This window comes from Odocoileus virginianus, chromosome 9, assembly GCF_023699985.2.
Source record: "Odocoileus virginianus isolate 20LAN1187 ecotype Illinois chromosome 9, Ovbor_1.2, whole genome shotgun sequence".
Classification (NCBI taxonomy): Eukaryota; Metazoa; Chordata; class Mammalia; order Artiodactyla; family Cervidae; genus Odocoileus; species Odocoileus virginianus.
In genome coordinates this window covers 43,390,413-43,462,501 of record NC_069682.1, presented here as the reverse complement: position 1 = coordinate 43,462,501, position 72,089 = coordinate 43,390,413, and the positions used below count along the sequence as shown (strand labels likewise).

Below are 72,089 nucleotides of genomic sequence, written 5' to 3'. Positions count from 1 at the left end.
ACTTACTTTGCCAGGGCCCAGTGTAAAATGACGACATGGGCCCTTGTTAAAAATTATTGAAATTTTCTAATGTACAAACTTCCAATTATGACATAAGTCCTAGGAATGTGATGTGACTAGGAATGCATAGTGACTATAGCTAAAAATACTGTATTGTACATTTGAAAGTTGATAAGAATGAAATTCCCCTCAGGGTTTATTTTATAACTGGACATTTGAACCTTTTGATCCTCTTCACACATTTTACACCCGCTCCCCCTTCCTCTGATAACAACCAATCTGTTCTCTGATCGGTGAGCTTGTCTCTTTTTTTTTAATGTAAGTTTTAAATTTTACTTATTTACTTGTGGCTATGCTGAGTCTTCATTGCTGCACATGGGCTTTCTCTAGTTGCAGCAAAGGGGGCTACTCTTCGTTTCTGTGCACAGGCTTCTCATTGTGGTGACTTCTCTTGTTGCTGCATGCGGACTCAGGAGTTGTGGTACGTGAGTTTATTTGTCTCTTGACATGTGGGATCTTCCTGGACCCGTGTCTCCTGCATTGGCAGGTAGATTCTTAACCAATGGACCACCAGGGAAGTCCCTTGTTTTTTATTTTTTAATTCCACGTGTAAGTGAGATCATAATGTATTTGTCTTTCTCTGCCTATTTCACTTAGCATAATGTCCTCAAGGTCCATCCATGTTATCTCAAATGGCAAGATTTAATTCATTTTTGTGGATGAACACTAAGAGTGAAGATCTTAGATGTTCTCATCCTCCCCCAAAAGTGTAGATATGTGTGGTGATGGATGTTAACTAGACTTATTGTGGGGATCATTTTACAACATACACAAATATCAAATCATTGTTATACTCCTGAAAACAATATAACTGACTTTTATATCTCAAATTAAAAAAAAAGAATTTCAAAGCAGTGATAGCAGAGTGTTGAATCAAGCCTAGGGCCCTTCTGATGGCTGCACAGTCCATATGCCCATGAAGCTGACCCTAATGACAGAGGTGTGCTCTGCTTATTGCGTTTTCCTGGGACTTCTGAAGCCATTTCTCTCTGTTTTTGTTTTTCCTTGGAGGTATAATCCACATAGTCTAAAATTCATTCCTTCAAAGTGTACACATAGTTCAGTGATTTACAGTATATTTGTAAAGCTATGCAACCATCACCACTATCTAATTCCAGAACATTTTCATCACCTTGAAAAGAAACCCCATGCCTACTAACAGTCACTCCCCATTCTTCCCTCCCACAGTTCCTGGATATCATCAATATACTTTCTGCCTCTATGGATTCCCATATTCTGGACATTTCGTATAAATGGAATCATACAGTTAGGTGGACTTTTGTGTCTGGTTTCTTTCATTTAGTATAATATTTTTAAGATTCATTCATTTTCATTCCCTTTTATGGCTGAATAATATTCTGTTATAAGGATAGATCACACTTTATGTATCATTCCTTTGTTTTAATATTTCTTTTTGAAATTTGATCTCTACATGATGCAGTGAGTACAAATAATTATCCCATAGTCAAAGATTCACATACTTCCTCCTTTTTCAGTTCAGTTCAGTCACTCAGTTGTGTCCTACTCTTTGCGACCCCATGAACTGCAGCATGCCAGTCCGCCCTGTCCATCACCAACTCCCGGAGTCCACCGAAACCCATGTCCATTGAGTCGGTGTTGCCATCCGACCATCTCATTCTGTGTGGTCCCCTTCTCCTCCTGCCCTCAATCTTTCCCAGCATCAGGGTCTTTTCAAATGAGTCAGCTCTTCGCATCAGGTAGCCAAAGTATTGGAGTTTCAGCTTCAGTATCAGTCCTTCCAATGAACACCCAGGACTGATCTCCTTTAGGATGGACTGGTTGGATCTCCTTGCAGTCCAAGGGACTCTCAAGAGTCTTCTCCAACACCACAGTTCAAAAGCATCAATTCTTCAGTGCTTATCTTTCTTTATAGTCCAACTCTCACATCCATACATGACCATTGGAAAAACCATTAACTTACAATTAAAATTCATGCATCTTAAGTGTGCACTTGATTAGTTTTTACCTGTATCTATAGCAGACACATTACTTTGCCAACAAAGATCCGTCTAGTGAAGGCTATGGTTTTTCCAGTGGTCATGTATGGATGTGAGAGTTGGACTGTGAAGAAAGCTGAGCGCCAAAAAATTGGTGCTTCTGAACTGTGGTGTTGGAGAAGACTCTTGAGAGTCCCTTGGACTGCAAGGAGATCCAACCAGTCCATCCTAAAGGAGATCAGTCCTGAATATTCATGGGAAGGACTGATGCTGAAGCTGAAACTCCAATACTTTGGCCACCTCATGTGAAGAGTTGACTCATTTGAAAAGACCCTGAGTAACCACCATCCAGATGCAGATATAGAGCATCTCTCCCTCCCATTAGGCTGTTTCAAACACGCTCCAAGGGACCTCCCCCACCCACAAAGCTGCTATGCCAATTTCTATCATCTTAATTTTTCCTATCCTTGAACTTCATAGACGTGGAACCGTACGATAAGTATTTTTTTGCATCTGACTTCTTTTGCTCAGCAATCAGTCAGTGAGATTCATTCACATTATATGTGGCAATAGTTCTTTTTGGTTGCTGTACCATTTAGCTGTTCCATTTAGCAATACTATCCATGGACATTTGGTTGTATTGGCAAGTGGATTCTTATCCACTGTGCCACCAGGGAAGTCCGGGCTAATGCCTTTATTTCCTCTGAGTTTTCTTAAAAATTCATTCATGTTAATTCATATTTAATTACACAAGTTTATGTGAATGTATTTTCATGGTTTCCTCACAGCCTTGCTAAGAGTGTCTATCATCAGTCCTCTAAATTGATGAGGGAAAAACTATCTTATCAATAGTTTAAAGCAATGTGCATTTCTGTGATTGTTATGAAATTAAGCATTTATTCCTATGTTTATTAGCCACTTGTATGTTTTTTTTATGCCTTTTCATATCCTTCGTCAATTTTCCTATCGGCTTGTCTATCTTTTCCTCATTGATTACGGAAGTTGTTTCTGTAATCCATATAGAAATCTGTTTTCTTTTATCTATTGCAAATACTTTTTTTGCTGCTTGTATTTTTTCAAGACTTGATTGTTTAGAAAAGTTTTACATTTACAGAAAAGTTGAGAAGACAGTTTCCATCTAACGCATACCCAATGTCCTCTATTATTAACATCTTACATTAATGTGGTACTTTTATTACAACTAATGAGCCAATATTGAAGCATTATTTAGTTGTTTGCTTTTTTAGGCTTCTCTTGGCTGTGACAGTTTCTCAGAATTTTCTTGTTTTTAACCATCTTGATGGTTTTGAAGAGTACTGGTCAGATATTTTGTAGAATGTACCTCTATTGAGTTTGTCTTTGTGTTTCTGTCATAATTAGACTCGAGTTATGAATTTTGGGGAGGAAGACCACAGAGGTAAAATGCAGTTTCCTTCACATCATGTCAGTAGTACATACTATCAACATGATTTATCATTGTTGATGTTGATGGTAATCACCTGGCTGAGGTGACATTTATCAGGTTTCTCCCTATGAAGTTACATTTCCCATTTTTCCATACTGTCATTTTTGGAAAGATATCACTAATGCAACTCACACTTAAGGAGTGAAGATTATGCTCCACACTCTTGAGGGCAGAGTATATGTATAAATTATTTGGAATTATTCTACCTAGGATATCTGTCTCTTCACTGCTATATATTATGTATTCAATCATTTATATTAGTATAGATTCAAGGGCATTTATTTTATTCACATTATAATCCAATATAATTTTTTTGTTGTTGCTCAAATTGTCTTAACGTTGGCCCCCTGGGAGCTCTTTCAGCTCTCCTGTATCAGACAAATCTGTATATTATCACCATGCTTATGTAACTTCTATGCAGAGTACATCAGGCGAAATGCCAGATTGGATGAATAACAAGCTGGAATCAAGATTTCTTGGAGAAATATCAACAACCTCAGATATGCTGATGATACCATTCTAATGGCAGAAAGTGATGAGGTACTAAAGAACCTCTTGGTTAAGGTTAAAGAAGACAGTGAAAAAGCCGGCTTGAAACTCAATATTAAGAAAAAAAACTAAGATCATGGCATCTGGTCCCATAGCATTGAAAGTGTTAGTCACTCATTTGTGTTCAACTCTTTGTGACCGCATGGACTATTGCCCACCAGACTCCTCTATCCATGGAATTCTCCAGTCAAGAATACTGGAGTGGGTAGCCATTTTCTTCTCCAGGGGATCTTTCCTACCCGAGGATCCAACCCAGGTCTCCTGCATTACCAGCAGATTCTTTACTGTCTGAGTCACCAGGGAAGCCCTAACTTCACGGCAGATAGAAGGGGAAAAGGGTGGAAGCAGTGACAGACTTAATTTTCTTGGGCTCCAAAAATCACTGTGGATGGTAAGTGCAACCATGAGATTAAAAGAAATTTGCTCCTTGGAAGGAAAGCTAAAAGCAGAGACATCACTTTGCCAACAAAGGTCCATATAGTCAAAGCTATGGTTTGTCCTGTAGCCACGTACAGATGTCAGAGTTGTACCATAAAGAAGGCTGAGTGCCAAAGAATTGATGCTTTCTAATTGTGGTGTTGGAGAAGACTCTTGAGAGTCCCTTGGACTGCAAGGAAACCAAACTTGTCAATTCTAAATGAAATCAACTCTGAATATTCATTGGAAGGACCGATGCTGAAGCTGAAGCTCCAATAGTTTGGCCATCTAATGTGAAGAGCCAACTCACTGGAAAAGACCTTGATGCTGGGAAAGACTGAAGGCAAAAGGAGAAGGGAGCCACAGAGAATGAGATGGTTAGATAGCATCACTGACTCAATGGATATGAATCTGAGCAAACTGCTGGGGATAGTAGAAGACAGAGGATGTGACAGAGGAGAAGGGAATGGCAAACCACTTCAGCGTTCTTGCCTTGAGAGTCCCATGAGCAGTATGAAAAGGCAAAAAGATATGAAACTGAAAGATGACTCCCCCCTCCCCAGGATGGTAGGTGCCCAATATGCTACTGGGGAAAGTTGGAGAAATAGCTCCAGATTGAATGAAGAGGCTGAGCCAAAGTGGAAATGATGCCCAGTCATGGATGTGTCTGGTGGTGAAGGTAAAGTCCAATTCTGTAAAGAGCAATATTGCATAGGAACCTGGAATGTTAGGTCCATGAATCAAGGCAAATTGGAAGTGGTCAGACAGGAGATGGCAAGAGTGAATATCAACATTCTAGGAATCAGTGAACTAAAATGGATGGGAGTGGGCAAATTTAATTCAGATGACCACTCTATCTACTAGTGTGGGCAAGAATCCCTCAGAATAAATGGAGTAGCCCTCACAGTCAAACAGAATCTGAAATGTAGTACTTGGGTGCAATATCAAAAACAACAGAATGATCTCATTTTGTTTCCAAGGCAAACCATTCAGCATCACAGTAATCCCAATCTACACCCCAACCACTAATGCCAAATAAGCTGAAGTCGACCAGTTCTATGAAGACCTACAAGACCTTCTAGAACTAACACTCAAAAAAGATGTGCTTTTCATCATAGAGGACTGAAATCCAAAACTAGGAAGTCAAGAGATACCTGGAATAACAGGCAAGTTTGGCCTTGGAGTACAAAATGAACCAGGGCAAAGGCTAACAGAGTTTTGCTAAGAGAATGCACTGGTCATAACAAACACCCTTTTCTATTTTTTTTTTTTTTTAATTTTTATTAGTTGGAGGCTAATTACTTTACATCATTACAGTAGTTTTTGTTATACATTGATATGAATTAGCCATGGATTTACATGTACTCCCCATCCCAGTCCCCCCTCCCACCTCCCTCTCCACCCGATCCCTCTGGGTCTTCCCAGTGCACCAGGCCCGAGCACTTGTCTCATGCACCCAACCAAGGCTGGTGATCTGTTTCACCCTAGATAATATACATGTTTCAATGCTGTTCTCCTGAAACATCCCACCCTCGCCTTCTCCCAGAGTCCACAAGTCTGTTCCATACATCTGAGTCTCTTTTTCTGTTTTGCATATAGGGTTATCGTTACCATCTTTCTAAAGTCCATATATATGTGTTAGTATACTGTAATGGTCTTTATCTTTCTGGCTTACTTCGCTCTGTATAATGGGCTCCAGTTTCATCCATCTCATTAGAACTGATTCAAATGAATTCTTTTTAATGGCTGAGTAATATTCCATGGTGTATATGTACCACAGCTTCCTCATCCATTCGTCTGCTGATGGGCATCTGGGTTGCTTCCATGTCCTGGCTATTATAAACAGTGCTGCGATGAACATTGGGGTGCATGTGTCTCTTTCAGATCTGGTTTCCTTGGTGTGTATGCCCAGAAGTGGGATTGCTGGGTCATATGGCAGTTCTATTTCCAGCTTTTTAAGAAATCTCCACACTGTTTTCCATAGTGGCTGTACTAATTTGCATTCCCACCAACAGTGTAAGAGGGTTCCCTTTTCTCCACACCCTCTCCAGCATTTATTGCTTGTAGACTTTTGGATAGCAGCCATCCTGACTGGCGTATAATGGTACCTCATTGTGGTTTTGATTTGCATTTCTCTGATAATGAGTGATGTTGAGCATCTTTTCATGTGTTTGTTAGCCATCTGTATGTCTTCCTTGGAGAAATGTCTGTTGAGTTCTTTGGCCCATTTTTTGATTGGGTCATTTATTTTTCTGGAGTTGAGCTTCAGGAGTTGCTTGTATATTTTTGAGATTAATCCTTTGTCTGTTGCTTCGTTTGCTATTATTTTCTCCCAATCTGAGGGCTGTCTTTTCACCTTGCTTATAGTTTCCTTTGTTGTACAAAAGCTTTTAAGTTTCATTAGGTCCCATTTGTTTATTTTTGCTTTTATTTCTGAAATTCTGGGATGTGGGTCATAGAGGATCCTGCTGTGATTTATGTCGGAGAGTGTTTTGCCTATGTTCTCTAGGAGTTTGATAGTTTCTGGTCTTACATTTAGATCTTTAATCCATTTTGAGTTTATTTTTGTGTATGGTGTTAGAAAGTGTTCTAGTTTCATTCTTTTACAGGTGGTTGACCAGTTTTCCCAGCACCACTTGTTAAAGAGGTTATCTTTTTTCCATTGTATATCTTTGCCTCCTTTGTCGAAGATAAGGTGACCATAGGTTCGTGGATTTATCTCTGGGCTTTCTATTCTGTTCCATTGATCTATATTTCTGTCTTTGCAAACACCCTTTTCTAACAACGCAAGAGACAACTCTACACATGGACATCCCCAGATGGTCAATACCGAAATCAGATTGATGATGTTCTTTGCAGCCAAAGATGGAGAAGCTCTATACAGTCAGCATAAACAAGACAGGGAGCTGACTGTGGTTCAGATCATCAGCTCCTTTTTGCAAAATTCAGACTTAAATTGAAGAAAGTAGGGAAAACCATTAGGCCATTCAGGTATTATCTAAATTAAATCCCTTATAATTATATAGTAGAAGTGACAAATAGAGTCAATGGATTAGATATGATAGTCAGAGTGCCTGAAGAACTATGGATGGAGGTTCGTAATGTTGTACAGGAGGTGGTGACCAAAACCATCCCTAAGAAAAAGAAATGAAACAAGGCAAAATAGTTGTTGGAGGAGGCCTTACAAATAGCTGAGAAAAGGAGAGAAGTGAAAGTCATAGGAGGAAGGAGAACTGAATGTAGTGTTCCAAAGAATAGAAAGGAGAGATAAGAAAGCCTTCATTAGTGAACACTGCAAGAAATAGAGGAAAACAATAGAATGGGAAAGACTAGAGATCTCTTGAAGAAAATTAGAGATACAAGGGAGCATATCATGCAAAGATGGGCACCATAAAGGACAGAAATGGTAAGGACCTAAGAGAAACAGAAGATATTAAGAAGAGGTCGCAAGAACACATGGAAGTACTGTACAAAAAAGGTTTTAATGACCTGGATAGCCACGATAGTGTTGTCAGTCACCTAGAGCCAGACATTCTGGCATGTGAAGTACAGTGGGCTTTAGGAACCATTACTAAGGAGGTGGAGGTGATGGACTTCCAGCTGGGTTTTTTCAAATCCTAAAAGATGATGCTGTAAAAGTGCTGCACTCAATATGCCAGCAAACTTGGAAAACTCAGCAGTGGCCATAGGACTGGAAACAGTCAGTTTTCATTCCAATCCCAAAGAAGGACAATGCCAACAAAGGTTCCAACTGCAACACAACTGCTCTCATCTCATTCGCTAGCAAGGTAATTTTCAAAATCCATCAAGCTAGGTTTCAACAGTACACGAACCGAGAACTTCCAGATGTACATGCTGGATTAGAAAAGGCAGAGGAACCAGAGGTCAAATTGCCAACATCCATTGGATTGTTGAGAAAGCAAGGGAATCCCATAGAAACATCTATGTTTCAGTCTGCTTCACTGACTTACACTAAATCCTTTGACTGTGTGGATCACAAGAAACTACAGAAAATTCTTAAAGTGGTGGGAATATCAGACTACCTTAACCTGCCTCCTGAGAATCCTGTATGCAGGTAAAGAAGCAATAGTTAGAACCAGACATGGAACAATGGACTGGATCAAGTTTGGGAAAGGAGTATGTCAAGACTGTGTATTGTCAACCTGCTTATTCAACTTCTATGCAGAATAGATCATGCAAAATGATGGGCTTGATGAATCACAAGCTGGAACCAAGATTTCTGGGAGAAATATCGATAACCTCAGTTATGCAGATAATACCATCCTAAAGGCAGAAAGTGTAGAGGAACTAAAGAATCTCTTGATGAAGGTGAAAGAGGAGAGTGAAAAAGCTGGTTTAAAACTCAATATTCAAAAAACTAAGATCATAGAATCTGATCCAATCACTTCATGGCAAATAGGTGGGGAGAAAATGGCAACAATGACAGACTTTATTTTCTTGGGCCCCAAAATCACTACAGATGGTGACTACAGCCATGAAATTAAAAGACACTTGCTCCTTGGAAGGAAAGCTATGACAGACCTAGACAGACTATTAAAAAGCAGAGACATCAATTGCCATCAAAGGTCTGTATAGTCAAAGCTATGGTTTTTCCAGTAATCAGGTATGCATGTGAGAGTTGGACCATAAAGAAGGTTGAGCACTGAAGAATTGTTGCTTTCAAATTCTGGTGCTGGAGAAGACTCTTGAGAGTCCCTTGGACAGCAAGATCAAATCAGTCAATACTAAAGGAAATCAGTCCTGAATGTTCATTGGAAGGACTGATACTGAAGCTGAAACTCTGATACTTTGGCCACCTGATGTGAAAAACTGACTCATCTGAAAAGACCCTGATGCTGGGAAAGATTGAGGGCAGAAGTAGAACAGGATGATAGACAATGAAATGGTTGGATGGCATCAGTGACTCAATGGACATGACCTTGTGCAAACTCCAGGAGATAGAGAAGGATAGGAAGCATGGCGTCCTGCAGTTCATGGGGTCACAAAGAGTCAGACACAACTGAGGGACTAAACAACAACAAAAATTCTGGTGCTTTCAAGACAAAGGGATGGTGGAAGGAAAGAGATTCAGGGGAGGTGAAATTTCTGAGACAGACATGTAGAGAGGCATTTAGGACCCCACTGTGAGGGTTCTAGTCCCTGCAGATATCTGACAAGACTGGGTCAGCAGCTGTGTAGAGGAATGCAAGGTGATCAAAACTTATCATTGGATTTGGAGACACTCACAGTCTGCTATTAGAGATACACATCAATAAATAATTACACCACAAAACCACAAGGAGATTGGTTTTCTTACCCAGAATCTTAAGATAGATCTTATCTGAGGTGGTTCTGAGATGTGAGTAGGATTTTTGCAGAGGATAATAGAGGGCTTGAGAGAGCTGGGTAATATGGTTGTGTTGTAAAGCATGGGTTACGGAAGGTGAGCTTAGAACAAAAAAGGACCATGTTGTGAAGGACCTTATGCACTTTGTTGAGGTACCATGACCTTCTTCTGTGCAAGGCAGAATGCTCTTAAAAGGATTGGAATAGATTTGAAGGACCTTTAAAAACAAAGAATGGTAGATCCAAAATAGATTGTAGATATCACTTCATTCTGCTTTCCTTGAGGAATCTGAGATGTTAACAACAGGGATTGTTTCTGATACACCTGAAGAATGTTCTTAAAAACCTGCCATATCTTTTTTCAACAATTTTTTACTTTGTCTTCTTTTTGTGTGTGTGTGGTGCAGGTAAACTCTTGAGTACCTGAACTTTTGTGTGAGTGGGAAAGCAAAGAAATTCATCCCGTGTATCTTTGAGCCACTTACATATATTGTTGCTATGACACTGACAGAGATATACGGAGTTCTTTTGAAACATGATAGAATCTCCTAAGTGGGTGTGGAAGTAGTAGGAAGTAGGAAACTCGGTTTCCAGGGGCAAGACAGAATAATTCATTCATTCACTCATTCAAGTGATGCACTCAGTTCTGTGCTAGGTGCTGTGTAGGATACAAAAGAAACAGAAACGTCAACTCTTAAACCTGAGGAATCCATATTTGACTTGGGAATACATGGAAGAAGAAGGCAATGTCAGTAAAATAAGACAGTGAGGTCTGATCTGTAGAGATGTGTTAAAGACATTTTAGTGGGATACAGGAAGTCTTTGTGGATTCACACTGTTGCTAGTTTTGAAGTGATAGACATAAATGGGGTAGTACAACCAGGGAGAATTCCATGCTTGAGGTAGGGCCATGTACACATGGATGATCTCATGTTGGAAGCCATCAGGATAAGCACCCCCAATCCAGGAACCTGAGGCCATAAACAGAGAATCTTTGCTGGCATATGTAGGAATTGCCCAGCAGACCAACACTCCCACACATGCCCAGAGATCCTATTGCTTCTTGTCTTAGTTTGTGCAGCTAAAACAAAGTACCATAGACTAGGTGGTTTATAAACAACACAACTTTACTTCTCAGAGTTCTAGAGTTTGAGAAACCCAGGATAGAGGCATTGGGAGATTTGGTGTCTGCTGGCGTCAGAGACAATTCCTGGTTTTTAGGCAGCTGTCTTCCCTCTGTGTCCTCACACAGAGGAGGAAGGAAGGAGTTCTCACGGGCCTCCTTTGTAAGGGAAGCCCTCTCCCTTCCACTCCCTTCCCTCCCTTCCCTGATAGCTCAGTTGGTAAAGAATCCACCTGCAATGCAGGAGACCTGGGTTTGATCCCTGGGTTGGGAAGATCCCCTGGAGAAGGGAAAGGTTACCCACTCCAGTATTTTGGCCTGGAGAATTCCATGGACTGTATAAGTCTATGGGGTTGCAAGAGTTGGACACGACTGAGTGACTTTCACTTACTCATTCACTCACTCACTCACTCACTCCTTTGTTAGGGTGAAGCCTTTATAACCCAATCATCTCTCCAAGGCTCCACTTCCTAATATTATCACATTAGGGAGGGTAGGATTTTGACATATGAAGTTTGGGGAGACACACGCATTCAGTCTATTGCACATCTCATTCCCCACCTCCAAGCACTTGGACCCTGCAAATTTGGGCCAAATGAGACAGTAGACTCTGGAACTAATAGCTGTGTCTTCATTACCTTTAACACCCACTCAAGATGAGGTGATAAATCACCTTTTTCCTGAAGGATCTCCATAATTAGAAGTTGAAGCTACTCTTATATTTTTCAGTGCTTAGATAGATGCATATTCTTTTGCTAAACAAGAGTATCTTCCCCCTCAGACATTTGCCCTAGTTTTTATGTGATTGTACACTCACTTGTTGATGGACATTTAAGTTTCCTCCAGGTTTGGGCTACAGGCTATTCTGAAGAGAGCTGCTATCGACATTTAAAATATGCAAGTTTTTTTTGAGGACATATGTTTTCATTTCTCTTGTATATACCTAGGAGTGGAATTGCTGGGTCAATATGTTGAACTATTAGAAACTGCCCAACAGTTTATCAAAGTGATTGAACAATTTTTCACTCTCAGCAGCAGGGTAAGAAAGCTAGGAATGGGTTTTGATGTGCCTCCCAGGTGGTGCTAGTGGTAAAGAACCCACAGGCCAATGCAGGAGATGTAAGAGAAGCAGGTTCAATCTCTGTGTTAGGAAGATCCCCTGAAGGAGGGTATGTCAACCCACTCTAGTATTCTTGCCTGGTGAACTCCATGGGCAGAGAAGCCTGGCAAGCTGCAGTTCATAGGGTCACAAAGAATCAGACACAACTGAAGCAATTTAGCACGCACGTACTCCCACTTTATCTTAGGTCTCAGAACTTCCCTGGTGGTCCAGTGGCTAGGACTCTGCACTCCTAATGCCAGGGTGGCACAAGTTTGATTCCTGGTCAGAGAACTAGATTCCTCATGCTACAGCTAAGAGTTTGAGTGCCGCAACTAAAAAAATCCCGTGTGCCACAATGAAGACCTGACATAGCCAAATAATTGAATAAAAATATATTTAAAAAAAAATCCGTCAGCTCTCAGCACAGATATTAACCCTCAATTTTAATACCCAGTTCCCCTTTACTCATGTGAAATTGATTAGTCATATTCATTGTTTAAATCTGTCTCCAATATTGACCTATTCTAAACTAACTGTGGTCTCTATCACTGTATCCCCAAGGCCAAGCACACAGGAGTAGCTCAGTAAATGTTTGTTTCCTAACAGATTGGCCAGTGGGTAGAGTCCAATTGTCTGGCAGCTTAGCTGCTCTCCTTTTGGTCTGCACATAAGGTTGTTATGTCCTGTTTTCTAGTGATCATCCTCTTTCATTTCTAGCCACTCCCCTAGTCACAGTCCATTTTAGACTTATACCAAGCTGTCTGTGGTGCCCTTGTCACCACCTTCTAGCCCTTTAAGTCACTGCGCATGCTATTTCTTCTTATAGGAGCACCCTCTGTGCTGCATTGTCTTACTTTCTAATGACCTGTACCTAAATCTCATCTCTAATCTCCCCAGGAGCAGCTAATCTGCTCTACTTTAAGCCTCCATAGCAGCCTCCCAAGCCCGTTTGAGCCTATGATGTTTCTCCATCACTGTGACTGTGAACATTTCAAAGCAATGTATCCTAAGATTTGGGGGAATCTCATTATAGCACAGGTTTCCCCCATAGAATTCAGTAAAGTTTAATTAGAAAGAATAAATGACCACCCTCTGGGGATAGCTATTTTTAAAACTAGTGAAATAAGTTCTACCCCTAAATGAAATGACTCTGTAGTATAATAAGACTGGGTGACAGAAGGCATAAATTTGCCTGAATCTTGTTTAGATTGGCATCCAGACACCTAAGAAGATGTACTAGAGTGAGAACATTCCTGGGGGGTGGGGGGGGGGGTTCCAGCATTTCCCCTGGGAGGAGAAACAGGCAGGAGGTAAGGCAGGTGGTGAGGACAAGGGAATCAGGCAGGGGAGGACAGGCAGGTTCAAGGTGGAACACCTCAAACTCACCATGTACCGTACTTAACCTTTTTGCTTTTGCAGTTCTGGTTGGCTGCAGCCCATTCCCTGCCCAGCAACTAGAGTCATATTTCTAAATGGAAGCCTGAGGTAGTATTCAAGCTTGATACAGTATTCCTAATACTCTTCACTGCTTGCCCTTACCTACACTCTTCTCAAAGCATAGTCCGTGGCCCAGTGGTGTTGCATCCCTGGGATCTGCTAGAGCTGCAGAATTTCGAGCCCACCCACCCAAACCTACTGGAGCAGAGCCTACATTTTACCAAAATTCCCAGTAAAGCTTAAGAAACTGCTGCCCTGTAGGACCAACAGAATGAAGGAACATTGTCGGTCTTGTCCTTCTCGTTTTCTAGTCTTATGGCATCACTTTTCACCACATGCCTCCACATCTCTATTGAACTGAACAACTTTGCAACTCCTTGAATGTACCTTGGTGGTTTTGATTTTGTTTTTTGCAATAATATTGCACTTCCCTATCTTCTTCACCTAGGTATACCCATTCATCTTTTCAGACTGGCCCTCTCTGGAAACCTTTCTTGCTAGTGCCCGTGGGTAGACAGAACTTTCCCATACTGCTCAGTCATTAACCACTTCCTCAACTGACTGAGACCTGGAAGGCAGCAGTGGCAATTCTTTCACGGTGGTATCTGCAGAGCCCTGGGGATGGTCAGGCATGTGATAGAGAGTCAGTAAAGATTTATTGCTAACTGATCCTAAACTCCAGTGGAGGCCCAGATGCCATCTCTCTTCTGCTCTGGACTTGCACTTCCCGAGCCCACGTACCACTGGGTGTCCATCTGCATGTGAGGAGAGAGATCTAGAAGGCAATCTTCAATCATCGACAGCCCTCAACTTGAAATGACTTCATCTCTGACTTGAGAGGGCTACAAAATTGCCTATGGAATGAATTAATATGTGTAAAGTTTATAAATTTAAATTAGTTGTCCTGGAACCAGTCACAAATGACTATGCACATCTCTTCTCCCTCCACAGTCAGCTGCTAATTTGAGACTAGCCAGGTATACTAATCACGTTTTTGAAAAATTCTGCATATTTTGTTGTTTTAATATCCTAACAATACTTTTCTGGCTGGGGAAAGACTGCCCTCTCAGGACCAGCCAATTTTTAAAGATAGCAAAGGTTTAGCTGAGAGAAGTGGAGCCTGCTCTCTATCAGACCTGTGCATTCCTACTTTAAAAAGTTGGGAACCAGAAAATTAGAGCGCAGCAATAGAAGCCCAAAGTCCGCTGAAATCATCCAGGCCAGCCAGTCCTAAACTGCTTACTGTATCCTGCTTTGCCCTTCCTGAAGAAACTCCAATCCAAGTTTCTGACTTGGGTTCTCCCTTTGCTCTTGCTTCTGCTTCCTAACCGGTCTGGTGTTCGTTCTGTGATCCTTTGGTGCTGGCAAGGTGCGTCTCTCATTTCTAGGGAAACTGTGATCCATGACATTGACTCTTGCTCTTGTCACTCAGTCATCTTCATATATTAAGACCTGGGCACAGAACACCAGATCACTATTGGTAAATGGTACAAACCAGGGGTCCCCCAACTCCCAGAGAGCTGCCCTAGGAGTTTATCTGTGGTTATATGTGTATGTGCTTGTGCCACCAGAAAGTAAAGACCCAATAGCAGGGATATTGCCTTACTTGCCCACCATTATAGCTCCAGCACAGAGTAGACTGACACATAATAATAACTCAACAAGTGTTTGATAACAAATGCCTGAGATAAGGCATGAAAGGACATCAGCTAACATGGTGAATATAATTTAGGACCTGAGCTAGTGCCCAGAGGAAAATTATCTGTAATTCTAAGTAAAAGCCATCTGCTAAGGCAGAGGGCCAACGGCCTCGAAATAGAGATGTGGGAACTCCACAGACAGGTTCAGGTCCTGTCCAGAGAGAAAGTCTGGCAGCTGGACTTATGGAGACTTCCATCTGCACAGGTCAGTCTCTTAGCTGGGAGGGAGCGGTTCACTGACCACACTAAGTTTGAAATTCCAGATGGGACATTTTAGAACCTGCTTTTGTGACAATAAGCCCAGAAAAGCCTGTTAAGTGTGGGTGGGTAGGTGCTCTCTCTACCTTGACTGTGCTATGTAGGCCAAAATCTGAGGGAAACCCACTGACTCTTTGCCTCTTGCTCATCTCTATTTTATTTTTCTTCAGGGGTGCAGAGGTGATGATGATGTTTGGCTTAGGCACAAAGAAGGGTAGATAAAATGAGTTTTATAAGATGCTAAAAGGGTTCTGGAACCAAATCCAGTGTGTGTGTGTGCTGAGGCATAGGGTGGATATCCCCACACATCTGAGCAATTCTCCAATACCAACTGGGTGTTTTGGACATAATTCAGCTGAATTTTGACAGTATCTGCCTGGATATAGTGTCAGATTCCACAGGTTAAGGGTTCATCCTATAAGACTGCCTGCTCTCCACCCCCATTTCAGATACCAGTCCCAAGTCCAGAGTGTCATCTGTGCTTCTGACTGACCAACAATAGATCTGAGTTTCCAAAGACCTACTCCTTGAACTCAATTAATTTACCTAAGTGGCTCACGATATTAAAAAGCAAATACATCACTTTGCCAACAAAGGTCTGTATAGTCAAAGTTATGGTTTTTCCAGTAGTTATGTATGGATGTGACAGTTGGATCATAAACGCTGAGTGCTGAAGAATTGATGCTTTTAATTGTGCTGGAGAAGACTCTGAGAGTCTCTTGGACAGCAGGGAGATCAAATAAGTCAATCCTAAAGGAAATCAACTCTGAATATTAATTGGAAGGACTAATGCTGAAGCTGAAGTTCCAATACTTTGGCCACCTGATGCGAAGAGCCAACTCATTGGAAAAGACCCTGTGCTGGGAAAGACTGAGGGCAGAAGAGCATGGGCAGCAGAGGATGAGATAGCATTACCGACTCAATGGACATGAATTCGAACAAACTCCAGGAGATAGTGAAGTACAGGGAAACCTGGTGTGCTGCAGTCCATGGGGTTGCAAAGAGTTAGACATGTCTTAGCAACTGAAAAACAACAAAATGGCTCACAGAACTCAGAAAAACATTTTACTTGCTAGATTAACAGTTTATTACAAAACAATATGACTCAAAAACAGCCAGATGGAAGAGATGTGTAAGATAAGGGATGGGGAAGGGTGTGGAGTGTTCATGCCCCTCTAAGTGCATCACAATCCTTACATCTCCACGTGCTCACTACTGGGAAGCTCCAAACCCATCCTTTGGGGTTTTTATGGAGGATCCATTACACAGGAAATGTTGATTAAATCACTGGCATTTGGTCATTAATTCAATCTCTAGCACCCTCATTTCCCCAGAATTAGGGGTTGGGACTGAAAGCTCCAAACCTTAATTCATGGTTGTTCTCCCTGGCAACCAGTCCCCATCCTTGGGTGCTCTCAAAAAGTCACTACATTAATATAAATCCAGTAGTTGTGGAAAGGGATTTGTCATTAATATTAAGACACCTTTATGGTTCTCAAGTGATTTTAGGAACTAAGCGAAAGGACCAAGTATTATGACAAAATTGTTCTAATCCCATTGAAAATTTTTCTCGCCACTTAGGAAGTTCCAATGTTTTGGGGATCTGTGAATGAGTAACCGTGGATAAAGACCAAATATATATGAGAAATATATTTGGTCATCTGAATGACCAGAAAATTACCAAATATATTGATAATAAAAGAGGCAACAGGTCCCAAATGTACTAAGCGTGTGTCACTAAATTGAGATTTAATACCTAAATTAATTACAATCACAACCTCTCCCCAGAGTGGAATCTTAAGCCAGTCAATCTGAAAATACCCGCTCACTCATGTCCGACTCTTTGTGACCCCATGGACTATAGAGTCCGTGGAATTCTCCAGGTCAGAATACTGGAGTGGATAGCTTTTCCCTTCTCCAGGGGATCTTCCCACCCCAGGGATCAAACCCAGGTCTCCCGCATTGCAGGTTGATTCTTTACCAGCTGAGCCACCAGGGAAGCCCAAGAATACTGGAGTGGGTAGCCTATCCCTTCTCCAGCGGATCTTCCTTACCCAGGAATTAAACCAGGTTCTCCTGCATTGCATGCGGTTTCTTTACCAACTGAGCTATCAGGGAAGCACCAGGAATTACCTGGTAAGCACTAGTAATATAATCTCCCTGTTAGGCCCCTGCTGTCCCTTAAAGGAAGGCAACCTTGCCACAGACAGTCCATTCTTTGCTGGTTACTTCCTTTTTCCACCCCCTTCTGTCTATAGAAGTCTTCCATGGAGAAGGAAATGGCAACCCACTCCAGTATTCCAGCCTGGGAAATCCTATGGACCGAGGAGCCTGACAGGCTACAGTCCACAGGGTTGCAGAGTTGGACACAACCTAACGACTAAACAAGTCACTGTATAAAAATTTTATATATTAAAAAATAAAAAAATGTAAAAGTCTTCCATTTTGTACGGGTCTTTGGAGCTCCTTTCTGTCTGCTAGCTTGGATACTACCTGATTCAAATTTATTTTTGCTCAAATAAACTCAAAATTTTAAAAATACTTCAGTTTATCTCTTAACAATATGTTTCTTATAAATCACAGCACTGCAGATGCTACAAAGCTCTATCATTTTGTTCTTCAGTGGCAAATAAACTTGAGTCAAAACAGCCAGTTAAAAAAATTAGAAACCTGGATTATGGATTTGGAAATTCAAGGAGAAATTCAAGTATTCAAGGAGAACACAACTATAGGTACTACCTAACCAGGACCCTTCCCTGGGTCCCTTCCTTCTGCTTAGTCCTTGAACATTTCTTTCCTTGGTGTTGGACCTTGTTTATTGAGCCTAGAGCATGGTTGGATGCTGATGTCACCTCTGACGAGCCTTAAGCTGGTAAGTCTTCCTGTGAATAGTGTCGACTGAAAAAAAAAAATGTATAACATGAAAGTTGTGAGTTAAGTTTTATTTAGGGCAAAATGAGGACTACAACCCAGAGGACAGCATCTCAGAGAGCTCTGAGGAACTGCTCCAAAGACATAGTGGGGGAGGTTGGTATATATGTGAACTGGTGAATGCCTGCCATCAAGCACATGTCTTGGCAGAAGCTTGCTGCTAGTCATGAGGAGCAGATGTCACCCTTAGTGATTTTAGAGCTTTTCTACATATGAGGAGATGGAAGAATTGGAGCTCATAAAATCTTCTGAAAATATCTAACTATCTGAAGGCCTGTTCTGCCAGTTTCTCCCAGAGCATAGATTACCTCATTCCTGATCTCCGCCCTGAGCTCCTTTCAGTGTGTGTTGAAGGTCAGCGACTGCAGTGGCTAGAGAGTTTATACTTGTAGAGGCAGGTGGCAAGTGACAATTTTTAGCTAACAGCAGTTCCCCTACCCCCGCCCCAAATCTTTCGCCCTCGCACCTCCATTTATTCAGGGACACCAGCTGTGTTAGGTCCTCTGGTCCTGATTTGTTTCCAGCTTCCTTTCTGGCCTTCTGCCAACTTCCCTGTACAATTTAAAGCCAAGCCTATTGGAGTTAAAACAATTCGTATTGTTTAAGAAGGCAATGCTTTCCTACAAAAAGATGTGGAAATTCCAAGGGAAGATCAGGGAGGGGTGGGTGGGGGTTGAGTGGATGAATGAAGATAAGAAATTCACAGATGGAAGCATCTTGGGGATTCAGGGACACTTAGGTATTGGAGGATAACCTTCTCCTGGGTGGTCAGCTTTGGCCTGGATACAGCTGCCAGGAAGATCCTTTTGGGAGTAGGGTGGTCAGTTTGAGGCCTCTTGTGGGTCCAGGTGAAGGCTCCCATTTGCCAAGGGAAACAGCTGAGTCTGTTTTTCTGGAGCAGGTTTTTGATGGGATTGGCTAAGAGATGTCAAAGATATAGCATCTTATTTACATTTTGCAGGTGTCTGTTTTTCCCAGTAGCATAGGAGTTTGGCTCCCTTCTCTTCTACTTGTGAGGCTGGGTGCCCAATTGAAACAGGGACTTCTATGGGCAATGAGGATAAGATAAGGACAAGCCCTCTGCTGTGCCTGACTGTATGACCTTCGGGCAGAAAAAGTGAACATGTAGCCACTGACCTGAGCTAGGATTATCAGAGGTCTGCTCTTCAACTGAGCAGCACCTGAGCTTTTAGTTGGGGAAATGGAAAAGTCATCATGCCACATCTATGTAAGTTTTCTTGACTACTCACCTGGCATATGTAGTCTGCCCATGTGTTATCACTACCTGCATATAGGCATGTGGGCCCCACTGTCAGCATTTCAAGTTGAGACCCTGGCAGACTCCAGAGTGTGCCACATAGCAACATGTGGGTATTAATATCTTAGGGCATCCTTGTCCAGCCATATACAGCACATGAAGAAAAGGTAGAGATGAAAGATGTGACCACCTTATCTTCGACAAAGGAGGCAAGGATATACAATGGAAAAAAGATAACCTCTTTAACAAGTGGTGCTGGGAAAACTGGTCAACCACCTGTAAAAGAATGAAACTAGAACACTTTCTAACACCATACACAAAAATAAACTCAAAATGGATTAAAGATCTAAATGTAAGACCAGAAACTATAAGACTCCTAGAGGAGAACATAGGCAAAACACTCTCCGACATAAATCACAGCAGGATCCTCTATGACCCACATCCCAGAATTTCAGAAATATAAGCAAAAATAAACAAATGGGACCTAATGAAACTTAAAAGCTTTTGCACAACAAAGGAAACTATAAGCAAGGTGAAAAGACAGCCCTCAGATTGGGAGAAAATAATAGCAAATGAAGCAACAGACAAAGGATTAATCTCAAAAATATACAAGCAACTCCTCCAGCTCAACTCCAGAAAAATAAATGACCCAATCAAAAAATGGGCCAAAGAACTCAACAGACATTTCTCCAAGGAAGACATACAGATGGCTAACAAACACATGAAAAGATGCTCAACATCACTCATTATCAGAGAAATGCAAATCAAAACCACAATGAGGTACCATTACACGCCAGTCAGGATGGCTGCTATCCAAAAGTCTACAAGCAATAAATGCTGGAGAGGGTGTGGAGAAAAGGGAACCCTCTTACACTGTTGGTGGGAATGCAAATTAGTACAGCCACTATGGAAAACAGTGTGGAGATTTCTTAAAAAGCTGGAAATAGAACTGCCATATGACCCAGCAATCCCACTTCTGGGCATACACACCAAGGAAACCAGATCTGAAAGAGCCACATGCACCCCAATGTTCATCGCAGCACTGTTTATAATAGCCAGGACATGGAAGCAACCCAGATGCCCATCAGCAGACGAATGGATGAGGAAGCTGTGGTACATATACACCATGGAATACTACTCAGCCATTAAAAAGAATTCATTTGAATCAGTTCTAATGAGATGGATGAAACTGGAGCCCATTATACAGAGCGAAGTAAGCCAGAAAGATAAAGACCATTACAGTATACTAACACATATATATGGACTTTAGAAAGATGGTAACGATAACCCTATATCCATAACAGAAAAAGAGACTCAGATGTATGGAACAGACTTGTGGACTCTGGGAGAAGGAGAGGGTGGGATGTTTCAGGAGAACAGCGTTGAAACATGTATATTATCTAGGGTGAGGCGGATAACCAGCTCAGGTTGGGTGCATGAGGCAGGTGCTCGGGCCTGGTGCACTGGGAGGACCCGGAGGGATCGGGTGGAGGGGGAGGTGGGAGGGGGGACTGGGATGGGGAGTGCATGTAGATCCATGGCTAATTCATATCAGTGTATGGCAAGAACTACTGTAATGATGTAAAGTGGTTAGCCTCCAACTAATAAAAATTAAAAAAATAAAAAAAAAAAAAAAAAAAGATACATGCACCCCAGCTTACAATAGCCAAGATACAGAAGCAACATAAATGTCCATAGACAGAGGAATAGACAAAGATGTGGTACATATATACAATGGACTGTTACTCAGCCATTAAAAGAGGGTTACATAATGCCATTTTCAGCAACATGGACGGACCTAGAGATTGTCGTACTGACTGATGTAAGCCAGAGAAAGAGAATCCCTTCTATGTGGAATTTTTAAAGAAACGATACAAATGCACTCACTCACAGAACAGAAACAGACTCACAGACTTAGAGAATGAACTTATGGCTACCAGGGGGAAAGGTCAGAGAATGGGTTAGTTAAGGAGCGTGGAATTGACATGTGCACACTGCAAAAAAAAAAGAAAGATGTGACCAAACTGAAAGTGCAAAGTTAAGGCCAGGGGTCCACTTCCCAAAGTGAGTCACTCGTTATCAGAAAGCTTGAGGTAGAGAGTAGGGGCAATCAAGACAAACTCATGGCCCCTACCTGGGACATACCTCGTTAGGACCAGAGGGTGGGCTTTCTCAACATTGCCAGTCATATCCTAAGCCAGGTGGGGTGTGAGGGCTCCAGGAAGATGCTGATCGTCTGCCCAGACAGCTCAGAGGAAAGGAGAAGCATGGGCTATTTACACTGTGTGCTTGACTTCTACTTCTTTTGATTTTTACAACCTGGAGAGCATTCTTGCTGGGATGCAGATACTTTTATTTCCTATTTTACTGAAGATCAATAAAAAGGCCAAGACCAAACATCACACTGTGCTTCTTCTGCCAGTTAGGGAGTATGGAGTTGTGCAAACAAACCACTCTCTGAGCAGAAGCCCTCACACACTCCGGCTTTCCAGATGTTTTGGGCCACAGACTAGGTGTAAAATGGAAACTGCTAACAGTTTTACAATTTTCAAATAGTCTTTATGCTCAGAAATTAGTTGGAAAGCTTTAGGTGTATTGTATGCCAAGTAGAAAAGATGCTCAAGCACCATTTGGAGAAAAGGCAGTTGCTATAACTTAAATGACTTAGAGACTCTTAAAGTTAGCACAGTATACTGCAGGGGGTAGAATGAAAATTGCTCCAGCTATTTAGGAACATAATCTAGTCATGTCTAGAAAAATTTAAATTACACATAGCTTTGTTCTGGAAATGTTGCATGTATAAATCTACTCCACAGAAATAAAAGTAACAGATTGCAAAGTTGTCTGTACATTGATGTTTATTGTTTGCAGTGGCAAAAAAACTGGAAACAACCTGAAGGTCCATCAACAAAGAAATGATTAACTCAATCAGGGTCTAGTCCATGGTATAGAATATCATGCCACATCCTAAAGGACAAGTTAACTAACTAGGCGGCTGTTGCACTAGGGAGAAGGTGATAACACAGTGAGACAAATTGCAGAAGAATAAATGTGAATTGTATGATTACAGTATTTTTAAAAAGCAATCAAACAAAAAACTCTCTATCTGAGCACAATGAAAGCATGGAGGCTACATCTCAGGCAGGAAGGAGAGTGGTTTGGGGAAGGCAGTAGGAGGCAAGAACCCCCAAATCATAGAAAAATGAAAAAAGCATAGAACAAAGTTAAGCAAAAATTTAGAATATAAATGGTCACTTAAATTATTATTGCAAATATGTACATTTGTATATGCAAATAGTAAGGACTAGGAGGCTATAGGGCAAAATTAGAACACTGACAATCAGATGCTAAAACTGTGGGCAATGTTTGGTTTTGGATTTCTGTTGCAATTTTAGTGTCATTTTTACAATAAACATATCTTAAAAATGAATGCTTAGAAGGGACAAGGAATCAATGGTTGGTGAAATTATTCACTTTTAAAATGACTCCATCAAGAATAATTCAGAAATCCTTCACAATGTCTTACACATAGTAGGCACTTGACCAACCTTTGCTAAAGTGAAAAACTAGACTCACAAAGCCTTGACTGGATCTCAAAATTCATAAACATGAGCAAGGATGTTCAAATACATATGGAATCAATTTTAAGTTCCAATAATAAATTTGGCATTTAAATCACTATATACCAATTCACTCCACACCCACTTAAATCTGGTTTCTGGAACTATTAATGAAATGAGGAAAGACAGGAATAATAGAAAATGTACTACATCATGGCTGAGTGTTATCACATAAGAAATGAAGTCATTTTACTTACAAGGCTGTGTGTGCCCTTATAATTAAACTCAGGAGAGCTGGGACTTGAAATTTCAACATCAGCCTGTAAGTACTTTGTCACTATTGCTATTGTTATTATTAAAATATTGACTTGTGGGAAATAACCTGTATGTGTTCTGGACTTTAGTCTTAGTTTCTGATCTAGAACTCACCAGGACCGCGGAAGACGAGCATAGTGCCAACGGCATGAAAGCCACAGAGGAGTTCCTCAGGAATGCTTGCGCAGGAGCTCCCCGCGCTGTCAGGGCAGGGTGGCAGTATCCCTCACACCCAGGGGAAGGTGCTCCCCCGGGCTGTCTGGCCCCCAAGTCCTCCACTGGCTTTCTATGTAAAAACCTTCCAACTGTATCCTTGAGAAGAACACTGATTAGCAGTGGAGGTTCAGAACAAGAGGTACCATTATCAACACTCACATTTTAAAATACTTTGGATAAAATTGTCTGACAATGCACATTTTTTCACCCATACAGACAACTGATAATATTCAGCAACTTTTATCACCAAATATGGTTCAACAACTCCTGAGGGTGGGGGGTGGGTACTCTGAGCATATCCTCAGAGAGCCTCTGGGGGCATCTTTTAGAGTATTAGATTCATTATTTTTATTTAAACTGTATTGATATTTTGTAATATAAATGTAGTTTAACTAATGATAATTCTTAATTATGGCATGTATTAATTCATTACTTGATCTTCTTAAAGATATAATTTATTTTTAACCTTTGTACTGAGGAATTGTGTTTTTGAAGCTGTAAGTGGTTCATGGAAATGATGGTCCCTCACCAAAGTGGCAGTAAAAGAATGACCAGAGATTGTATGGAGCACCTGTATAAAGGGAATATATTTAAAGATGCTTGTATGCCTGTATACCTAAAAACATGCACACAGGATTAGAGGAACATTAGAAAGGAAATTTATCATTTAGAAATAGTTTCTTAAATACATTAACTACTTCAGAGATGCGAGTAGCAAATACTTATACTTCTTGTGAAAAAACATCTTTGTACCATAGATCTAGATTACTCCAGGAATGAAGTTGGTAATACTTCCTTACTAGGCAATATGGACATTTGTCTAGATTTTATTTATATTTTAGTTTAATTCCTTTATTATATATTACTTTAATTAAACTAATTAATTAACTTAAATGTAATAAGTTTTCAAAAACGTGGCCATCAGCATCAGTCATTTTGTATTTCCAAAAGTAGAACTGTACAGAGCAGGAAATCTAGGTTAGATAAGCCAGGGTTGGATTATGGCCAACACTTTCTGACTACTTCACTATTTTACTTTTTGGAGCCTCAATTTTCTTATCTATACCAAGAGAATAATACCTATTACACCTACCTCTGAGAGTTGTTGGGAAGCATTATGAAGTGCTTGGTATAGTCCCTGGCACATTCTTTTATCTGCTTACCAAACATCTATTGCATAATATGGTGGGCCAGATGCTACACCAGAGTTGAGAATGCAATGATGAACAAGCCAACTTTAGGTAGAGCCTGGAGAGGATTGATACTCATACATTTAACTAATATAATCAAGCACCTGAGTGAATACTTGGGAGTACTATTTAAAGCACTGAAGAAACAATCACTGCTCTTTGGTACCTTCAGAACACCTGGGATTTGGGATTAGAGGAGAAGAACTGGAATAACTTGCTTATAGTTTGCTTGCCTATTGATCTCTGTGGCTGCCAACCTGCCTGCAAGCTTATTTCACAATAAACCAAATGAAAACCAGCAAGCAGAGCATCATGGGCTGGTCCAGAGTGACCCGAAGTCCTGCTCCCCTTTCCAACCAAAAGTCACAGTGCTTGATGGAGCAGAGCTCCCTGATCAGCTGCCACAGGACCCGCTGGTAAAGCTTGTTGTCTTGTTTCTCACGGGACAGTTCCTCTTGATTTGCCGCCTGGGTGGCATTAATGCAGTTGGTGACAAACTTTTCCTTGGTGACGTTGGCCTCGGAGCAGCCGTTGTAATGGATGCCGTCAGGAAACTGCCAATAGTTGGCCTCATAGTACCTGTTGCCCTCCACTCCAAAGTTGATATCCAGTTTCCGGCCTTGCTTGATGAACGCCCCTGGGCGGATTTCTGCAGTGTGGGCCTCGGTGACCTGGGAGGTACTTGGTAAGGCCTTCCGGTTCCACTTGATTCTGTGCTTTATGCCTCTTGCCTTGACTGAGGAGAGCTGGCTAAAGAGCAGGACACAGACAATGGCCAACCAATATCCACCTAGATGTTTCCTCATTGTGTCAGAATCTGCAACAGAAAAGGTTGGAGCAGTTAACTTCCTCAGTTGGAGTTCTGAGTCTCCCATGTCCCCTCCTGTGTGTAGGAGATTCTTTAACAGGAATGTCATTCTTGTACCCTTTACATTTTTCCTGAAACATAACTGTTTTCCCAGGCTTGGTCTGCATAGGGTTAAGTCAAAACCAAGTTTCTTGCTCTGGCCTGGAATTACACCGTTCAAGATGGTGATCTTGGTTTTATCAGACAGTTCAGAAGTTGCAAGAGGCAATTTGATTATTCATGGATATCTTTTCTAATCACATCCTGGGGAGAGTGGGGTCCCACCCTCCTCCCTCAACCAGCTTCTTATTGCATGTACCATACCAGCTGCTTACATTGCCTAACTTAATTCTCAAATGGGGAAGGTATGTTATTATCCTCACTTTATAAAATTGTATTGGGTTTCAGAAGTTAAGTAATTTGCCTGATGCCACACAACAGCAGGGAATGGGGGGCAGATTTGAATCCAGCTCTGTGATGCTTTTCCCAGGAACCCAAGGGCCATGTCCCATTACCCTTTTGAGCTGCTGAAGGGGATGGTACTTTTGATTCACTGGGTGTGAGGTTAAGTGAATAGCAGCTCTGATGGCCCCTCAGTTAAGTGAACAGCAGAGCTTGTGAAGAATTTCAGAGGAAATGAAATAAGAGGGCTTGGGGAAGCACCAAGAGCCAGGCTGGCCCCAGGATATCTGAAAGACTGCCGATGACCTCAGGAAATATCCCTCCCCCTTAAAGCCCCCAGTCTGGTAATTAGTCACAACTGGTTCCTGAAACTACAATAGCTATTGTGGAACTCCCTCTCTTTGGGTCAAATATTCAGGGCATTCAGCACCTGGACCTTTGTCCATGTGGATCAGGAATACACAGAGAGTTACAATGGCAGAGCCTGCTTAGACCATCTTCTAGAAGATTTCCTGAGTTCACCAGTGCCAGAGCTGAAGGAGGTTGAAAAGTTTATCTTGCTTAGGCCCTAATATACCCTCCCTGCAGTATTCCTTAAAATGATTAGTACTTCTTCGTTCAAAATGTTCAACTCTAGTGTGACACAGATTCTTATGCAGAAAAATAGGCAAAATGCAACCTAACTGTATGCATATCCAGGCTTCTCTCAACTCCTGCAAAGAGGCCTCTGCTGACCTCTGTTTACATGCAGACATCACCTAGTCACTGTCCCAGGGTGGGCATGAGTGTGCCAGACAGCAGTCTGAGCACCCAGCCTTCCAGCATCCCACTCATCATTGCCCACTAATCACAATGATCTCAGACAAGCTTTCTCCAAAGAGATCCAAGTGTGAAGAAAACATTCATTAATCTTCTAAACCTATTTCATCAGCCCATACCCCTTGGTAGGAGAAGACTTAAATAAGAATAATAGCATAAATTACGCGTGCATCAAATTAAAAAATAAAAGCATAGAGACCTTGAGAAATAAATTAGTCTTCAGAGGCAAGGGCTTAAAAACAAAAGAAAATCCTAGCCAGCCAACCCTTAAGCTAGCATTTTATTATAGCACCAAAACATAGACAGGAACCCCAGTGCAATCTTCTCTCAAGTGTCCCCAGACTTGGGACTCATCCCAGGAGGTGAGAGCCAAGAAATCACTGCATGGTGTGTAGTGCTATTAAAAATGAACAGCCCTGGCCACAGAAATGGTTATCACACATAAACTCTGCTCCCCACATACCTTAGGATCTCTCTGATGCACCTCTGGAGCCACGGGCACACTGTCCTCTTGTGCACCTTCTGCACATACTCTTGGACCTGCCTAGCTATGTAGGAGCTGAAGGGGGAGGTGCATTCCTGCTGCTTACCAAATATGGGAGCCCTTCCCTCCTGGCAGGACCAATCAGGGGTTCCCAAGTACTTCTTTGCCTTGAGACGGATGGTCCCTTTCATTATTCTTTACTAATAAACACCAATAAACACCAGGTGAAGAACTTGGTGAAGTCCAGAAAGACTTGAGAGGTACCTTTTATTTATTTATTAAAAATATTTTAAACTTGCTATTTCTGTTTGGTTAAGGAGGATATAAATGAACAGCTAGATGAAGAGGTACACAGGGCATGTCTGGAAGGTTTCCAAGCACAAGAGTTCCTGTGGAGTGTGGGGTATATCATTCTTCCTGAATGTGAATTCACCAACCTGGAAGCTCTTTGAAACCCATGCCAGAATCTGGTGGCAAACCAAATATTATAATGAAAGATGTTCCTCTCACCCCTATCACTCAGGAAGTTACAGGGTTTTAGAAGCTCTGTGCCAGGAACTGGGGATGAAGATCAAATATTTTGATATTTTGATATCTGTCAAAATGTCACAGCTGTACAGATAAGTGGCTGTATCTGTTCAAGGAGTCTGGTTAGGGCTATTTTAAGACTGATATTTGGAGAGGTGACTTTTAGATTGAAAAGAAAAAATGTTAGAAGGAAAATGCTTTTCCTTCAATATTTATAAGAAGGTATTTTATTTATTTAATTTTAATTTTATTTATTTTATTTTTTAACACCAAAAACATTTTATATTGGGGTATTCATTATGTTATTAACATATGTTCTGTAATTACTAGTTATGTTATTAACAATGTTCTGTAACTTTGAGCAGAGTTCCATGTGCTATACAATAGGCCTTTGTTGCTTATCTATTTTAAATATAACAGTGTGTACATGACCTTCCCAAAGTCTCTAACTGTCCCTTCCCCCCAGCAACCGTAAGTTTCTAAGTCTGTGAGTCTATAAGAGGGTGCTTTAAACAAGCCTTGTTGGTTATGCATACTGTCCTTCACCTAAAAATCAGTTTCAGAAGCTAAGGGGCCTTTGCTAGGCAGCCTCTGTGGGAAGGATCAGTTTGGGAAGTGGGAGAGAAATCCATTGAACCTCACGACCCACAGCCTGAACCTACAGGGAATGAGGGAGCTTCTTCAGAGTAGCTTCCTTGGAAAGCAGGGCTAATGTTGGATGGAAGACAAATGAGAGAGCACTTGCCAGAACTTTGGGTTGCTAGGAATGGTTAAACCAATGAAATATTCCAAAGGCCAGTGAGTTGAATATTTATAGAAACCCAAGGGACAGAGACAAGGAAGATGAAACCCACACTGTTCAAAGAGGGTGGTTTGAGTGTGGGTTTCCTCAGAGTGCCTCTCTCTAGTGGTGCCCAAGACTAGTGGGGAGAGACTTGGAAGATCTGCCTTGTGTGGCACAAGGGGTTGTGCATGGTTATCAGGTGAACACACAGAAGGGACTTACTTAAGTGTTCCTGTTACAATCATTACTGCAACACCAAATCAAAAGTGACTTCTGGAGGTGAAATGAGATTTACCTGTAAATAGAATACCATTTTCACCCTGAATATGACCCAATCAGTGGTCCCCAAAATTCACTTCAAAGCCCTTTTTTTGAACCATATTAAGGGTTTCTTCTGGAATGACCAGCAGATGATGCCAGAAGAGTTTACAAAGACATTTCACCCCGGAGGTGGGAAATCCCAAATCAAATGCGGTCCCTGCAGGGCTTCTGTGCTGGGTGGATTTTTGGCCTCCACATGGGCCTTTCTTTCTTTTCTGCCTCTGCCTTTAAATGTTATTCAATTTTCCTCTCTTAAAAAAGAAACTTTTTCATTTTCTTTCTAGAATCATAGATATTTTGGTTTTGTGGACATATGCACACACACACATTATCAGTAGTGGAAAATTAGCATAAACTATTTGTGAAATGCAGAAGAGAGGAAGAAAAAGACTTAATATTTCACTACCCAGAGACAAATGTCAGTACATGTTTTTTCAACATAATAGATGCTTAGGGTAATAATTAGGTTTGGGATGTTCAGAGATGGAAAGGACTCAGAATTCTCTAGTCCAGCTCCTTCACACTATAAGGTCATGGGGCCCAGATAGTCCCAAGGTCACACACCCAGGAGGCTGTGTTGCCCCTGTGGGCCCATTGTCCTGTTCTGAACTCTGTGTTCTGTCCAGCCTGCCTGTCCCCATCTGGCACAACCACCTCCAGGCCCCCTCCCCTTCCAGGTCTTCTCCATTCCCCTTCTTTTTTTTCCCTTTTGGGGAGGACTTTGCCCAGAGGGTAGTGGGAGGTTGGTTTAGAGCTGATGAGGCTGCAGATTCCTCTTGTCAGCGAACAAAAGGCTGTTCTTAGAGGCACAGAGGAGTGCGGAGGGCTGTGAAACGTTTGAGAAGATTGGAGGAGCCCTGGAAGCTGCAAATGAAGCAAGAAAACTGTTAACCAGATGCCGAGAGTGCAGAACTGCTCTGATCCTGCCCGACACCCAGCAGATGTACAAACAGCCAAGGAATTAGTGACAGAACATTAGTTTCTTCAAATGAGCTGAAAGGCCAGGGCTGGGTGAATTGTGTCATCCTTGAAAATTATATTAAGACAATAATAGAATTTTGATCATCTTTGAGAAAACTGGGAGAATGAGACTGATTCCACCGAATTGGGTGCTCCATGACACAAAGACTGTGATATATTTCTCTCCAACATTGTTGTCAGCCCAAATCTGGGCTTTCTCTGCCCACCAAAGCTGAATAAAAAATGTGGAGACAGAGTTTGAAGGTAATAGAAAGTTGACTTTAATTCTCAGGTGGTGGCGAGTGGAACACAGTAGGCTCATGCCTCAAGACTATGCTCCCCACTATATGAGGAGTCTAGGGGCTTATATAAGATGAGGGATTGCAGTCAGGAGTCAATGATGAGAAACTAAGGTGTTAGGATCTTGCCAAAAATAGTCATAGGCTGGCAGCAGTAACGCAGTAATTGAGTCTGGCAGCTCTGTGGCTCTGTGGCCTTCCTTCTCACATGTAACTACATGGGGAAAGGAGTGTTATAAGGGTAAGCAAAGGATAATAGGCGCAAAATGTAATTCCTGCAGAATTAGGGAGGCGAAAAGCAAACTTAGTTGCAGACATGCAGAGTTAGGAGCAGTTAAAATTAAAAAGAAACTTGGAATGTTCAGGCCTGCTCACTGTTCTGTTTATCTTTTTTGTTCTCAGGAAAGGGAAAGAAAAAACTCTCTCCTCTGTTTCCTTTTCACTGAAACAATATGAATAATAAAAAATTATGTGAATTTTTAAAAAAAACAACAGGGAAAGACTGAGTTTTAGAATGCATGAATGGATCATTATTATATCAATTCTATGTTTGTTAGATCTTGGAATTTTTGAAAACATTTAGAAATAAAAAAGTGATCATTAAGATAGAAGATGCCATGGCAAAATCACTGTATACAGAAAGGTTAGTGTGTGGAAAGATTACCCACCATATCTTGGCTTCTTGAAATTTATCAAGTGTCTGTTATGTGGGAGAGCATAGCAATGAATAAGGCAGCTAAAGTAGCTCATGACTTAATGATAAAGAATTGAAATGTGTTTTGGAAAAAAATACTTATTAGATAGCTGTGTAGTTGTCTAAACAGCCATACTTATTTTTTTCTTTTTATGGAAGTCTACTAAACACACAGGGGGCTTCCCTGGTAGCTCAGCTGGTAAAGAATCCACCTGCAATGCAGGAGACTCTGGTTTGATTCCTGGGTCAGGAAGATCCACTTGAGAAGGGATAGGCTACCCCCTCCAGTATTCTTGGGCTTCTCTGGTGACTCAGCTGGTAAAGAATCCACCTGCAATGCGGGAGACCTAGGTTTGATTCCCTGGGTTGGGATGATCTCCTGGAGAAGGGAACAGCTACCCACTCCAGTATTCTGGCCTGGAGTATTCCATGGATTATACAGTCCATGGGGTGGCAAAGAGTCAGACACATCTGAGCAACTTTCACTTTCAGTTTCATACACACAGAAAGCTGAACATATCCTAACAATACAGCATTGTGTATTCTTACAAACTGAATACACCCACATAATGAGTACTAAGATTAATGAGATGAACATGACAAAGTCCAAAGTCTTTTATCTTCCCATCTGGTCACTGCTCCTTCCCTATACTGACCACTGTGCTGACTCCTTATACCAAAAATTAGTTTTGCCTGCTTTTGTACTTCGCATAAGTAGAATTATGGCTTTGACAGGTGGTTCAGTGTTATAAAGAATCCACCTGCAATGAAGGAGACAGGATACACAGGTTCAATGCCTGGGTCAGGAAGATCCCCTGGAGAAGGAAATAGCAACCCATTCCAGTATTCTTACCTGGAAAATTCCATGGACAGAGGAGCCTGGGGGGCTACAGTCCATGAGATTGCAAAGAGCTGGACATGACTGAGCACACATAAGTGTGAAAAACATGCTCATAAGTAAGAAAATAGGGAACTACTGAAGATTTAGAACAGGGGTAACAGCATGAACTCTTTTTTTTTAAGTTGATTCAGAAATGACTGGAGTGTGAAGGCAGATGGGCTTTAGGAAGCATTGCTACAAACAAAGCTGGTGGAGGTGATGGAATTCCAGCCGAGCTATTTCAAATCCTAAAAGACGATGCTATGAAAGTGCTGCACTCAATATGTCAGCAAATTTGGAAAGCTCAGCAGGCCACAGGACTGGAAAAGGTCAATTTTCATTCCAAAGCCAAAGAATGGCAGTGCTAAAGAATGTTCAAACTACCTTACAGCTGCACTCATTTCACATGCTAGGAAGGTTATGCTCAAAAACCTTCAAGCTAGGCTTCAATAGTACATGAACCGAGAACTTCAAGATGTACAAGCTGGGCTTAGAAAAGACAGAGGAACCAGAGATCAAATTGAGGACATTCACTGGATCATAGAGAAAGCAAGGGAATTCCAGAAAAATATCTACTTCTGCTTCATTGACCACACTAAAGTCTTTGACTGTGTGGGCCACAACAAACTGTGGACAATTCTTAAAGAGATAGGAGTACTAGATTACCTTACCTGTCTTCTGATAAACCTGTATGCAGGTCAAGAAGCAACAGTTAGAACCAGACATGGAACAACTGACTGGTTCCAAATTGGGAAAGGAGTACAACAAGGCTATATATTGTCACCTTGCTTATTTATCTTCTACGCAGAGTACGTCATGTGAAATGCCAGGCTGGATAAAGCACAAGCTAGAATCAAGATTGCCAGGAGAAATATCTACAACCCCAGATATGTTGATGATACCACTCTAATGGAAGAAAGTGAAGAGCCTCTTGATGAGGAAGAGGAGAGTGAAAAAGCTGGCTTGAAACTCAATATTCAAAAAACTAAGATCATGGCACCTGGTCCCATCACTTCACGGCAAATAGAAGGGGAAAATGTGGAAGAAGTGACAGATTTTATTTTCTTGGCTTCCAAAAATTACTGCAGATAGTGACAGCAGACATGAAATTAAAAAACACTTGTTCTTTGGAAGAAAAGCTGTGACACACCTAGAGAGCATAGTAAAAAGCAGAGACATCAATTTACTGACAAAGGTCTGTATAGTCAAATCTGTGGTTTTTTCAGTAGTCATGTATGGATGTGAGCGTTTGACCATAAATAAGAATTGATGCTTTTGAATTGTGGTGCTGGAGAAGACTCTTGAGAGTCCCTTGGACAGCAAGGAGATCAAACCCATTGATCCTAAAGGAAATCAACCCTGAATAGTCATTGGAAGGACTGATGCTGAAGCTCCAATACATTGATTACCCTATGTGAAGAATTAATTTATTGGGAAAGACTCTGATGCTAGGAAAGATTGGAGGCAAAAGGAGAAGGGGACGACAGAGGATGAGATGGTTAGATGGCATCATTGACTCAAGGGACATGAATCTGAGCAAACTCTGGGAGATAGTGAAAGACAGGGAAGCATGGCATGCTACAGTCTATGGGTCACAAAGAATTGGATATGGCTTAGTGATTGACCAACAACAGCAACAGAAAATACCGGAGTGGGAAACTTCTAACCGAAGATTCAAAGAAGGGCAGAGAATGCCAGAAGAGGATACCATGTTGAAGTTCCTCATTTAGTCTCCCACCACTTTTCTAATGTCTCTTATGTTTTTGTAATGCATAATAATTAAAGCATAATTTGATCTGTGGTTTTCTTCTCTCCTTAATATGCAGGAAAATGTCCAAAAAGAGAAAGTCTTCCCCAGAAATCCAGCCCTTCACTTCCCCTGGATTTCTTTCACCAATGTTACCTGGAATAGATGAGAGGAACCAAGCATTGTATCAGGGTAATGAAACTTTCATTTATCCACAGTGCCCCTCATTTTCAGGGGAAGCCTTAGGGATGCTGCCAAGACAGCTAGTGTGAATTCAAGACCTGGGTTTTTATTCCACTGTGTCATTCTCTGCCTTTAGTGACTTCAGTTATCATCAGAGGAGAGCTTAGCCCTCTTTGTCATGTAAGTAGCTTTTTTGTCTCAGAAAACAGGTGATATATTTACTGAGCATCCTTGGGGCAGATGGAAGTTCACCCTGAGAGTCAGCTTTCACAACTGTGTAAGAGGTATACACTCATTGCTCCCCACCAACTAGGACTTATCAAACATTGCTTGGTGCTGTTGGAATCACAGAGTTCAATACAAATCTTACAAATCTCTCATCTGAAATACAAAAAGATTTGTGTTTAATTCTATGATTCCAACAGTGTCAAGCAATGTTGTAGTCCTTGGGGTCCCAAAAGGGTCAGATATGATTTAGCTACTAAACAACAAAACAAGTTAAGCTCTAAATGCAGCTTTGAGTGCATGGGCATGTGTTAACATGTTCTTTACTGGCCTGTTAGAAATACTAATGAAGGATTTACTAATATGAAGGCAACTAACAAAGGCTGAAGAGGTTGGTTCCAGAGGCTGGGTCTCTGATGGCCTTCAGCCAGGAGAAAATCGAAGCACCATCAGGACAATTCATATTCGGTGGGAAAATTGGTGGTCATGCTACAGAGCCAAGCAAATTGACCAAGTTGGGAGAAGGCACTTGATGTTAGTGGCTTTATCAGGATAAGATTCACCAGCAGGTGGGAATGCTTTTCCAATGTTGTAAACAAATGCTTTTATTGAAGCACAACATGCATATGGAAAAATGTACATTCCATAGTGTAGGGTTCAATAAATTTTCACAAAGTGAACAACCTTATGTAGCCTGCAGAATATTCTAAACCCTTACACCCACACCACCCACCCATCCAACAGTATGCTGTCCTGACTTCTAATGCTTAAGCTAGTTTCACCTGCTTTTGTATTTTGCACAAATGGAATCATGCAATAAGTGCTCTTTTGTTGCTGGCTTTTTTGCTCATCATTATGTTTGTGAGATTAATCAGTGTTGTTGCCTAGAAGTGTTATTTTTCAGTTCTCATTCCTGCATGGTGAATGGTTATATGAGTAGATCACAGTTTATCTCTTCACCTCTTGATGGATATTTGGGTTGATTCTCACTTGGATCTATTATAAATGCAGGTGCTTTGAAAATTCTTATGTACATCTCTTGGTGAACATAGCTCTCATTCCTGTTGGGCAAAACCCTCAGGGGCAGAGAGTCTTGGTCATCAGATACATTTTTCAGCTTTAGTTTTTCTAAAACTGCAGCCAAGCAGTTTTCCAAAGTTGTTCAACAAATTTAGATACATCTGCATGAGAGGTCTCCAAGTTTCCTCGTGTGTCTGCTTCATGCTGGTCCCACTGTACAGGAAACTTCTTTTAATTCTTCCCACCATTGTGGGAATGGTGCTCAATGGAGAAGTTTTGCTGTGTTGTTTAAACAAACAGTAACAACAGCTTGGTAAGTTATAGCAGAGTTAAGAGCAAAGTATAAAGGTTAGGGGAGATTAGGCCTAGCTTTGTCCTGCTAGTTGCAGGGGTTCTTAAACTGGCAAGGGGCAGTCCATGGATAGAATTTGGAAGATACATGAACTTAAGAAAACCATCACATCTTTATTTCCACTAACCTCTACCTGAAATGCAGACTTTCCTCCATGAAAAATGCAGGTAGCAGACACAGTATCATTAGCTATACCTGTGACCATAACCAACTAGAATCACAGATGTTTTCAGGTCACATTACAAGAAGGGTGACCAACTGTCCCAGTTTGCTAGGGAATGAGGAGGCTCCTAGGACATGGGATTTTTCAGTGCTAAAATGAGAAGTATGAGGCCAACCAGAACAAGTTGATCACCCTGATTCCAGGTTTAGCAAATCTCAAAATATCGTCTATACTTACACTTATCACTTGAGGTCACTAGGCCTGCTAGTAGATCTTATTTAGTGACTTTATAGATATTTACATTTAATCAGTGTAAAAATGTTTTGATAACTCTATTTCAGTATAATTGGTTTCCTGTGTAACTTCTACATTTTATGAATTTAAAAACATTATTCTGAGTAAAAATAAATAAATAAATAAACAAAACAAAACAAAACAAAACAAAACAAAAAAAACATTATTCTGAGTAAAGTCTATAGGCTTCATCAGACTCACAAAGAAGTCTGGCAGGGAAAGACATTTCAGCTGGGTCTTGATGTATAAACAGGAGTTTGTCAGATGGAGAGGGGGCAAGGAAGACATTCCAGGTGGAGGGAACAACTTAAGAAAAGAAACAGAAGGCTTCCCTGGTGGCTCAGTGTTAAAGAGTCCACCAGCCAGTATAGGAGACACGGGGTCAATCCCTGATCTGGAGGGTCCTACATGCTGTGGAGCACTTAGGCCCATGTGCCACAACTACTGAGCCTGTGCTCTAAAGCCCGGGAGCTGCAACTGCTGAGCCCATGTGCCTCAACTGCTGAACCCTGCTGGGCCCTAGAACCTGTGCTCTGCAACAAGAGAAGCCACTGCAAGATGAAGCCCATGCACTGCAACCAGAGAGTATCCTTCTGCTCTCCACAATTATAGAGAAAAGCCTGTACAGTCAAAAATAAATTAAAATAAAAGATTTTTAAAAGCAAAAGGAAGGGAAGCATCTTAGGAGTGCCTCTAAGGTACAATAAGGTAAGAATTCATGATGTATTTGAATACAGCTTTTAAAATTAGGCTTAGGGAAGTGATGGTAGTTGGTTGTGATCGGTAATATTTGTAATCCACAAAACAGCCTCTTGGTTCAGTTTACATGATGCTAGGTACCAGGCAAGGGTTATCAGAGTATAGAGGAAGTGGTGATCATTTTGGTGGAGGTCTGCAGAGGTAACTGCTTAGAAGGAAAACAATGAGACTAGTTTTGGGAAGGAAGTGAGGATGGGCAAGATAGTGTCTTATTTTAGGTGTGCTAATGGAGGACCAGATTGCCACTGAGACGGCTATAGGGAGGAACAAACAGAGAGGGATAATTGACATCTTTAGTGTTCTGCTGGATTTCTTTCACAATTGTTTCTGTGCTGCAAATTTTTCCATGTGACTCAGTTTTGTGGTCTGTAGGAAAGGCTAACACTGAACAATGCATTCTCTTTTCTAGCCCTGTATGATGGTCATTGTCAGGGGAATGATCCATCCTGCAGATATGTCTCTACTAGCAGTTCACAGACTACATCCACCTCTACCATAGATGTCCTTGATTTCAAGGGTTTTTCAAGGGTTGGAAAAGATCTTCTCAGCCATTCACTTTAGCTGCCATATGGAAACATTTAAAAATTTTCAGCTACATGAACCAATGCCCTTCTTCTATCTTTTCTGATCTCCTGACCTCAAGTGGTCAGGAGAATTGAAGAACCAAAGAATTGATGTTTTTGAACTGTGGTGTTGGAGAAGACTCTTGAGAGTCCCCTGAACTGCAAGGATATTCAACCAGTCATTCCTAAAGGAAATCAGTCCTGAATATTTATTGGAAGGACTGATGCTGAAGCTGAAACTCCAATACCTTGGCCACCTGATGCAAAGAACCAACTCCTTGGAAAAGACCCTGGTTCTGGGAAAGATTGAAGGCAGGAGGAGAAGGGGATGACAGAGGATGAGATGGTTGGATGGCATTACCAACTTGATGGACATGAGTTTGAACAAGCGCCAGGAGTTGGTGATGGACAGGGAAGCCTGGCGAGCTGTAGTCCACGGGGTCGCAAAGAGTTGGACACGATTGAGCGACTAACTGAACTGAACTGACCTCAAGTGGAAGTGACATGTAGGTATGAAATGACACACATAGAAGGAAAATCAGATATAAACTTGGGAGGAAAAACCAAATGAAATGAGTGCAAATAGAGGAAAAGTCAAAACATCACATGCTTTACTCAGATGGGTTCTTAAATGATATAGCAAGGCTCCTGAACAAGGAAAGCAGGTCAAAGTAAATAAAACATGGAGGTACAGAAGGATGGGTCCTTAGTCATCTGTGTAACTTCTCTACTAGGTAGAAAAGAAACAACTGGGCTACCTCTGCTGGGCAGATTGAGAAGTCCAAAGAAATGCCATCTTTGGGGAAAAGAGTAAAGTTTCTACCAGGTGGATGAAAGTTGTTGAAATAGTTTGCAGGAGGAGTAACTTGTAATCTAATAGAAAAGGCAGTCATCACAAAAACTGGTACATGAAACAACTTCCAGGTCCCCCAGTCGTTTATCAAAGATCATAGGTTTTCTTGAGGAAATTTTAGTATTTAATGTTGAGTAAAGGGGGTTGAGCTTTTGCCACATTATTTACCTGGTAACAGGTTTATTTTACCTGGTAACAATTCTGTCACCTCTTGATACCAACATGTCCTCTAATATAAAATATTGCAGGAGGGGCAAGCAGGTTTTAAATTCAACCACTTTGTGGTTAAATATTGTGGTGCTCACCTTTTTAGAGGCAGAGAATTTTGTATAACATTCTTCAGCTTTCATTGAATAGACTTTGATTCTATGGCTAGAAAAGGCTTTGGACTCAAGGTTTTTAGGGAAAAACAAGTGGGCTGAAATATTCTTATAACAGATTAAATTTCAAACAAATGCTCAAATCTCCCTCTACCCATTCATCACTTCTATTCTTAGGTAGGTAATTCTATGTTTAAAATTTTTTCATTTATTTATTTATTTTTAAATTTTTTCATTTAAAGATAATTCAAATACCATGAAATTCACCATTTCACACTGTACAATTCAGTGATATTTAGTCTACTCACAAAGTTGTTCATTGTCACTATCTTTTTCCAGAATATTGTGTCATACCAGAAGAAAACCTCACATTCATTCAAAGTCACTTCTCATTACCCCTTCTTTCCAATTGCTGGCAATGAATAATCTGCTTTCTGTCTCTATGGATGTGACTACTCTGGATATTTCATATAAATGGAATCATGCAATATTTACCCTTTCGTGTCTGACTTTTTTCACTTCAGCATCACGTTTTTCAAAGTCCATTTATATTATAGCATAGATCAGAACTTCATTCAGTTTTTTGTGGTTTATACTTGTCACTCTGGAGAGTATAAATGCTCGTCAATTTGATGTTGTGGTTTGATTATTGCAAGCTAGGAGATACTGAATAAGACAATGTCTCTGTTGTTCAAGTACCCTTCAGGTGACTTTGTCAAAAGCAAGGTTGTAGCTTTCACAGGGCATTTTCCATAACTTGGCTGGACAGAGCCAAACAACCCAACCTGGCTTATTTATTAAGTTCATCTTCTGGCAGGTTCTGAGGAATGTGGCTACCCTAACTGTGGGAGTCAGATGTGCAGCAGAGCCAGAGTGGGCCTCCTCCATTGGTGGCAGTGAAAAATCATTCTCCTAAAATTCTCAAAGCTGAGAGTGGTCTCTAATAGATTAACCAGGGGAATCTGGGCTTGACTGAGTATATCCTCATTCATCAAAGGCCCAGAGATGTTTCTTGAGGAAACATTAGCCCTGCCTGATGACTTTAATTGGAGGTGGGAGACCTTTCCTTTGGGCTTTCCAGATGGCTCAGCAATAAAGAATTTGCCTGCCAATACTGGAGATACAGTTTTGATCCGTGGATCGGGATGATCCCCTGGAGAAGGAAATGGCAGCCACTCCAGTATTCTTGCCTGGGAAATCCCATGGACAGAGTACCCTGGCGGGCTATAATCCTTGGGGCCGCAAAGAGTCAGACACAGCTTAGCGACTAAATGATAACAACAACAACGCTCTTGGGCTAGTCTGGTCCACAACAATAGCCTCAGTGTTTGCCTGATGCCATGGAAATAGCAAATGCACGATGTTTTGTCACCTCCTGGAAGGCAGTATAGAGAAAAGATTCTTCAGATTGGTTGGAGAGAAAAGACATGGTTGGAGAGAAAAGGCCTCCTCAGAGGGCTGGAGTAAAAGCAGATTCCAAGACATGCAGGGGGATGGGGGAAACATGACTGGACAAAGAGACAGTCTCCTTTCTTACTGAGTTCCTGGTCTAGACAATGGGAAGACCACCTGGGTGGTCCCGGAATCTGTGGGGTTCTCCCTGCACATTGAAGCTGGGGCCTTGGGAAGATGAGCTGGGGCTAAATGAAACCTGAGTAGGAGCATTCCACATGTGGGCAGATACCATGAGCAGGGTGGTAGGCGAGACTAGCATTCAGAATTTGGCAGCATGAAGGGATAGAATCTTGCCAACTTTCTATAGTACCCCTTAAATTATAGCTAACACTCAGTTTTATGTCAATTAACTCATAATCAGCATAACTCTAAGCCAGGTGTGTTTGCAGTGTATTTGTGTGTGGGAGGAACATTATCTGGCTTAGAGTTTTAGCTCTTCATTAATACCAGCCAAACTAAACAAATTTGTTTGGTTATGAAGCTCTTCACTTTGTGTGAGCCATGGGGGCATGGTGGCGGGTTTCAGGGTCTGTATCCAGAATGGAAGCATTTCTGTTTGCTCTGTAGTGGGCACTATGAGATAGGTACCCTTAGCGATCCTAAGTGGGTTGGTGGGCAGTGGCTCACTCTATTGAAGGAATAGTGTGATCATGATAAGGGAATAGGATGTGACTGTGAGGCCACCACTAAGGTTGTCTTAGTCCTGGGACTGCCTTTGAGCTCTCTTGAGAGTGACACTAACATACTGCTAGGACATTTCTTGATAGGTGTTGAAGTCATAGTCCTTAATACCTCAAAATGACTGTATTTGGAGTTAGGGCCTTTAAAGAGTTAAAGTTAGGTTAAAATGAAGCCATTAGGGTGAGCTCTAATTCAATTTGAGGAGTGGTGTCCTTACCTCAAATCCAATTTGAGGAGTGGTGTCCTCACCTCAAATCCAATTTGAGGGGTGGGTTACCATTCCCTTCTCCAGGGGATCTTCCTGACCCAGGGATCAAACCCCGGTCTCCTGCATTGCACGCCTATTCTTTACCATCTGAGCCACAAGGGAAGCCCAGTCCTTATAAAAGGCTTCCCCAGTGGCTCAGCGGTAAAGAATCCATCTGCAATGCAGGAGATACAGGACACATGGGCTCGATCCCTGGGTCAGGAAGATTCCCTAGAGGAGGAAATAGCAACCTACAGTATTCTTGCCTGGAAATCCCCATGGGCAGAGGAGCCTGGAGGGCCATAGTCCATAGGATCTCAAAGAGTTGTACATGATTGAGAATGAACTGGTCCTTATAAAAAGAGATTAGGACACAGAGACACACAGAGGGAAGACTGTGGGAAGACATAGGGAGGCCATCTACAAGCCAGAGAAGAAACCAACCCTGATGATACCTTAATCTCAGACTTCCAGTCTCCAGAAGAGTGAGAAAGTAAATATCTATTGTTTAAGCCACTCAATCTGTGGTACTTTTTTTTTTTAATGGCAACTCCAGCAAACTAGTCAAGATGGTATATTCAACAAGAAAGGCATGAAAAAAAGGTCCTGTAAGGTTTTATTAAATGACTAGGTTGAGTAAGGGTGCTAAAGAATAGAGTTACTGAAAACTTTTATCTTTACTCGATATAAAGATTAAGATAATGATCTTGCTTTTATTTGTTTATTGTTTGTTTTTAGAGAAGGAAGGAGGAAAGCAGCAGATTTGCCAGGACAGTTAGGCAGAAAAAAGCCCCCAGTCCCAATCACCCTGGTGGCCTCCAGCCTGGGGCTCTGGCACAAGGTGACATGTATGTGTTCTAGGGCTTAGGGAACTATGTTTTGATTAGAGAGGGCTACTAATCTATGGGCCCTGGCTACAGGTCACTTCTGAAATAATATGAGGGAAGTGTGTATGGGACAGTGAGTGATGGAGGAATAAAATAGGGTAGGAGGCATTTTAGACTGAATTTGCTTTTAGGATTTCTGACCCTTCCTTCAGGTTCCCTTTGGGTTCAACTGAGGCCCCTCAAGCTGGAGCCCTGCAGAAGACCAAGGGGCACCCTTCACAGAGGCCATGAGTTGTGCACAGTGCCTGAGGCTTGGGACCTTTGCGCCAAACCCTTAAATATAAACACAAACCAAGGCAAAGAGTTTCCACAGTGTGCTTCGGTGAACATACTATTTGTGTGGGCTTCCCTGGTGGTTCAGACAGTAAAGAATCTGCCTGCAACACGGGAGAGCAGGGTTTGATCCCCGGTCCAGAAGATCCCCTGGAGGAGGGTATGGCAACCCACTCCAGTATTCTTGCCTGGAGAATTCCATGGACAGAGGAGCCTGGCAGCTACAGTCCATAAGTTTGCAAAGAGTCAGACATGACAGAGCAACTAACATTTTCACTCGCTATTTGTATGACCTTGAAAAACTGACAGAGTGTTTCTGGATTTCAGACTTCCCATGGGCAGCCAGAGAGTTCCAGAAAAACATCTATTTCTTTTTATTGACTATGCCAAAGCCTTCGACTGTGTGGATCACAATAAACTGTGGAAAATTCTGAAAGAGATGGGAATACCAGACCACCTGACCTGCCTCTTGAGAAACCTGTCTGCAGGTCAGGAAACAGCAGTTAGAACTGGACATGGAACAACAGACTGGTTCCAAATAGGAAAAGGAGTACATCAAGGCTGTATATTGTCACCCTGCTTATTTAACTTATATGCAGAGTACATCATGAGAAATGCTGGGCTGGAAGAAGCACAAGCTGGAATCAAGATTGCCGGGAGAAATATCAATAACCTCAGATATATAGATGACACCACCCTTATGGCAGAAAGTGAAGAGGAACTAAAAAGCCTCTTGATGAAAGTGAAAGAGGAGAGTGAAAAAGTTGGCTTAAAGCTCAACATTCAGAAAACTAAGATCATGGCATTTGGTCCCATCACTTCATGGCAACTAGATGGGGAGACAGTGGAAACAGTGTCAGACTTTATTTTTTTGGGCTCCAAAATCACTGTAGATGGTGATTGCAGCCATGAAATTAAAAGACACTTACTCCTTGGAAGGAAAGTTATGACCAACCTAGATAGCATATTAAAAAGCAGAGACATTACTTTGTCAACAAAGGTCTATCTGGTCAAGGCTATGGTTTTTCCAGTAGTCATGTATGGATGTGAGAGTTGGACTGTGAAGAAAGCTGAGCACTGAAAAATTGATGCTTTTGAACTGTGGTGTTGGAGAAGACTCTTGAGAGTCCCTTGGACTGCAAGGAGATCCAACTAGTCCATCCTGAAGGAAATCAGTCCTGGGTGTTCATTGGAAGGACTGATGCTGAAGCTGAAACTCCTATACTTTGGCCACCTCATGTGAAGAGTTGACTCACTGGAAAAGACCCTGATGCTGGGAGGGATTGGGGGCAGGAGGATAGGGGGACAACAGAGGATGAGATGGCTGGATGGCATCACCGACTCGATGGACATGAGTTTGAGTAAACTCCGGGAGTTGGTGATGGACAGGGAGGCCTGGCGTGCTGCGACTCATGGGGTCGCAAAGAGTCGGACACAACTGAGCGACTGAACTGAACTGAACTGAACTGATGGGCAGCTAACTAATTCGGCTTGTTTCTGAGATAATACACAAGCTGACTTCACTGCTGCCAGCAGGAGGTTGATTCTTTTAACTCAGGCCAGGTAAGAGGAATGTGTTCTCAAAGCAGGAGAGGCAGCACTTAGGGCTATATCAAGAGAGGTAAAGACTCTCTATTGGCTACTCCCCACCTCCCCCCAGCTCCTGAGACTTCAATGCTTCTTCGAAGTCTTGGCCAGGGTTAGAAGAGATGACTTAGGTTTCTAGGTCTTTGTTTCTTGGTGTGGTCCTGGGACCACTGGGACCACACATTAGCTGGGAGTAGAAATGACAAATCTCCAAGCTCACATCAAACATATGGCCTCAGAACTGCATTTTGACAGCGTTCTCAGGTGATTTGTGTGCACATCTGAATTTGAGAAGTGCTGCACTTGTGGCTTGGTACTATTCCAAGTGTAGCTGAATCTCTCACTAGTGGTGGGCCTCAGGACTCACCAGTGCTTCCAGCTTTTCAGGCAGCAGGTATTAACTACTTCCTTAAATCTCCTTTGCTTCTCATCCCTAGAGCTCTCAGCTCTCTCCTCCTCAGGGAGCATTCCAGTCAGGTTTTTAGTCTCCCAACTGCTCTATTTTACAGGGCCAGGCTGCCTTCTATTTCATATACATCTTCCTATAGAGCAGTGGAGCTCCATTTGCAATCTCCATATCAACAGCAGCATTGCCAGGGAGTGTGTTAGAAATGTAAATTCTCTGGTCCTACCCTGCACTCTGGAATCAGAAACTCTGGGGTGGGATGCAGCAACTTGTGTTGAACAAGCCTTCAGGTGGTGCTGATGGAGGCTCCAGTGTGAAAATCCGGAGGGAGTTGTTCCAGTGAGGTTTCACAGAACCAGCATGGCACCATCTGGGAACCTGTGAGAAATGCAGAATCTTGGGCCCCAGTCAGGCGCACATTCAAGTTTGAGGAGCACTGCTCCAGGGAAAGAACAGAACACCAGCTCTCCAGGAAAGGAAAATTGTAGCAAGGCAGATTTGACGCTCATAGGCTGGGTGTGTGTAGCAGAAGGTGTGGCTTCTGGGAGAACAGGGGTAGGCCTCACAGGAGTGGGGCAAAGGATGGGTTTAGCTTTTCCAATTAATGCAGGAGAAGCTAAATCCTCTAGGAGTTTCAAAGAGCCAGAGAGGAACTGACCATTCTCAAGTGGAAATGAACTATGTAGGTCAGTTGCTTAGACCAATGGAAGGTCAGGTCCTGAGCCTGGGGAAGCTCAGGTTCTGGCCATATTAAGGCTCCCACTAGAGTGAGAAGCAATACAGACCTAAAATTCCTTCCAAAGGCAGAGGACACTTCTTTGGCTTTAATTCCAGAGAGAGAGGAAGGGAAAGAAAGTTTGACATCTGACACTTCTCCAGAAAAACCTTCTGTGAGAGTTAGACTCAGATATTTAAACTTGATATTTTAATTTTTTAGTAAAAATCCTTTAGCACAAGGAATCCAGATTGGAAAAGAAGAAGTAAAACTCTCACTGTTTACAGATGATCTGATCCTCTACACAGGAAACTCTAAAGAGGCCACCAGAAAATTACTAGAGCTAATCAATGAATATAGTAAAGTCACAGGATATAAAATTAATACACAGAAATCCCTTGCGTTCCTATACACTAACAAGGAAAAATCAGAAAGAGAAATTAAGGAAACAATCCCATTTACCATTGCAACAACAAAAAAATAAAATACCTAGGAATAAATTTACCAAGAGAGACCAAAAAAAAAAAAAAAAAAAAAAAAAACAAAAAAAAAAACCCTGTATGCAGAAAACGATAAGACATTTGAGAAAGAAATCAAAGACAACACAAACAGATGCAGAGATATACCATGTTCTTGGATTGGAAGAATCAATACAGTGAAAATGAGTATATTACCCAAAGCAATCTATAGATTCAATGCAATCCCTATCAAACTAATAATGGTATTTTTCACAGAACTAGAACAAATAATTTCACAATTTGTATGGAAACACAAAAGACCCCAAATAGCCAAAGCAATCTTGAGAAAGAAGAATGGAACTGGAGGAATCAACCTTCCTGACTTCAGACTATACTACAAAGCTACGGTCATCAAGACAGTATGGTACTGGCACAGAAATGGAAATATAGACCAATGGAACAATATAGAAAGCCTGGAGATAAATCCACACACTTATGGGGACCTTGTCTTTGACAAAGGAGGCAAAAATATACAATGGAGAAAAGATAGTCTCTTCAATAATTGATACTGGGAAAACTGGTCAGCTACATGTAAAAGAATGAAATTAGAACACTTCCTAACACCATACACAAAGATAAACTCAAAATGGATGAAATACCTAAATGTAAGATCAGAAACTATAAGACTCTTAGAGGAGAACATAGGCAGAACAGTATCTGACATAAGCCACAGCAAGATCCTCTTTGACCCACTTCCTAGAATAATGGAAGTAAAAAGAAAAATAAACAAGTGGGACCTAATTAAACTTAAAAGCTTTTTCACAATGAAGGAAACCATAAGCAAGGTGAAAAGACAACCCTCAGAATGGGAGAAATTAATAGCAAATGAAACAACTGAAAGGAATTAATCTCCAAAATATATAAGCAGCTCATGCAGCTCAATAACAAAAACCAACCAAATAAAAAAAAAATGGGCAGAAGACCCAAACAGACCTTTCTCCAAAGAAGACAGATGACTAACAATCACATGAAAAGATACTCAACATCACTCATTATTAGAGAAATGTAAACAAAACAACAATGAGATATCATCTCATACTGGTCAGAATGGCCATCATCAGAAAGTTTACAAAAAGTAAATGCTGGAGAGGATGTGGAGAAAAGCAAACCCTCTGACACTGTTGGTCAGAATGCAAACTGATACAGCCACCATGGAGAACAGTATGGAGCTTCCTTAAAAAACTAGAAATAAAGTTACCATGAGTGAGTGGAAGTTGCTCAGTCATGTACAACTCTTTGCAACCCCATGGACTATACAGTCCATGCAATTCTGCAGGCCAGAATACTGGAATGGGTAGCCATTCCCTTCTCCAGGGGGTCTTCCCAGCCCAGGGATCAAACCCAGGTCTCCCACATTGCAGGCGGATTCTTTACCAGCGAAGCCACAAGGGAAACCCAAAGTTACCATATGACCCAGCAATCTCACTTCTGGGCATATACCCTGAGGAAACCAGAACTGAAAAAAACATATAGACCTCAGTGTTCATTGCAGCACAATTTACAATACCTAGGACATGGAAACAACCTAGATGTCCAACCATAGATAGATGAATGGATAATGAAGTTGTGGTACATATACACAATGGAATATTACTCAGCTATAAAAAGGAACACATTTGAGTCTGTTCTAATGAGGTGGATGAACATAGAGCCTATTATACAGAGTGAAATAAGTTAGAAAGAGAAAGACAAATATCATACATTAACACATATATAAGCTGGAATTAAGATTTCTGGGAGAAATATCAATAACCTCAGATATGCAGATGACACCACCCTTATAGCAGAAAGTGAAGAGGAACTAAAAAGCCTCTTGATGAAAGTGAAAGAGGAGAGTGAAAAAGTTGGCTTAAAGCTCAACATTCAGAAAACTAAGATCATGGCATTTGGTACCATCACTTCATGGGAAATAGATGGGGAGACAGTGGAAACAGTGTCAGACTTTATTTTTTGGGGCTCCAAAATCACTGTAGATGGTGACTGCAGCCATGAAATTAAAAGATGCTTACTCCTTGGAAGGAAAGTTATGACCAACCTAGATAGCATATTAAAAAGCAGAGACATTGTCTAGCTGGATTTTAATGGCACTGCATTGTTTATATTAACTATATTTTTACATATTGTAGTTACACATCTTATATGTATAAAATATATAGTAGGAAGAGCTATGTAACAGGGAGCCTATACACAGCCTGATGTTCTGTGATGACCTAGAGGGGTGGGATGGAGGTGGGGAGTGGGAGGGAGGCTCAGGAGAGAGGCAAAATACATGTACTTATAGTTGATTCACACTGTTGTACGGAAGAAACCCAAAATGGTAAAGTGCAATTATCCTCCAATTAAAAAATTAAAAAAAAAAAAGCAGAGACATTACTTCGCCAACAAAGGTCCGTCTAGTCAAGGCTATGGTTTTTCCAGTGGTCATGTATGCATGTGAGAGTTGGACTGTGAAGAAAGCTGAGTGCCGAAAAACTGATGCTTTTGAACTGTGGTGTTGGAGAAGACTCTTGAGAGTCCCTTGGACTGCAAGAAGATCCAACCAGTCCATCCTAAAGGAGATAAGTCCTGGGTGTTCACTGGAAGGACTGATGCTGAAGTTAAACTCCAATACTTTGGCCACCTCATATGAAGAGCTGACTCATTGGAAAAGACCCTGATGCTGGGAGGGATTGGGGGCAGGAGGAGAAGGGGCCAACAGAGGATGAGATGGCTGGATGGCACCATCGACTCGATGGGCATGAGTTTGAGTAAACTCTGGGAGTTTGTGATGGACAGGGAGGCCTGGCGTGCTGTGATTCATGGGGTCGCAAAGAGTTGGACATGACTGAGCAACGGAACTGAACTGATGGAATCTCAAAAGATAGTACTCATGACCCTACTTGCAGGGCAGCAAAGGAGACACAGACATTTTGGACACAGTAAGGGAAGGAGAGTGTGAGATGATATGAGAGAATAACATTGAAACATATACCATATGTAAAACAGAGAGCCAGCGGGTATGATGCAGGGAAACAAAAGCTAATGCTATGTGACAACCTAGAGGGGTGGGGTGGGGAGGGAGGTGGTACAGAGGGTTCAAGAGGGGAGGGGCCATAAGTATGCATGCATGCGAAGTCGCTTCAGTCGTGTCTCTTTTCAACTTTAAGGACTGTGGCCTGCCAGGCTCCTCTGTCCATGGAGATTCTCTAGGCGATAATACTGGTGTGGGTTGCCATGCCCTCCTCCAGGGGATCTTCCTGACTCAGGGATTGAACCCACATCTCTTATGTCTCCTGCATTGGCAGGTGAGTTCTTTACCACTACCGCCACTTGGGAAGCCCTACACTGATTCATGTTGATATATGACAGAAACCATCACAATATTGTAAAGTAATTATCCTCTAATTAAAAAATATATATAAAATATAAAAAAATTTCTGTAGCACAACTCACAGGAATTGGAAGTAACAGGAAGAAAACATGGTAGCCCGAGAAAGATACAGATGTGTATCATTCACTTCGGCCTTGTAAATACCTTGCTTTGTATAACTGATATATTTTCAGTGGGGTATTCTTGGGAGATTATGATTGGCAGATAATGAATAGTTTATCTTTAAATAATCATAAATATGGCCAAAAGGACAGCATGAAAATAGTCTTAGAACTTCTTACGTTAAAGATTAACTTTGAGTAATGCTTTTGAGGATTTTATGTCATTTTTTAATTAGTTTTGTGAATCATGGGATATCAAGATGTTGATTTTTAATCTTTTCATTTTTAACGCGAAGTTGATCCTCTGTTCAGATACTGAAGGACACTGGCATTTGCTAAAGTATTAATAAATACTATGATTTCAACCACTATCATTTTTTTTATTATTACTTCCAGCTGTTAGTGAATTATAGGTGCAGAAGAAAACCTCTGTGAAGGAAAACTGAGAGCTGGCACCTCATACTTGGGAAGGAGGAAACATATGAAGAACCATTTGAAAGCCTGTAACAAAGGGAAGTAGCCATATTGACTGTACAGTGTTGAATTTCAATCCAATGGGTGATTGTCACCAGGCCTCACAGTTTGTAACCTGAAATAGTGTCAAGGGTGGGTACAGGCATAAGGTAGATACTTTAAGTCTCATCTTACTCAAGAAAATCTTCTATTTCAAAATCCTGGACAGAAAAAAATCTTCCAGAATGCAAGGACTGTTTTCCTCTGCTATAGTAGTGACTTTGACAGGTATTCATGGAAAAACATGAAAAGGCAGCAAAGAACAGCTGGCATGTGACTGGGAGTAAGGCTGAGGCAGGATCAGGAGTGGCCCTCCTGCCTCAACTGGCAGTGTAAGGACTAAATGTGCCACTTTTCTCATATTAGCCCCCAAAATGAAGCTGCCAACATGCTGTGCACACTGGTGAACATAACCAGACACTCCGTGGAAGATACTCCTTTTAGCTCCTGTTTAATTTTAGTCAGATATTAAATATTTATAAACTTTTAACACAAAACAAGTACATGCAAAGTTACAAATATAGAAAATATAAGCACATGCGTATTTCAAATATCACTCTGGATTCTTATACAAAACTATTCAGTGCACACTGTAAGGCTAAGGACAACACAGAAGAGTTTCCTTTAAGTATGCAGTATTGGGTTGGCCAAAGCGTGCCTTTTGTGTTCAAATAAAAATAAAAGACATATTTTTCATTTTCACCAAGAACTTTACCGAACAACATATTCACTCTTTTGTTCCACTACCTTCTGCCATTTTTCAGGCAATTTCATAATTCCGTGTTCACAAAACTTTTTATCTTTTTGAGCAAAGAACTTTTCCAGATGCACTTTACAATCTTCCAAGGAATGGAAATTTTTTCTATTCTGATAACTTTGTAGACTGAAATAAATGGAAATCCAAAGATGTGATATCTGAATACAACAGATGAATCAGAACCTCCCAGCCATGCTGGGTCACCAAAGAAATATATAGCTTTGCATTATCCTGATGGAAGATTATATGTTTTCTATCAACTAATTCTGGATGCTTTTCATTGAGTGCTGCTTTCAGTTGGTCTAATTAGGAGCAGTACTTGTTGGAATTGATTTTTTGGTTTTCCAGAAGAATCTCATAATAGAGGATTACTTTCCAATCCCACCATACACACATCTTTGGATGAAGACTGGCCTTTGGTGGTGGTGGTTCATTTTGCTCACCCCACAATCTCTTCCATTCTACATTATTGTATAGCATCCACAGTTCATCAAAATCTGTTTTTAAAAACAGTGTTTTCATTACATTTCAGTAGAGAACTGCATGTGCAAGTATGGTCAAGTTTTTTTTTTTTTTGCTTAACTTATGTGGAACTCAAACATCAAAGTGATTAACATAACTGAGATGGTGCAAATGGTTTTCAAGGTTCTATTCAGATATTTTGAGTATGTCAGCTATCTCCCGCGTGGTATAACATTGATTGTTTTTGATATCTTGATTTGATCACTATCAACTTCAACTGGTATATCCAACTGTGGAGCATCGTCCAGTAAGAAGTCTCCAGCACAAAACTTCCCAAGCTACTTTGACATGCTTGATCAGTTGTAGCATCTTCTCCATACACTGCACAAATATATTTTTGCATTTTGGTTGTGTTACCTTTCTTGAAATAATACAGCATGATATGCTGAAAATTTTGCTTCTTTTCTTCCATCTTCAATAGTAAAATGGCTATACAAAAATTCACCAATTTTGGTAAGGTTTTTTTTCAAATGCATGCTGATACAACAGCTGTCACATACAATCTAACAAAATTGTTTCAAATGAAGTTAAAGACAAGTACTACCAGAGCCATCTTACAGAAAAAAAAACCTAATGAACCTTTTAGCCGACCCAGCATTTATTGTTGTTATTGTTTAGTAGCTCAAGTCTTGTCTGACTCTTTGCAACGCTATGCATGGACTACACCCTGCCAGGCTCCTCTGTCCATGGGATTTGCCTGGCAAGAATACTGGAATGGGTTGCCATTTCCTCCTCCAGGGGATTTATCTGACCTAGGGATTAAACCCATGTCTCCTTAGTACCTTACAAAAAGTACCTTATAAAAACAGGTAATGCATTAGATAGTTCAGATGTTAATTGCTCTAACAGAAATTCTTAAGTTTGTCATATGCAATATACATATTTTTACATAGGATGCCACAAAGTGCAAGCCAGTAATAACAGTGCAGAATAATAGTGTCTATCTGCTAGGTGACAATATTGAACAATCCAGGGAATAATTTTATCTTCTTAAATAATAGTAATAGAATTTCTTTTTCCACTCTGAATGGATCAGATCTCTAATTTAAGGTATTTCTTTAAATGCCTCCCTGTTTTTTGATTCAAAAGTCAATTACAGAAACTAAGGACCTAATTTTGTTTTTTGACAATTGTGAGACAGCAATAAAGAAATGCACATATTTCTTTTCTTTGTACACTACTCTCTTCATCACATAACCTATACTTGCTGTTATACTCTTACCACCCAACACTAGCACTGGTTCAGGAAAGATTCGATCAAATGAACATGGAGTTTTTATATCTGCATTCTCTATGTTAAAATCTGGGTTCACCTCAATTCAGTTACTCAGTCGTGTCTGAATCTTTGCGACCCCATGGACTGCAGCATGCCAGGTCTCCCTGTCCATGGCCAACTCCTGCAGTTTACTCAAGCTCGTGTCCATTGAGTCAGTGATGTCATCCATCCTCTGTCATCCCCTTCTCCTCCTGCCTTCAGTCTTTCCAAGAATCCTTCCTGCCTTCAGTTCTTCCTATCAGGTGGTCAAAGTATTGGAGTTTCAGCTTCAGCATCAGTCCTTCCGATGAATATTCAGGACTGATCTCCTTTAGGATGGACTAATTTGATCTCCTTGCAGTCCAAGGGACTCTCAAGAGTTTTCTCCAACACTACAGTTCAAAAGCATCAATTCTTCAGCACTCAGCTTTCTTTACGGTTCAACACTCACATCCCTAAGCAATGTCAAAATCATCCTGAGTTCCATATAAACAACAGATTTGCTCTCAGTGTCTAGAAGGTAGTTTAATAAGGTACCTTAATTATCTATACTTTATGTTACTAAAGAAAGGAATACCACTTGAAGGTGCTTTAAACATACAAAATAGAAGGCTGCCACCAAGGGTACCTCTCCCATATGTTGGAATTTTCTAGTCTCAGAAGCCTTTTGTATTGTTATGTTCATTCCTTGTGAAAATGTCCTCTGCACATAAGTCAAAGGTTGCATGAATATCCATTCTTGATGCAATAGCTGGCTGTGTTACCTGCAAATGTAACCTGCAAAATGCAGAATATCCTTTACAGTTCTCTGCAGACACAGGACACATGCTCTCAGCCGGGTGGAGCCTGGGTCTATGAACTAAGGATTTCCAGTTTTGTTTTTTTGAATGAATATTATGTGGCCTCCTTCCAGACTTGGCAGAAACGCTATTCCAAAAGGGAAATATAGTCAGGTGTTCTTGAAACAGATGAGAAAATTGCTACAAAATCACTGCTAAGATGGGGCATTAGCATACTGAACTAATAGGACTTGAATAAACAGCATCTCATGTCTGCTCTTCATTTCCCAGTGCTGTAAGTGCCAGGGGTATTAGCATACAGGTAACAAAGAGAGAAGCAAGAAATGAGACACCACCACTACAGGGCTGCAGGTAGATACTCCCTCCCCCAACCTGGCAAAGATTAAGAAGATAATGAAAACAGGAAGGTTGCCCCTATCCTACTATGAGAAAAATGAGGAAAGAGATGAGGAGGATCACAGGAGGGGAGGAGAAGAGGATCACACTTGCCCCTCTTTGGTAATAAGCCTGGGATTCTCTCTGGTACTGGGTGATGCACATTTGCTCCACAACTCGCTCCATCATCTTAATGTCAGTTTCGGTGAAGTTCTCCCCCTTGGTGGTGGTGGTGACTGTGTGTTGCTTGACTGTGATGTTGACACAGTCATGCACAAAGGTGTTCTGGTTATTATACTGATCCACTGGCCTGTAGTACACTTGGTTGGGGTAACGGTACATGTTTTCACGATAGTAACGGTCCTCATAGTCGTTGCCAAAATGTATAAGAGGTCTGCTCATGGCACTTCCCAGCATGTAGCCACCAAGGCCCCCTACCACTGCTCCAGCGGCAGCAGCTCCTGCCACATGCTTCATGTTGGTTTTTGGTTTACTGGGCTTGTTCCACTGACTGTGGGTACCACCTTGACCCCAGCCTCCACCACCATGTGGCTGCCCCCAGCCACCACCATGGGGCTGACCCCAGCCACCTCCATGAGGTTGGCCCCAGCCACCTCCATGGGGCTGACCCCAGCCACCCCCTCCCTGAGGTGGATAGCGGTTGCCTCCAGGACTTCCCTGTCCCGGGTATCGGCTCCCCCCAGTGTTCCATCCTCCTCCAGGTTTTGGTCGCTTCTTGCAGAGGCCCACGTCACTCCACATGGCCACAAAGAGAACTAGGATCCAGCTGCCTATGTGGCTTTTCACCATGATGACTTATCTGCAAAATAAAGAGGGTGTCAGCATCATATGCCCATGTAAAAATCACTTAAAGTCTGCAGCATAATGAATGACTGCATAGCAGTGGCATCAGCTATAAACATTCTAGGTCATAAATGTTCTTCACATTCCATACATCTCACGAAAGTAATTGTAGGTAAAGTGTTAACACAACTCTTTCTCCTCTAAGGACAAAGTTGACCTTAAAATAATTCCTGGATCTGTTTCCTAGTAACTTGATAAATGTAGAATGCCAGCAACATTGCTTATGATAAAAATAACCTCTGATTGGTACACTATATCATAAACTGGAAGAAACTATAAATATCTGGTAGGTTTACCATAGCTCTGAACTTCTTTAAAATAGTGATTCTTGCAACTGGACTTATTCTTGTGGGGACACTGGAAGCTCTGCCTATTGGGTTGTTATAAGGGATATTAGTTTCTGGAACCTTCCAAACCCTGGCATGGACCCTATGGAATTGATTCTAATGTCCAGTTGGGTAGACCCCAACTGGTGCTGAGATCATTAAATAATTTTCTGAATAGCTGGCTCATGTCCTCTTTCCTCATGCGGGAATGTAAGCAGGGAATGAGTCTCTTGTTTGCTGCTATCTTCTTAGCGGGCCAGGGCAGAGCCTGGCACAGAGAAGGTACACAATAGATATCTGTTAAATGAAGGAATTAACATCTTCTGACATATAAATGCCAACAAGAATTTTATCAAAGGAATTCTGAATACAATAAATTTTGGAAATAGGAAACAGGCAAGATTTTGCAAACGCATCTACAAAGTAATTTTTCTTTCTATAGACAGACAAATGGGGCTATTCAAAATGGGGTAAGAAAGGCTGTGTTCATAATATTTGCAGTCACTCACTCACTGAATGAGTCTTAGTTCAGCATTTAATGGTTCATGAGTGATTGATTTTCTCTTTATTTTCGGTACAAAAGACACATATCTTACACATAAGGGCAAGCACAGTTTGGGAACAAAGTATTCTGCACGATAACCTATGAACATTTGTGAATGTACATTCATCAAATTACAGATGAATGAATCGAAGATTCAGATCTTTCAGAATGAAGATCTCACTTACCATGGGTGGTTCCAAGGGCAGAGATTAAAGATGCACAGTAGAATGATCATTAAACACTTTCTACTGTACCCCACATCAAAATACCATGTGCCATAAAACCAAAAATGGCATACGCTGTAATGCTGATATTAGTCATCCCCAGCACTAGGACATCAACAAATAAAAGTGGCACCAAATATTATAAAATTATTTTTCACGACCTTCAGAACTAAAGACTAACTTGGATAATATTCAGAGGAAGAATGACTAAACAAATGAACTAACATCCCATTTATGTTTCTACTACCATTATTGAAATGCCTGGGTATAAATAAAAATCCATTTGGAAGTTAAAAGGCCAGTTAAACTGCTCAGAATATGTCTACTAGGATTTTTGGAGCCTGTTTTGGGTAAGGGCCAGAGGGACAGGGTCCTGGGATATGCCAAATGGCCTCATTCTTGTACCTGGTCTTTTGCAGGCCCGCTTCCCTGATCTACTCTCCATTTGCTCATGGGGCTCAGCTCTTGGCTTCCATGCTGCTCACAATTCTGCTCAAACACCTCAGGGAATTGAACTTGAGAACTTTCTGGAAGGCTTGGTGTTTGACATGGAACATGAAAGACTAGAAGAATTGAGGTGGAACCCAGGTTTCTAGATTGTACAATTCTGTGGACAGAAGACGGAAGGTGGAGCAAGACCATAGGAAGACAAATGAGGATGTCGCTTTGACAATGCCATTATCAAGCTACACGTGGGACAAGAGATACCAGTGAGTCTGGTAAGCTTGGTGAGTCTGGAGCTGAGGAATGACCACGGACTGGAGATACAGGCAATAGGACATAAGGTCATGGGCATATGTTGCTGATCACTACTTTAAAATTGAATATTAGAATAAATTTGGATAATCATAAACTATATTAAGACAAAATCATTTTAAAATCAGTTGAGATCACAAAAGCAACATTTAATTATGAAAATCATTAAAAAAATTTTGAAGTAGAGAATGATTTCTAAGAATAAGAACAACTCAAAACTTAATGAGACCTTGGAGAATTTTCTGTTTGTGATAAAATAAGGAAGATCTTGTATTATTTAATCAAAAATCTCTCACTGTACAAATTATGCTACAAAGATTAGCAAATTCAAGAAACATATCTGTGATTACAGTAAAATTGCTAGGAATGCACACTAGGTTCCTGAATGCCTGGCTGTGTTATGACACTTCATATAAGATGTTCTCAGAGAATAGTCAGGTTGCAGCCTAATCCTCTAACACATCTAGATATTAAGTATTTGATAACAGTCAATACCTATCTTTAATTTTTGGGCTCCAAAATCACTGCAGATGGTGACTGAAGCCATGAAATTAAAAGACGCTTACTCCTTGGAAGGAAAGTTATGACCAACCTAGACAGCATATTAAAAAGCAGAGACATTACTTTGTCAACAAAGGTCCATCTAGTCAAGGCTATGGTTTTCCCGGTGGTCATGTATGGATGTGAGAGTTGGACTATAAAGAAAGCTGAGTGCTGAAGAATTGATGATTTTGAACTGTGGTGTTGGAGAAGACTCTTGAGAGTCCCTTGGACTGTAAGGAGATCCAACCAGTCCATCTTAAAGGATATCAGTCCTGGGTGTTCATTGGAAGGACTGATGCTGAAGCTGAAACTCCAATATTTTGGCCACCTGATGCAAAGAGCTGACTCACTGGAAAAGACCCTGATGCTGGGAAAGACTGAGGGCAGGAGGAGAAGGGGATGACAGAGGATGAGATGGCTGGATGGCATCACCAATTCAATGGATATGAGTTTGAGTAAGCTCTGGGAGTTGGTGATGGACAGGAAAGCCTGGCGTGCTGCAGTCCATGGGGTTGCAAAGAGCTGGACACAACAGAGCGACTGAACTGAACTGAATACCTATCACTAAGAAAACTACTCTTAGCAGTCTACGAATAGGAGGAAACCTGCTTAACTTAATAAAGACTATATAACAGAAATGGTAAACATAATTAATAGATAATTTTTGAATGCAGTCCCTTTATGATCAGAAACAAAATAAGGACGTCCCCTGTCACAGGACTGGAGATCCTTCCAGTGCCATTACTGTTATTTTAGTCACTAAGTTGTGTCCGACTCTTTTGTGATCCCATTGACTGTAGCTCTCCAGGCTCCTCTGTCCATGAGATTTCCTAGGCAAGAACACTGGAGTGGGTGGCCATTTCCTTCTCCAAGGGATCTTCCTGACCCAGGAATCAAACCTGCATCTCCTCATTGATAGGTGGATTCCTTAACACTGAGCCACTTGGGAATCCTTCTTCCAATGCCATATGCAAGGACAAAGACTGGTGCAATAACTGTAAGAAAAGAGCTCCAGCTGTCATTATTTGGAATTAATGTGATTATATACATAGAAAATTCAGCACACTTGGCAGAGGTAACAGGAGACTCAACTAGAGTTCAGCAAGGCTATGGATTGGCTTATAAAAATCAACAGCATTTCTCTACACCAGCAATAATTGACTAGAAAAGAATTAATAAATAAGATAGTAATAATTTCAACCCATACTGTAAAGTGGGCTTTCCTGATAGCTCAGTTGGTAAAGAAACCACCTGCAATGCAGGAGACCCAGTTTGATTCCTGGGTCGGGAAGATCCACCAGAGAAGGGATAGGCTATCCACTCCAGTATTCTTGGGCTCACCTGGTAAAGAATCTGCTTGCAATGTGAGAGACCTGGGTTTGATCCCTGGGTTGGGAAGATCCCTTGGAGGAAGGAAAGGCTACCCACTCCAGTATTCTGGCCTAGAGAATTCCATGGGCTGTATAGTCCATGGGGGCACAAAGAGTCAGATACAACTTTCACTTTCACTTTCATACTGTAAAGTATCTAGGATTGACTTAACTCAAGAGAAAGTAAGACTAGGGGAAAAAGAAATTGAACACTACTAAAGAACAAAGAAGATGATCTGTAAAAATGGAAAGGTCTCGGTTGGAACCACTTAGTATTATAAAGATGTCAATTTCCTATAAATGAACTTATAATATGAATAATAATGACAATCAAAATTCTAGCTGAATTTTTTTGAGGAATTCAATAAAGGATGAAGAAATGTCCACAAATAAAACTCAACCTTAAAAAGGAAAAGAGGTGAGAACCTACTGTTATCAAACATTAAATCCTAGTATAAAGTCATAGTAATAAATATGGTACCAATCTAGAAAAGAACATATAGATCAAAGGAAGCAGAATAACAAGTTCAGAGATAAACCCAGATACACTGACTTTAGTACAAACTGGATAAATGATAAATTGACAAAACAAATCAATGAGAAAGGAAGGTTTATTTAGCAGAGACTTCTGGGAAACTGAAGGAAAATAAAACTAGGACCTTAATGCCACATGCAAAAGCAGGCTCTAAATGGATTAGAGACCTAACTGTAAAAGGCAAAATTTATGAATTAAAAAACTGTATGGGGATTCCCAGAGACGTTTTGCAAGACTGATGTCCCAAGACTCATTGCCTCTCCCTCTCTATTCTGCCTTTTTACTTTATTTCCTCACTTCCCTTCATTTCTGTTCTATAAAGAACCTGGCATCCAGAACCCAAGAAGGTTATTTTGAGATGTTAGTCTGCCATCTTCTCAGTCAGCCAGCTTACCGAATAAAGTCACATTCTTTCCCTCAACATCTCATCTCTGATTCACTGGCCTGTTGTTCACTGGGTGGAGCAAGCCTGGATTCGGTAACAAATTTGACTGCTGCTTGTGTTTAGCCAGCTCCATTAGGGAATACTAGGGCAAGGCTCTAGCAGCTGCTGGGACCATTTGTGCTGACGATCTCTCCTTCAAGATTCCCTGAAGTGGCATCAGTGGCCCCAGGGCCTGGCAGTTGAAGCAAAGAATCAACAAACTTCTACAAGTCAACAGACTCAATTTCATAGCATTAAGTTTTCTTCATTCGATAGCTGGCTCATTTGTTTGCAGTTTTGTGTGCCCTTCTCTATTAGGAGTTGACAAACTTGATTTTATAGGTAAGTTGCTCTGGTGTGCACACTGGGAGCATATTCCCCTCTAAATTTGGGCTTTTCCTTTATAGGACAAGCCAATTTGGTTGGGGTACCCTGTTGGAGATGGGAATTGTTGTTGGACTCTACCTGAGTTGGAACCAGTTTATTGGGGAACTAGTTCTTGTGGGGGTAAGCCTACCCTAGTTGTGTGCTTGTTTTGTGCTGTGTCATTTCAGTCGTGTCCTACTCTTTGCGACCTATGAACTGTAGCCTGTCAGTCTCCTCTGACCATGAGATTCTTCAGGAAAGAATAATAGAGTATATTGGAGTATAAGAATACTGGAGTATATCCAAGGGCATGGCAGTATTCTTGCCTGGAGAATCCCGTGGACAGAGGAGCCTTGTGGGACACAGTCCAAAGAGTTGTAAAGAGTCAGACACAACTGAAGCAGCTTAGCATGCATGCCTCCAGAGGGAGGGCACAAAACAAGCACACAGTTGAAATTAGTTAATTTGTTTTGTAGGGTAAATTTATTTACCTGAGCTGGGAACTGGTTCATCTATGTATTGGTGCTGGAATTTGTGTCATTTATGTTGGAATTTGCCTAATTTTTTGTGTTTTGGTGCTATCAAACTTATAAAAATGGGAAATATTTCATCTATCCTGAAGAAAAGTTTTTTGGGGACATATATTAGATATGTTAAGATCAGAAGAGCAATGGGCCCTGAATGGCTCACAATTATACACTCTTGCAACTAGAAGTGTTTTGCAAAGGAGAAGAACACTCTGATAATAAATGAAGAGGCTTGGGGACTCCCTTGAACTTGAGGCATCTGATTCTAATTTCCCTACAGGAGCCCTGGGTAACTTTGACAGAGGAGAGCTTCAGCTTCAGCTTCAGCTTGGGGAGCACCACCTGTGAAGGAAAACTCCGTTTACAAAGCATTTTGGACAAAGGTCACAGGTCTAATCAAACTGGGAAGTCATGTTCATGTGACTCTCTAGCTGGCTAGACTTTGGTTTATTCTGGTTAATTTGGTAACATACAGACATCTGATACTAATTGTTTGAGCTAAAAGTAGAAGTACTTCCTTTAAGGTCTCCAAACTCCTCACACTCCCTCATTCCTTTCCCCTCAAACCCTCTGCAAAGACTAATACCTATGGAATTCTAGTTAGGGTTATTCTCTGGGGTGTTCTGAAGGCCTCATAGCCCACTGTGCCCTAGTAGCTGCCACCCAAGCAGGTCAGGGCTCTCCTTTCCTCCTTCTCCCTTAGGCTGAGTAGCAGGCCAATTAATATTGTGAGGGCATGGGTCAGGCACTCAAAAGTCATTAAGGTGCCTATCGCTTGAAGTCTCTTGTGACAGGATAAGTGGGTAACAGAATGGACCAGACTATTACAGCATCTGACTCTGAAGGAGGAAACAGACAGAACAGGCTCTATCTTGAAAGCAGGACTCCATGTTGGGCCAGACTGTGGACTTTGAGCTTATATGCCCAGGATCGATGGAAATGACATACCAACTGGAAAACCAGACCCCCCAGATGGAAGAGCACCAGTCCTCATACTTAGACTCTCAGTAGCCTAAAAGAATACCTTAATTATCTGTGTAACTGAATAGAATCATAAATTATATTGTGCTTATTGGGGTATGACCACAGGCCTATTGATAATTGTCCACTGTTAACCACCTCGGCTTAAGGCATATGAATCATGGGTTAACTTTGATTGTATCTTTCCTTTGTTCAGACTAGTTTCAGGGAATCTGGGGAGGTGGGTTTGGGCACATACATTTAGGATATATAAGGTTTTCACAAAAACTGGTCGGGGTCCTTGGCTGAGAGGAGACTCTGCCTTGGGCCCGCCGATGTAATAAACTGCACTCCACTATCTGCATTGTCCTTCTGAGTGAGTTTGTTTCCCGGAATGTGTGGCTACGACAACTCCAGCAAGACAACTTCTATGCACTGTGAAGCACACATTGGTTCAAGCAAAACACTGACCCATTCCTCCTGGCCACGACCTTCCTGGTAGGACTATGAGGCAAATTCCTCAGTCCAGACTGATTTACAGGAGCCTAAATTGTTGCCTCTGTGTCTTCCCAAGAGCTAAGCTAAATGAGGAAAGGTAAAACTTTCCAACATAGGTAAATGGGTATGTCAATCCTTCAGTATCATTCAGAAAAGAAAAACAAAACTGTCTGTGTTTTACAAATGTAGTCTTTACAGCACCAGAAGTGTGGTTCCAAAATTAATCCAAATCCCATCAATCATTTTACTACTCCCCAGACCTTCCCTGGTTATCTTAAGAGGCCTGTAAGTATTAAACAGAGGAAACAAAGTATTTTAGGAAAAACCTGGCTGTATCTCTGAGATGCAAATGTCTTTGAGATGCAAATGTCTTCTCAGGAACCCTCATTATGCTGTCTTTTTAAAATGCAAATTTTAGAGAAGCTAAAGTAATTTAGAAGTTGGCTTGGCCAAGATAATTAGAATTCCCAAGTGCTTTTTCTGCAAATATTTAGCTATCTAGCCAAGTGAGCTTGACTTATTCCATCTATGAGAAACCCAATTTTAATTCAACCTCGTATGTAAAATGATGGGTTTTACATTGCCTGACTCAGTACTGCAATCTTGAAATAAGAACTGAGGCCTCTCTGTTTGTATGTTTTTATATATCTTTGTCTTTGGATAACATTGCTGCAGTTGATTTGTAAAAGAGCTCTATTTAATTGGTTTAAATAAAAGTAAGTGCTTACAAACCAAACAATTCTAAATACAATTAAGCTAAATGAGCTCCAGGTTCACATGAACTGGGAAATATTTAGTATTAAATTATATTTGGTATTAACGGTTGTTTGTTGATACAATCTGTCAGCAAGGAAAGGGACTTGATGTGAAGAAACTTTTAAGGAAAGAAAATGCAAATGAAGATAAAAGCTTTGAGTGAACTTTAAGAAATAATTTTATTTTAGGATATCTCCAGATATTCAACAACTTCAAAGTTAAAATTGTGCTAAAATAAATTAAGTGATGGAAAGTTTGTGAAACATGGACCCTGAAAAAGTAGTTTTGTATATAATCAGGACTAAGTTTAAAACAAATTTAACTGAATAAATCAGTCTTGAAAGTAACCTAGTACAAAGCAAATTTGGCTTCTCTCTCCTTTGATAATAGATAATAAGTATTTCTACCTTTTAAATAATCTGTTCTATATTTGCCTTTGAAATCTTTTATTGTCATTTTGGTTAAGTAAATAACTATTGTTTCACAGTGACCTATGATCCTGCTGTGTTTTAAAACATTTTTTCTTAATGCTCTTTTGACAAGACTTCCCAAATCAAATTACAATAAAGTCCCTTTGATCTTTAGCTAACTTTGGGGTGCTTCAAAGGGCCCCTGAGACACACCAAAGGGAGATATTAAACTAATTAGATTTACTTGGTATGTTAAACTACATGGCAAGTGTTGTCCAATGAATAATAAATCTTAAATTATATTATATGATAAATGATATCAATATTCTAGAGATTATATGGAGTTCCTAAAAATGTGATATGTCCTGGTAGAATATTATCAGTCATAACTCTAGTTCTATTACCTGAAAGTATTGTATGTCACAGCAGTAACCAGGTTACTTTATCAATTGCATCATAATCAGATTTAAAGGGCCATCTTAAGTCTTTTGTCATTATGGACAGTTATGGTTTCACTCTTGCCTCTGTAAAAACGCCTTCTCTTCAAGAAGATTTATAAAAAGGACTTTTGGATAAATCCAAGTTTCTGACTTTTAGACCATAATGCTGAACTAGTAACACATTGGAGAATTCTAATGGGAAACCTGATGGCTTCATAAAGCTGCTAACATAAAGAATTAGTTGCATAGGACTGAGTGAACTGATAAATTGCTATAATTTTTATGGCTTTTATCTAAAAATAACTGGTTTAAATCTGTGTTTTCCAGGTGTAAGGAAAACTTCCTTAACCTCTGACTTACAGTAACTTGGTAAATTATATCTTTTGTAAGCAAAAGTAAAACTTAAATCTTTCTCTCTCTATCTGGATTGATCCTGCCAGTAGCATGTGATTGTCTCAGAGATTAAGCTATGGCATGGCCAGTACAATGAAACTGAAGATAGCTCATTAAATCAGTTATGGCTCCTTTGGTCACTAGATTATTGTAACTGGACTACAACTAGTTATACTAATCATTGCTTTACTTTATTCTTTGTTTTTAAATTGTGTTTTGTGTCTCCCTGTTGCACTATGTCATTATCAATGTTACTAGCTGCATTACTTATATCCTGACTAATTTATAATATGGTTGTCTCTTGCAGTAACCAATGTGTAATGAGGCCTCCAACAAAACTTCTACGGCTGAACATCTTGAGAAAATAGATCACATTTATAACATAAAATAATTATAATAGTGTGATTCTAGGTATGGGAAGAAGCAACAATGGAAAATGTCTCCTGGATGATAATTAGACAGAATCCAGAGAATCTTTAATTATTCATGGGGGTCTAATCCAAAATTTAGCACCTGGAGTGGTGCATCAAGAAGTTTTGCCTGATCTGGGATGAACCTCACAGCACCATGAAACAAAGTTTGATCATGAAATGCCTCCCAAATATTAGGTCAAATTCCTGACCAAGAAGGGAAGACCTGAGAAATGGAATCAACAATTGAAACCCTCCAATGTGAGCTGGTGAACCCCAAGTCAACTCAAGGACAAAAACCTCAGGAAAAAAAACTCAGGAGGGAGAATACCTGCCGTCTAACAGTCATCAGATTGCACCCATTCCCTGTGGTGAACCTTGAGGAAACTCTTGAGAACACAGGGTCACAGGCCCCAGACAGCTGAATTACATATCAAGGAAATAATTTTAATGAGCCCTGACTCGTGCATCTTCCCATACACAGAAAAGTGCAAAATTTCTTAACTTGAGATACTGCCTCCTGGGTTTGAAGTCCAATATTTCTAAGTTGACAGGTATAAAGTAGGCACTTTCCAAGGAGGAACAAAAAGAAAACAAATCTCAATATTTGGAACACTGGCACCAAAGGCAGACACTCCCAGAAAGATTCATCTGACAAACAGAAAGATCTGTTTGTCCCCTTTTCCTACAAGATTGTCAAATGGACCCTGACAGTGGGGAACTGTTGCAGACAAGAACCAATTCTGACACCATGTTGGAACTGTTTCTTTGACTTGCTCTTTGTTGCTGTTGTTATTATAATCATACATAATGGCCTGCCTCAGAAAACCCAGTCCCTCTGCCTAACTGTTGGACTGAAGTGCCTTTGTTTAGCTCACAGGGAGATAATCTGACACTTCCCACCTTGAATGTTTGCAGGAAAGAAGAGATTAACACATCCCTTCCACAGGCTGCCCATTTCTGGAGATGTCTTGCAAGACATGGGCCTTTTTTACTTTACTTCCACACTGCCTCTCCCTCTCTATTCTGCCTTTATTTCCTCATCTTCCTGACATCTTTTCTGTAAAAGAACCTGGCATCTAGACACTGATACTCGTTTTGAGACATTAGTCTGCCATTTTCTCAGGCAGCCAGTTTTCCAAATAGTCTCATAAAAATTAAAAAAAAAAAATCTGTGTGGGAAGGATTACTTTTCTATTCAACTATAAAAACTGACATTGAATCAATCATTAAATAAATATTTATGGAACAGCTAGTATGTACCAGTTTTTAAATAGAAAACTTGACCATTTATCATAAAAGAAATGGAGAAAAAAGTTACTGCACAATAACTATTGATTAATAAATATTTATTACATGTCTTCTAATATTACTGTTCTGTGGCTGAGAACACAGTGGTAAGATATTTAGTTTGTGGGTTTGAGGACTACAGGGAGATAAGTATCTGGAGCCTGAAACAGTGCGAAGCCATCAAGTGGCTTAGGAGAATCACATCACAGATTTTTTTTTTCTTTTTTTTTAAAGTTCACCCTTATGGTTGTGTAAAGAGAAAATTTTGAGGGATAAGAAAGGAAATGGTGAGACCATTTAGAAAATGATTAAAGGAAGAAGGTGGTGGAATCTGGGACTGTGACAAAGCAGCAAGGAGCTATGAAAAATGGGATGTATTTTTCAGAAAAAAACAATTAAGCTGATAGAGTGGATGTGAGAGTTGACCAGGTTTGTGGCTTTTGGAAGTAGGTAGATGGTGGTGATGCCACCTAATGAAAATGAGAAAACTGATGGAGGGCCAGGCTTGTGAGAAAAATAAAGTTATAGTTTGGATATATTAACTTTGCTACATCTATGAGTCATTCAAGTGAGAGTATCAATTTAGGCAATTGTTATAAGAATCTGGAATTCTTACTCAGTAGAGATATAAACATTTGGGCAGTTCACCTGAGATGTAGCAGTAAGAGCTACAAGGAGTGAAGGGCTCACACTCCTAGCTACCCAACCTTCAGCAATATGGATGCCAAAATCCAAAAGAAATTACCACCAAATTGATTTTGGTATTTTAGTAAAAGAATACACTGTGACCAATACGGATTATTTTAGGAATACAAGAATGGCTCAAAGTCATGAAATCAATTAACCTATTAGTAGGTTAAGGAGAAAAAAATGATTCTCTGATATTGCAAAGTTTTCAATTACAATCAAAGTTCTCACTTAAATTCAGGAATCAGTGCTTTCCTAACTTTTTAAGTTTAAGATGTTGAAAAAATTTCTATAGAACTAGAAGTAATACACAGCCCACACCCTATCTTAACAGAAAGAGGAAAAGCAATCTCATGAATGAGATTAACAAGACAAGAATGTAAGTGATTGCTGCTATTTTGTACTGCTATGGAGAAAGCCAGGTATGATTTTCTATCTGGAAAATCCAGGACAGTCATCCAAAAATGCCCTTGAATAAATAAATGAGCTTATTTATTAGGGTGGCAGTTTTTAAACTCAACATATAGAAGAGTGAATACTCAAATTAGTTGTAATTACTTAGAAGATTTAGTGTGGAAAAAAAAAATTCCACCCATTATGGCAACAAAAAATTCAAACTAAGATTTAACTTATTAATAAATAGTAGAACTTAGATGAAAAAAGCTGGAAGACTGAAAAAAAAAAAAGAAAGATAGGCAAGGTTTATGACTGGGAAAATCAAGATTGAAGATTTTGAAAGATGCCAATTCAACTCCAATTAATCATTAAGTCAATACAATTTCAGTCCTAATTCAAAGAGGATTTTAAAGAATATAATGATACTCAAAATTAAGATGGAGAAGGCAATGGCAACTCACTCCAGTACTCTTGCCTGGAAAATCCCACGGATGGAGGAGCCTGGTAGGCTGCAGTCCATGGGGTCGCTAAGAGTCGGGCATGAATAAAGCGACTTAGCAGCAGCAGCAAAACTAAGAAGACTGAAGAAATTACTGAACAGGAAGAAAATCTAGGGTACACTTGGCCTGTCAGGTATCAGATGGATTGGAAAACTATAATAAATATGATCATGTGGCATTAGTGCATAAGCACAATGGCAGAGCGATGGAACGAGAGAGAAGGAACAACAACAAAAATATCCATATATTGTCCCATTCATCTTATTCGCTTTTATACATGGGGATTGAGAATCAGAGCTGGTAGGAACTTATGTCCAGTGGTCGTGTGCCAGCGGCCAAACTTTTGATACTCAAAATATGTTACACCCTTGAGACTTATTTAGTTAAATTGGAAACTGGCACCAAACAGTCCCTCTATCCATCCTTGCCCTGGGGAAATTTCCAATTTTTCGTAAGCTAAGTGGAACTCATTTGTCATATTTTCATCTTTTGAGGTCACTACTCCTTAAAAAGAGTCTAATGCAAGCTGTACAAAGTTACAAACCATTTTGAGGTGGAGGTTTTTCCACTGACACTGAGGCCTAGCCCTGGACTGAATAGGGCAAACGGTCCCCAGTCTGGTCCATCCTCAGAGTGATGTGAAGAGCTTTAAGAAAAGCAACATCGCTAAAGTCTACACCAGGCCAACAGCCTGGGAGTATCTAGTGATGGGATTTAGGAATCTATAATAAGGCTTCCCAGGGAGCTGCACTTTAGCCAATCTTCGGAGCTTGGTTTCGGGAAGAAAACATTTAACATTTATAATGTTTTGCATAAAAGGGAACACCTCCCTTGATGTGATCACACAATATTAGAACAGCAATAAGCAGAACATGGTTAGGAGTAAAAGGATGAACAAACTGAGAAAAAATTCTCCCAACTGTAAGAACTGCTAAACACACTATTCACTCAAAGATTATTTTGCTGTAGCCACCACAGCTTTAGACACAGTCAGGTTTTGAACATTTCATATGCAGCAGTTTAGTTGATAAACTGGTTGCCTTGGAAAAGGAAATAAGATCTAAAAAGGGAGAACGGAATAGGTAAGTTAAAACTACAGCTTAGAAAAACTGTTACCTCATAAAACCTTTTGTCTGTTGATAGTCACCTTCAGTGTTGATTTGGTGCAGAAATGTTAGGTTATTGCTTTTATTATACTATTTTTTAAATGGCTGCTTCTTACATAACTCAGAATGATTCTAGAGAAAGCTATGTCCCTTTCCCTGCAAAATCAAGATGATTTTACAAGAAAGAGTGATATAATAGGTGAGGGTTACATATATAGATCCCAGTGGCCTCCAGAGCAAGGATTTGTGATCCCAGCTTTTTCAGTCCCTTATCTTCTGTGCAACAGTTGCGCACTTTCAACCATCACAAGACCAAAGAGATTCCGCAGGGTACCTACATCTGCTGTGATTCAGCTTAAGTCAGATTTGTGTCTCTGTGAAGACAGATGCTTCGACTTGGTTGAAACTGTTCGGTTTTCAAATATATTCAGAAGTCCTTAAAAAAAAAAGAAAAGAAAAAACTATAATTGATAAATAAATCTGAGAACTGATTCTTTAACAGAATAACTTAGTATATAAATCATTAAACCACTAATGAATCTACTCAAGGAAAAAATACGATAGTATTTTTAAAAAAGAGATGACGCTGACTAAAAAACAGCAGCAAACATGACACTGAACTCTCCTTCTCCCATACACAGAAAACTGTGTTTGTGGGTCCATTTCTCACTCGGATTTTCCACATATGCATCCATGTCTGAGTAATCTTACTTTGACCTGTCAGTTTTTTCCTATATATCACAGAGAGGCTCTAAAATTATGACTTGTGATGGTTACACACAAGTTTAACCAGTTAAAGTGCTATGATTTTCTGAGCTGCTGCTCTGCTATTTTATTAATACATTTAGGTTGCCTCTGGACTGGATCTAATTTTAGATCATTCTGAGTTCTGTGGGTGCATGCAGCTTTTCTTCTTCTTTCCTTGTTTCTTCCATTGCAGGTAAGTTCCCAGGAGTGGGGTTTCTAGGTCATGGCTTAAAGGATCACCAGACCATTTTTCACAAATTTCATACAGATTCACAATGTCCCCCAATGCAATGTGACTAGGAAAAGAATAAAAGTATACATACTAAAGGTCAGTTTTACACAGTTAATCTTGGCAAACTCCTGAAGTAGGTATAATTTCCTCTATTTTATGAATGGACAAGAGGAGGAGGAGGAAATTAGGTCCCGAATTGTAAAATTAATTGCAGAGCCGTATTTTTAACTCCAAAGCCTGCCACCTCCCATGATAACTGAATATGCAAATTTCTAGGTAACCTTCCAGCAGTGGTTGCTGTTACTGTTGTTTTTACTAGTAGTTGTAAAATGATAATCCAGACTTGCCTTAATTTGTATTTTATTCCATAAATGATTCTTCATTTCACCATTTATCTTTTTATAATCTTGATATTTTTCTTTCACAAGTATGAAAAATTTGCATCAGATACAAATCATATACAAATGACATCCTAACTCTGCTTTCTTTCCTTTTCTGGTTCTTTTTCATTGTTAGAGCGCCTCAGTGTTTCCATAGGAAAACTGTTCCTTTTCATAGGTTAATTTTAAAATCTGAGAGACTTGTTCATTATCCAGAGGTCTGACATTTTTATTCAATTTTCTGTTCCTATTTTTCTCTCACAACTTGTGAAAATTTTTAACCCTATTCTATGTGGAATCTTTTGCAAGGAAAAGTAACACTTCAAATGTTCAGCATTCAGGAAACTGCTTAATAAACCGTGATTGCTCTTAAGTACAAGAAAATAACTCGGCCATGAGATGAGGATAATCATGATCAGGGAGGTGAAACTGCTTTGTTGTTAAGAATCTGGAGACGAGGAAACTGAAAAACAAGATGGTGAGGGTGGTGGGCTTATGATTTTAGATGGTACCAAAAGAAAAGGGGGGGGGGGAAACCGAAAAAGGACAGAAAAAAACGGACTTCTCCTCGTTGTGGCAAACGTGAAGGTGCCACCCCTACTGGCAGATGAGGGTGGTTCTCCGAGAAGCGCCTGATCCCCTCCCCTCAGTCTCCTTAGGGCCGAGATTCCTCCTTCCGGAGGGTCAGTCGAGGCAGCGAAAAGCAAAGGCTTTTGGCTTCACCACATCTGAACTCCCAGGAAACACTGCTCCCGGTACCTGGATTTCTCTGGCCTGGAGTGAGGGCCGGGTCGCCCATGACTCCCCTCGCCGAGGCCGAAGCCCAGGCCACGCCCGCCCGAGCGATACCCACGCGGTTGCCAGAGACTCACCCGCAGCGGCTACCCAGGTACCTCCCAGCCGCGTGATGGCAGGCAGGGCCGCCCCTCGGGAGGAGTTCGGCAGCAGCGGTTGGGGGCCCACGGGCGCTCCGGCACTCCTCACCGCCGAGGTCGGGCCCCGTGGGGCGCCAGCTTCCCCCACCCCCAATTCCGCGTCTCCTCTGGGCATCGGGAGGGCCCAGATCCCGGGGCCTCTCCCTTGTTCTTCTGAGCTCGCCAGCGGTTCCTCGGACCTGCGGCCCCTCTACCGGTGCGATTCGCCCATCCCACTCCCGCAGTGGACGAGCGTGGGAGGGGGCTAGATTCCTACACACCACCCACATACCTCGGGAGGGGGACCAGCCAGCCGCGGCCCCCGTCCACATTCCGAGTAAATGGAGCTCCCCTAACCAGGAGGGCAAAACCGAGCGGCGGCTGCCAAAAACCAACGAGCACGCTAAACAGGCCCGACGTTCCCCGCGCCCGCCGGAACGTCCCCAGTCCTCCTCAGGGTCAAGGTCTGCCTCCCACCCAATCCGATTCGGCTGGGTGCCCGGGGGCCTCGGCCGCCAGCCCCGAGGTTGGGCGGCCTCCGCTGGGAGTTTAAAGGACTACGTGGCTGTTTACCTGCCTCTGCGAAAAAGAAGACGCTCTCTGCTCTGCGGCTGTCAGCGACTGGCAACTAGGGCGGGTGAGTCGTCAGGCGGAGGAGGAGGTGCAGGGGCGGGGAGGCGACGGCGCGCGCACGCTCAGGCGCACCCGCTGCCGACGCCCGGGGTTTACTGGCAGACCCAGGAATCTAAGTCCCTGGGCAGAACGAGTTGAGACTAGCTTAAACGCTAGCATCAACTAATATCGCCTCGCCGGCTCATCACTCCCTGAAATTGCTTGTTGACGATAAAAATCATCTTTAAAGGAAAAATCGGCCAAAGCCCCAGCTTATCGTTACGTAATAGAGAAAATGAAAGATTAGGGAATGAGAAAGCAATTTCTGGAACTTTGGTAACCAGAAATTTCTAAAAAGGACAAAAATTCTACTACCCTGGATTGAGCCCAATGTTTGTGGATTTTCAGATTAAAATTTGAGGCCTAGAAAGGATATTAGCTATCACCTGCCGTCATTTACTCAGTTCCTGCTCATCGTCTACAAAATAAATGATTAAATTATGATATTCATAAATGAGGGAAATGCACTCCATTTAACAAGTCCATTCTGCACATTATCTGAGGTTTCTTGTATAAAACATAGTGTGTTCTTGATCATTATTACTGCCAAAATTTTATGTAGGGGTTTGTCTCATGTGAAGGATGGCAAGCGGTAGAAGACAGGTGTTAAGGTTAGAGGGATCATATACATCATAACCCAAATTTGGGCACTTAATATTTGAGTACAAATATTAATTATGCAGGGTCAATGGGTATAAACCTGGGAAAAATGAGATATCTAGTCCCGTTGTTATGGGCAGGAGGCTCCACTAAGCTTGCAAGGAAAGAGGTTTTAAAATATTGAGACACCCATTAGGTTAAATATCTCAGGGTGGATCTCTCAAATAGGACGGGGACAAGTGAGGGAGTCGAGAGGCCCAGAGAACTGTGTAAAATGAAGTGATATATTTATGAATGTGAATGGGGACCTGAAAGTTCTGCTGGGAAGGAGAAATGAGAGGTCTATAAAATATGACGATGGGATGAAGATGATTCAGTAATGGAAATGGATTGTGGCCAGTTATAAATGAGTATTAGGCAGCAATGCCAGGGCTGTTTTCTATCCAGTCAGTCTGTTGTAGCCACGCATTCTGGGAAACAAACTCACTCAGAAGGACAATGCAGATAGTGGAGTGCAGTTTTTTATACCGGTGGGCCCAAGGCAGAGTCTCCTCTTAGCCAAGGACCCCAACCAGCATTTGTGAAAATCTTTTATACCCCATGTGTATGTGTCCAAACCCACCACCCCAAATTCCTTGAGACTTACATAAACAAAGAAAGGGTAAATACAATCCCAGTAACCCCATCACTCTTGTGCCATGTGCTCAGACAGTTAAACAATTAGCCAATAATCAATAAGCCCGAGGTTACACTCCGACAGGTACAGAAAATTTATGGCCTGTCTGGAGGAAGGGGTAATTAGTGTATGTGTTCTCTTAGGCGATGAGTAACCTGGATATGATCTGCAAGTTTCCCCTGTCCGGAGGGGGTCTTATCCTTCTGTTGTCCTTTCCTTAGGCACTAAACACAGAGTCCATTGGAGAGGTGGCCGAGCATGATCAGCATGAACAGGCCTAAGGTGGAGTCCAGGCCCTATGAATTCTTTCTTCAAGTCTTACATAATGATTAAGTTGACACAACTTACCTTCTTTCCTCAGAGATTGTTTATTGTGAGATACATTGGGGGCAGTGAAGCATCTCTTTAAGTCCTGAGCTGGGTGGAGCTGGGAGTAAGTGACCAGATCAGGCTGGGCAAGGGACTGACTTTCCCCTGCCAGGAGGGGCAATGTAAAGCTTGTTTAGAAGATGCCAAAACTCAGCCATTTTCCTCAAAAGAATCCGATGTCAACTGGCTTGAATGCTTCCCTTCCCTCCCCCAACCCGGAAAATGCTCAAAAGGCAATATAGTTCGTGAGGGTTTGAGGGAATCAAATGACATTGCCTTTTGTTCCTATTCTGGCTATTGTTGCCATGTAGCAACTACTCCAAAACTTAA

General features: G+C 41.1%; 2 protein-coding genes across 3 annotated transcripts; both read right to left on the bottom strand.

Moving 5' to 3' along the window:
• Nucleotides 1–22,444: 22,444 nt before the first annotated feature.
• On the bottom strand, nt 22,445–27,490 carry PRND (prion like protein doppel). The gene is made up of 2 exons (XM_020883691.2): nt 27,417–27,490; nt 22,445–25,702 (listed from the first exon to the last, which is right to left on the bottom strand). The coding sequence occupies exon 2, from the start codon at nt 25,689–25,691 to the stop codon at nt 25,155–25,157; it is 537 nt and encodes a 178-aa protein (XP_020739350.1). The 5' UTR covers nt 25,692–25,702; nt 27,417–27,490; the 3' UTR covers nt 22,445–25,154.
• A 22,079-nt stretch (nt 27,491–49,569) lies between these two features.
• PRNP (prion protein (Kanno blood group)) lies at nt 49,570–70,122 on the bottom strand. Of its 2 annotated transcripts, none has more exons than XM_020883647.2 (3): nt 70,016–70,122; nt 67,508–67,605; nt 49,570–53,664 (listed from the first exon to the last, which is right to left on the bottom strand). In XM_020883647.2, exon 3 carries the CDS (start codon nt 53,652–53,654, stop codon nt 52,884–52,886), a length of 771 nt encoding a protein of 256 aa, XP_020739306.2. In that variant the 5' UTR covers nt 53,655–53,664; nt 67,508–67,605; nt 70,016–70,122; the 3' UTR covers nt 49,570–52,883. The 2 variants fall into 2 exon arrangements, with proteins under 2 accessions (XP_020739306.2, XP_070328391.1); XM_070472290.1 differs by having other exon boundaries at nt 70,020–70,110.
• Between the last annotated feature and the right edge of the window lie 1,967 nt (nt 70,123–72,089).

Coding starts and splice junctions, on each gene's coding strand:
- PRND (XM_020883691.2), bottom strand. CDS start 25,691: ATGAGGAAACATCTAGGTGGATATTGGTTGGCCATTGTCTGTGTCCTG.
- PRNP (XM_020883647.2), bottom strand. CDS start 53,654: ATGGTGAAAAGCCACATAGGCAGCTGGATCCTAGTTCTCTTTGTGGCC.